Source organism: Schistocerca serialis, chromosome 2 (assembly GCF_023864345.2).
Source record: "Schistocerca serialis cubense isolate TAMUIC-IGC-003099 chromosome 2, iqSchSeri2.2, whole genome shotgun sequence".
In the NCBI taxonomy this organism is placed as follows: Eukaryota; Metazoa; Arthropoda; class Insecta; order Orthoptera; family Acrididae; genus Schistocerca; species Schistocerca serialis.
In genome coordinates this window covers 613,041,606-613,113,694 of record NC_064639.1, presented here as the reverse complement: position 1 = coordinate 613,113,694, position 72,089 = coordinate 613,041,606, and the positions used below count along the sequence as shown (strand labels likewise).

At 40.5% G+C, this 72,089-nt stretch overlaps 1 protein-coding gene across 1 annotated transcript; it reads right to left on the bottom strand.

Moving 5' to 3' along the window:
- Window positions 1-61,601: 61,601 nt before the first annotated feature.
- LOC126457661 (probable NADH dehydrogenase [ubiquinone] 1 alpha subcomplex subunit 12) lies at window positions 61,602-70,313 on the bottom strand. Its single transcript, XM_050094152.1, has 4 exons — window positions 70,154-70,313; window positions 69,983-70,065; window positions 68,398-68,513; window positions 61,602-61,810 (listed from the first exon to the last, which is right to left on the bottom strand). Exons 1-4 carry the CDS (start codon window positions 70,246-70,248, stop codon window positions 61,676-61,678), a joined length of 429 nt encoding a protein of 142 aa, XP_049950109.1. The 5' UTR covers window positions 70,249-70,313; the 3' UTR covers window positions 61,602-61,675.
- Window positions 70,314-72,089: the final 1,776 nt, after the last annotated feature.

Genomic DNA, 72,089 nt, shown 5'->3' with positions numbered 1-72,089 from the left:
GGTGGCGACACCTACAACGTGCTGACATGAGAAAAGTTTCCAACTAATTTCTCATACACAAACAGCAGTTGACAATGTTGCCTGCCTCGTATCACTAGCAGTCGAGATGACAAGCATCTTATCCGCATCGCTGTAACGGATCGTGCAGCCACGTCTCGATCCCTGAGTCAACAGAGGTGGACGTTTGCAATAGAACAACCTTCTGCACGAACAGTTCGACGACATTTGCAGCAGCATGGACTATCAGCTCCGGGACAATGGCTGCGATTACCCTTTGACGTTGCATCACAGTCAGAAGCGCCTGCGATGGTGTACTCAACGACGAACCTGGTTGCACGAATGGCAAAACGTCATTTTTTGGGATGAATCCAGGTTCTGATTACAGCATCATGATGGCCGATTCCGTGTTTGGCGATATCGCGGTGAACGCACATTGGAAGCGTGTATTCGTCATCGCCATACTGGCGTATCACCCGGCGTGATGGTATGGAGTGCCATTGGTTACACGTCTCGGTCACCTCTTGTTCGCATTGACGGCACTTTGAACAGTGGACGTTACATTTCAGATGTGTTACGACCCGTGGCTCTACCCTTCATTCAATCCCTGCGAATCCCTACATTTCAGCAGGATAATGCACGACCGCATATTGCAGGTCCTGTATTGGCCTTTCTGGATACAGAAAATGTTCAACTGCTGCCTTGGCCAGCACATTCTCCAGATCTCTCACCAATTGAAAACGTCTGGTCAATGGTGGCCGAGCAACTGGCTCGTAACAATACGCCAGTCACTAGTCTTGATGAACTGTGGTATCGTGTTGAAGCTGCATGTTGAGCTGTACTTGTACACGCCCTCCAAGCTCTGTTGGATTCAATGCCCAGGCGTGTCAAGGCCGTTATTACGGCCAGAGGTGATTGTTCTGGGTACTGATTTCTCAGGATCTATGCACCCAAATTGTGTGAAAATGTAATCACATGTTAGTTCTAGTATAATACATTTTTCCAATGAATACCCGTTTATCATCTGTATTTCTTCTTGGTGTAGCAATTATAATGGCCAGTAGTGTATAAAGTCTCTGGATCGAATCTCGTAGCCGGTACTGTAAAAGAAAAAGAAATGATGGTAGAGCTCCTGCGCACGAAAGGTAAAAGTTCCGTGTTCGAGTTTCGACGCGACAGACAGTTTTAGTCTTGCAGAAAGTCTCTTAGTATTATTTTTTTCCTTTTGTAGAAAGATAATTAGCGAAATTGATCTCCACAGGAGTGAAAGTTAGTATGTCAAGTGGACGCATGATAACTGTGTTTGTTTTGGGTACTTGACCGGCCAGTTACCATTCCACAAGAAAATGTACATATCGAAGGGGCAGTTAGTGAGTGAACCGCCCTTCTTTTTTTTTTTTTAACTTGAACAATTTGAGTGTGTGATGCATTTGAGTTGTTACGGCTACGTCCAGGTGGCCAGAGCTGGGATGAGATGAGGGATAGAGCAGACTCGGAGGAGCGGCCGCAGAGGCAGCTGCAGATGGCCACGCTGGGCCACGCCACGCCACGCCTAGCGCCCACGCGCCCCGTCCCTCCGGCTCTCTCCTGCGCACACAGGGCGCGCCTCTCGCCCCGATACACGTGCCGCACCAGCAGAGCGTGTGCCTGCCGGCAGTGCAGGCCTCTGCACCCGTGGGCGGCGTCGCATCACAGCAACAACGCTGCCTTATAAGCTCGACCAGAATTAACATGGCACCACGGCTCTGGGTGGTCCCACCGATGAGGCGGGCCGGTTTCAGACGCACGCTCACAATGAGAATGACCACAGCAGGCTGGGGACTCAGCAGTGTGGACAGTACGGTATCGTGTATCGAGTCAGAACGCGGATATTCGGCACTGTGGTAGCGCAGAATCGTGACCTGGCGTCTGGTGGGCCACAATTATTTTTCCGTATATACGATAGGGGGTGAAGCATGAAAATTCTCTGCTTGTGTGTTGTAACTGAACCAACAACTTCACTAACAATTTGACACCTTGATGCTGTTAATGAGCGTTTACCGTGTCTAGTTTCTTACGGTCGCATTCTCGCACTTTCTTGGTGCTGTGGACTCGCTATGCAGTGACACTAACCTTCGCCGTGGGGCTTCGTTTCCATTTGCAGAGGGTCGGGGGCAGTAGTAGTGCTGTATAGTCTTCAAGCTACGAAATGACGCAACTGCCTTTTAAAGAACTCGTCTGTATTTTGATGCTCTTACGAAAAATTTATATACACTGAGGTGACAAAAGTGACGCGATACCTCTTAATATCATGTCAGACCTCTTATTGCCCGGCAATTCGACGTGGCATGGACTCAGCAAGTCGCTGAAAGACCCCTACACAGATATTGAACCACGCTACATCTATAGCCGTCCACCAGTGCGTAAGTGTTGCCAGTGCAGGATTTTGTGCACGACCTAACCTCTCGATTCTGTCCCATAAACGTTCGAAGGGTTTCATGTCCGGAGATCTGGTTAGCCAAAACATTCGCTCCAATTGTCCGCAATGTTCTTCAGACCAATCGCGAACAATTCTAGCCCTGTGACATGGCGAATTGTCATCCATAAAAATTACCTCGTTGTCTGGGAACACGGCGTCCATGAATGGTTGCAAATGGTCTCCAAGCAGCCGAACTTAACAAGGACCCAGCCCATTCCTTGTAAACACAGCCCACACTTTACGAAGTCACCATCGGCTAGCGCACTGTCTACCGACAACCTGGATGCATAGCTTCGTGGGGTCTGCTCCGCATTCGAACCCTACCATCAGCTCTCACCAACTAGAATCTGGACTCATCTGATCAGGGCACGGTTTTCCAGTCGTTTAGAGTCCAACTGATACGGTCACTAGCCCAGGGAAGACGCCGCAGGCGACGTCGTGCTATTAGCAATGGTACTCGCATCGGTCATCTGCTGCCATGGCGCATTAACTCCACATTTCACCGCACTGTGCTAACGGATATGTTCGACGTAAGTAACACATTGATTTCTACGGTTATTTCACGCAGTGTTCTTGTCTGTTAGCGCTGACAGATCTACACAAACGCCACTGCTCTCGGCCGTTAAGTGAAGGCTGTAGGCCACCACGTTGTCAATGGTGTGACTTAATGCCTGAAATTTGGTACTCTCAGAACACACTTGACACTTTGGATTGTAAGTAGGCTGTTTAGGTTCTTATATTGGTAACGCCACCGCCACCTAGCGCTCTGTTTGAAAATCACTGGCTGTGCTGTGTGCAGTCTGTGGCTGGGTGGCATTGTTGGAATTTGCTATTGTAGTGTTGGGCAGTTGCGCAGTTGGAGGTGAGCCCCCAGCAGCGGTGGATGTGGGGAGAGAGATGGCGGAATTTTGAGAGCGGATTATCTGGACGTGTGTCCATCAGAGACAGTAAATGTGTAAGACTGGATGTCATGAACTCATATATATATTATGACTTTTGAACGCTATTAAGGTAAATACATTGTTTATTCTCTATCAAAATCTTTCATTTGCCAACTATGCCTATCAGTAGTTAGTGGCTTCAGTAGTTTGAATCTTTTATTTAGCTGACAGTATTGGCGATCGCTGTATTTCAGTAGTTTGAGTAACGAAGATTTTTGTGAGGTAAGTGATTTGTGAAAGGTCGGTTGGTAGGACATGTTCTGAGGCATCAAGGGATAACAAATTTAGCATTGGAGGGCAGCGTGGAGGGTAAAAATCGTAGAGGGAGACCAAGAGATGAATACACTAAGCAGATTCAGAAGGATGTAGGTTGCAGTAGGTACTGGGAGATGAAGAAACTTGCACAGGATAGGGTAGCATGGAGAGCTGCATCAAACCAGTCTCAGGACTGAAGACCACAACAACAACAAAAATAGGTTATTGTTAGTCAGGTCCATTCTTTTGTAGGGATTATTTAAAGTCAGATTGCGTTGCGCTAAAAATATTGTGTGTCAGTTCAGTGTTGATCAGAATAGGGAAAGAGCGAAATGTCTGAGTACGTTCAGTTCTGCTCAGATGTTTGAAAAGCAAATAATGTAAGAGGTTTATCAGCACAGTAATTCATTAAGTTTTCTAAGGGGACGTTTCAGGATCTACGAATATTAAATTCCCTTACGATTTCGGAAACGGAATGACAAAAGCGTCTAGCTCCAACTATCAATCCGCGTTCAAAGTTTGTTAATTCCCCACGTGAGGCCTTAAACACTTCGGAAACCTGACTACAAATGACAGCTCCTCGAATGTCTTGGCCTTTTACACCTTGTACACGCGATACTACCGCCGTCTGTATATGCGCATATCGCTATCAAATGGTTCAAATGGCTCTGAGCACTATGGGAATTAACATCTGAGGTCATCAGTCCTCTAGAACTTAGAACTACTTAAACCTAACTAACCTAAGGACAGCACACATATCCATGCCCGAGGCAGGATTCGAACCTGTGACCGTAGCGGTCGCGCAGTTCCAGACTGAAGCGCCTAGAACAGCTAGGCCACTCCGGCCGGCATATCGCTATCCGTTGACTTTTGTCATCTCAGTGTACATTGGGTGAACAGAAAGCACATAATGGAGTTTCTTAATACAGAATTAATTTAAAAATCTAAATAAAATCACTTTGGGCAGAAATTCGATGAGGCCACAGACAATAATAAAGATACACACTTGTTATTCTTAGATGTTAACTACATTCTGAAGGACTGTTCTTTTGTAAAAGTATAACTGCAAATAGGATGACTTAGATCAGGTTTGTACCAATGATGATAGTTAAATGTTTCGCTGTCATGGAGGACTGATGGTTCTTATTCGGAACAAAGTTCCGGGTTCATTGTGGACGCATTCGATTATTCAGAGAGAAGCACTCACATCTAGGTATCTGGGTCCTCCATTGAACCTAGGCATAGAATGTGTCATGAATATAGTAAACCACATAAAAATTCGGACAGTGAAATCAAGGTTTTCAAAAAAAAAAAAAAAAAATTGGCCTGGTGCGAATAGGACTCTCGCACTGACGGTTTCGTACAAACTTAATTATGTTGACAGACAGTTCATCCATTCCAAGAATCAAGAATTCCAATGATTTTTGTGTGTTATTGATGTTGATACTGGTAATATAGCGGTTCTAGAGATTCCAAGAGGATGCTTTAATTTCAAGTTTGAAGTCGGATGACAAATAGCAAAAGAAGTATTTTTTCGTGTGATATAATTACAAATTAACAGTTTTCTGATTTTTTTACCTTTACTTCTACTATGAGACCCTGCTTCTCACCAAATTTCATGATTCTACGTCAATGGTACGTACCCTATAGGTTTTAATAAGTGATTTAAGAGTATCACAATATATGACATAAAAGACCGTATCTTTTGCTTCCATTGCGTTAGAAGCTAACTTTAATATATCACCGAGGGACCGTAGACCTTTTTATATGGCTAAATTTTAAATTGATATGTCTACCCGTTCCTGAGAAAAAGGGATCTTTACAGACGCAGGGACAGACAGACAGTCTGATAACAAATGACAAAACTTTTTCCGTGTGATATAATTACAAATTCACAGTTTCCGGATTCTTTCCTTTACTTGTACATGGAAACCGTGCTTACTGCCAAATTTCATGATTCTAAACCGACGGGAAGTGCACTGTACGTTTTGATGAGAATCTAAATATGTTACATAAATGACCCTATCGTTTGATTGCATTAACTCAGAAGCTAACTTTTATTGTACCGCCAAGGAACCATAAACCATAGTATGTGGCATAAATTTCATCTTGATATGCCTACCCGCTCCTGAGAAAAAGGGTTCTTAGCAGAAGGATGGGAAGACAGACTGATAACAAATGACAAAAAGTTTTTTTCGTCTGACATTCTTAAAAATTAACAACTTTTGGATTTTTCCTTTGGTTTTACTGTGAACCCTTGCTTCTTTCCAAATTTCGTGATTCTAGGTCAACGAGAAGTACCGTACAGGTTTTGATGATTGAGTTTTCGAGTGTCTAAATATATGACATAAATGGCCGTCCCTTTTGACTGCATTAACCTAGCAGCTTCAAGTTTTTACACCCCCAAGTGAGTATAGGCCTTAGTATGCAACGTAAATTTTAACTTTATACGTGTAGCCATTTATAAGGAAAAGGGTTTTTAGCAGTCGGACAAACAGATAGACAGACACGGACGGATAACAAAGTGATACTACAAGGGTTCCGTTTTTACCGATTGAGGAACGGAACTAAAAAAAAGGTGTGAGGACATAAGAGACGAAAACACAACTGTGCTGTACTGATGTCATATTCGTTGCCTCTCTTGTGGCACTGTATTTTCTCGCACGTTCCAAAAACGAAAAGAAATTTACACCTTTGGTGAAGAAGAAAAAAACGTGTATTTTTTTATTTAAACCACAATACTTACGTGATATCTCTGAAAAATTAAATTGGTTGAATCTCTCTCTCTCGAAAATGCGCATTTCAAAAGTAGTTGAGAAGATTTCAGCTTATAGAAGAAAATTACATCTATGAAAAATAAATCGTTGCTTAAATAGTTGTTTCCTCCTGTTGTACCATTTTGTTATCTCCAATGAAGTTAATCTGTCTGGCTATACTAAATCTGTCAGCTTATCAAGTAGGCCCCCTACATCGAAATATAGTTTCAAGCAGAAAATACCGATAAATCCTCAAGGATTCAAGACCCATTTGGAGTCAGGCTCCATTTGAATTTGTGTTTTTAGAATAAGATATTCTTGAGCAGTCCTGGGACAGAACTTGACAGCTTGAAACTTGGTAGTTTTTGAATAACAGTAAAAGATGAATACCTACTGCTCATATAGCTTAACGAACATAAATTTCTTCTGCAGCATATTATCTGTGCAAGGGTGGGATTTCAGCGGTCGCTGTAATATTAAATATCGTACAAAAATTAACATAGAGCAGGAAATAAGGGTATCTGTTCTCAGTTTAATATCGATATCTGAGAAGTTGTGTTGTGGACCAGAACCTCATATATTCCGTTAATTCTGTTACTGACAAATCTCTTCAATAAATTCATCGTGAATTTAAAATATGTGTTGCATTTATTATCTAGTAAGACAGTGAACTCGTTCTCTGGAGAAAGTGGTTCGAATTCCCAAGTTTAGGTTTTCCGTGGTTAACTCAGAGGCCGGGATGGTTCCTTTCAAAAGTTTACAGCTGATTCCCTGTCCGTCTCCAGTCCCAGCACATGCTCTGCTCTGATGACGTAGTTCCCGACAGGACGCTGAAGCCTAATTTTCATTTTTTTGTAATTCGCTATAGCTTCTAAGCTATGCTGATAGTTGCATTCAACTGTTCGTGGATATCGTTTTTGAACTAATCCTAGATGTCGGTCTTGTTGCTTGATCTGCTTGTAATGACTTATAACAAACATCTCACGTGGTCCGGAAGCCTGACTAGCCCAGGTAAGGGCGCTACTTGTGTCGTCATTAGTGGCGCCACTAGTCGCCCACGCCTAAGAGGTTCCATTTCCTGCAATGCCCGCTTACGGTTTCGCCACTGGCAGCTCAGTGGCGCCATTAGCTGCCGTTGGTTAACGGGATCCATACGACTGAATGCCAGGTGGGTCACTTGAGCCACTAATGGCACCGCTAGCTAACCGCTACCTAACGTCTAGAAATGGCACTTCGTTGTCCATTCAACCCTGCTCAGACTGCAGTCTAGGCCTGCCAGTGCTACAGTAAGGACGTGAAACGCAGACAGTGTGATAAAGAGGTGAAACTGTAGCCCAGTGATCAAAAAACTGCTTTGATTCCTGGAGTACTTACATCACGGTTGTTCTGCAGGGCCATAAGTTGATGTGTTCTAGGTGAAATACATGACAACTGTGTTTAGTTGGTTGCATGTTGCACAGGTCATAATTCGGACATCTCGCTATGTTGTGGAACGAGTCAGTTACATATTACGGCATCCGGTTTAAGCAGAATGTATAGCAAAATGCCAGCAAATTTAAAAAATTCTTTTATGGAGTAAAGTAGATACCAAACAGAACTGATTTCAATTAATATTTGAAGTTAATTTATCATATTTTTAATTATTTACATCAGAGTGTAGATGGTCAACGGTTTTGTGACTGAATAGATCATTCCTTTCTGAGCTGCACTAAGTCTGAGATAGAGATAACGTATTCATTATATTTAGTTACTTCTCTTTCTAGTATGCTATTTGTGAACATTACTGTTGCTTCCGAACTGTGGTCATTGATACTACACTCCATAAATGGTTAAACGTACTTTTTTCTGCATGCTCAACTTTTTAAAGAGCTTCCAGAATAAATTTTCATTCTGCAGCAGAGTGTGCGCTGATTTCAAACTTTCTGACAGATTAAAACTGTGTTCCAGATAGAGACTCGAACCTGGGAACTTTGCCTTTCGAGGGCGAACTTTGGATTGTAGGAGATGAGGTATTTACAGCAATAAAACTTTGTGAGCGAGTCGTGTGTTGTACTTGGATAGTCAGTCGGTAGAAAACTTATCTGCGAAAGGCATAAGTCGCAGGTTCGATTTGCGATATGGCACACAGTTTTAATCTGGCAGTAAGCGTCTGAAGAGCTGTTCACAAGAGATCTTGAGAGGATATTACATATGACCCTTTCTATATTCTTCAGTGCAAGAAAAACCTTCTTCCTCGATGACAAGTTACCCGAGTTTATGATGCCAAAGTACACAGTTGCTACAGTGGGGAGTTGTCATGCTTGATGAGTGACCGTAGATTGTTTGACGATCGGAACAATATCGTTGATTTCCAGAGGTATAGAGACGAGGTACTGCAACTACCTGCGTGACTTTTCAGGGGGCTAATCTGTTCAGACTCCCCCTTCAAGCTCATCAACATCGAGCTGCTCAGGTGGACAAATTTCGCGCAGGCGAAAAATATCCTCAGCATGAACTGGCCAGCGAGGGATCGCGGGTCTGCGTGCCTCCGATAAAAGTGTGGACATAAGCCATCAAGGACTATTCCAAGAATCCCACACAGTTTCTTCTCTTGCATGGCATCTAGAGCTCCCTAGGTAAAGTACTACTCCGTCACAAAATAGTGTGGCAGCTAAAGGTACCAATATTTTGCAAAAAAAAGTCGTTTTAGTTACGAAATCGACTAAAAATTAAAAACTTTTTCTCAAAACACATTAAGGCTTCGAACGACCGTATATGCAAGAAGTAACCAAATTCTTTATTGTCTGTTTTGTTGTTTTAGCTTCTTTTGAAATGTATATCTTATTATAGTTTTCAGACTTCGTTTAATTACGTGTTTTCGACACTGCTGGCGTACCAAATGTCTTTTAATTAAGCTTTGCCCCAGTCTGTAACCTCTCATATACTCTGTTCAGAAAATAAACTCTCGTTTCCTGATTATGTTTAACGTTTGACACTACCATACTACTTTTCAACGCGATTGACAAAGTGCAGAAATTCTAATAGCGTATTTATAGGTACTCGCGGGCCAAAGGATACGGACGCGTCGAAATTCATTATACTGTGATGGCAATAAGTTGCACCGTACAAATACAGGGTGATTCAAAAAGAATACCACAACTTTAGGAATTTAAAACTCTGCAACGACAAAAGGCAGAGCTAAGCACTATCTGTCGGCGAATTAAGGGAGCTGTAAAGTTTCATTTAGTTGTACATTTGTTCGCCATTTCAGCCAATAAAGTTTTTGATCCCTTTTTCTTCGAAGGTGCTACTGTAACTGGACTACAGTATCTGGAGATGTTAGAGAATTGGCTGTTCCCTCAGCTCGAACAAGAAGCACAACGATTCATATTTCAGCAGGATGGAGCGCCACCACATTGGCACTTATCTGTCCGTAACTACCTGAACGTCAACTACCCGAGGCGATGGATCGGCCGCCAGGCAGCCCGTGACAGAGCACGTCATCACTGGCCTCCAAGAAGCCCTGATCTTACCCCCTGCGATTTTTTCTTATGGGGGTATGTTAAGGGTATGGTGTTTCGGCCACCTCTCCCAGCCACCACTGATGATTTGAAACGAGAAATAACAGCAGCTATCCAAACTGTTGCGCCTGATATGCTACAGAGAGTGTGGAACGAGTTGGAGTATCGGGTTGATATTGCTCGTGTGTCTGGAAGGGGCCATATTGAACATCTCTGAACTTGTTTTTGAGTGAAAAAAAACCTTTTCAAATACTCTTTGTAATGATGTATAACAGAAGGTTATATTATGTTTCTTTCATTAAATACACATTTTTAAAGTTGTGGTACTCTTTTTGAATCACCCTGTACAATAGAACATCAGTGACATTAAAATAAAGAAAATTATGGCAATCAGAAGAGATGATGGATCACAAACGTGTACACGATGAAACGTTTCTCATGTGAAGAATAACACGAAATCCTATACTACCTCGTTAAGAGATTTGAGCTCTACTTCGAAATAGAATCATATGTCACAACAAAATGCGAAAAATTAAATGTTAGATAGATGGACAGAATGTTTTGAGGCCTAAGATGTCAATATTAATTAAATACTCCCGAACGAAAGAAAAGAGTTAACAGAAGAAGAAGTTGACCGAGCAACTATCAAGTACAGTTTGAAAAAGCATACAAAGTGCTATGACCAAAAGAAGCTTCAGTTCTCAGTGAGTTTTCAGCTGTGCTGTAATTTGATAGGTTGCGGAGAAAACTTAAAAATCACAAAATGTAATCAAGAAATCTAGACTACGACATATGAACTTTAGCAGTCCAAAATGAAAAAAGGAAGACACAGAGCAATATTCCATTAACAGAACAAGGGAACGATTTTTGATATTTATTGTAGACGCATTACTAAAAGTAAAACTGAAAGGAAAATACAGGGTGGATCAAAAAATGCATACCCATTTTGAACTGTCATAAAAAAATATTTTCCTACCTATCAGTTAAAATTTCCGAGAAAAAGGTATTTTATAATTTTTCAATACATGGCAGTAGACTCGCTGACCCAGCTCCGGAGGCAGGAGGTCGCTTGTCAAGATTGTGGACGTACATTTGAGATTTAAAAAGCAGAAGCAGGTTACTGAAAGAAACTAGAAGTTTGTGAATGTTCCTGCGGTTCTGAGTACGAAACTAATTCACCTAAAAGGGTTAACAATTACACGTCTACCAGACAAATTCTATGAAATATAGTGCGAAGTTCAAAAAGGCTGATCTGATCGAACACGCGCAGCTACAAACCGTCTGGCCATGTGTGGTGCTGAACTGTTTCAGGGTTCAAACATTGGAATAAGTATCTATTGTAAATATTGGCACATGGAATTTTGTGCTTGTGAACTGATACTGAGGAATAGTTTATTTTCAATTGTCACTGTGAACTTTTGAACTTTTTATAAGGGTTATGAATTCTTTACTTGCTATCTGTGAGACAACAACAAGCAGTTAACAGTCTGTGATCACTTCAATGTAGATTTTCCAAAGTATTCTGATAGCATCCTGCAATTTGATCTCACTAATCAACTTTCCAACACGATTGAATATAGACAGTAGAACTTTCATAGATAATGTTTTCTTTCATGTAGCGGCAAGCAAGGAAATACCTGCATACTGAGTAATAAATGCTCTCACTGATTATCATGTACAGTTAGTTATGATAAATAAGATAATTTCTTACAGTACAGATTCCCTTCATTGGAAATCAGAATAATTAATGACTCCAGGACAATTGTTTTTAGGAATAATGTGCAAGAGACGATCCATAAACTAATCAAAAACAGACATCTAAAAAACGTGGATTTCCAGAGGGGTTAAAGTATCTCGTGAAAAGAAACGGGAAACGTGTCTGTTGGCAAGAATAAATCAAGACCCTGTAGAAGTTGCATACTACAAAAATTATCAAAATTAAGAAGAAGAGTAATTAAAAATCAAGAAACATGAATATCATGTGAGTAATCAGTAACGCCGACATCCAGCTAAGTCTATATGGAACACAGAAAAAAAAAGAAACAGACAGGATGAAGGATCACAGAACAATATAAAGTCATTATTGATTTAAATAAGGAAGGCTGTAAATGGCAAGTCACAGGTAGCGCTTATATCAGTAATCAGTTCTTAAATACAACATAAAATACAAACAAGTATTTCAAAGCAATAGGTTGAAAAAGACTACTGGCCATTAAAATTGCTACACCACGAAGATGATGTGCTACAGACGCGAAATTTAACCGACAGGAAAAAGATGCTGTGATAGGCAAATGATTAGCTTTTCAGAGCATTCACACAAGGTTGGCGCCGGTGGCGAGACCTCCAACGTGCTGACATGAGGAACGTTTCCAACCGATTTCTCATACACAAACATCAGTTGACCGGCATAGCCTGGTGAAACGTTGTTGTGATGCCTCGTGTAAGGAGGAGATATACGAGTACGTACCATCACGTTTCCAACTTTGATAAAAGTGGGATTGTAGCCTATCGCGACTGCGGTTTATCGTATCGTGACATTTCTGCTCGCGTTGGTCGAGATCCAATGACTGTTAGCAGCATATGGAATCGATGGGTTCAGGAGAGTAATACGGAACGCCGTACTGGATCCCAACGGCCTCGTATCACTAGCAGTCGAGATGACAGGCATCTTATCCGCATGGCTGTAACGAATCGTGCAGCCACGTCTCGATCCCTGAGTCAACAGATGGGGACGTCTGCAAGACGACAACCATCTACACGAACAGTTCTACGACGTTTGCAGCAGCATGGACTATCAGCCCGGAAACCATGGCTGCGTTTACATTTGACACTGCATCACAGACAGGAGCGCCTGCGATGGTGTACTCAATGACGAACCTGGGTGCACGAATGGCAAAACGTCATTTTTTCGGATGAATCCAGGTTCTGTTTACAGCATCATGATGGTCGTATCCGTGTTTGGCGACATCGCGGTGAACGCACATTGGAAGCGTGTATTCGTCGTCGCCAAACTGGCGTATCACCCGGCGTGATGGTATGGGGTCCCATTGGTTACACGTCTCGGTCAGCTCTTGTTCGCATTGACGGCACTTTGAACAGTGGACGTTGCATTTCAGATGTGTTACGACCCGTGGCTCTACCCTTCATTCGATCCCTGCAAAACCCTACATTTCAGCAGGATAATGCTCGACCGCATGTTGCAGGTCCTGTACGGGCCTTTCTGGATACAGAAAATGTTCGACTGCTGCCCTGGCCAGCGCATTCTCCAGATGTCTCACCAATTGAAAACGTCTGGTCAATGGTGGCCGAGCAACTGGCTCGTCACAATACGGCAGTCACTACTCTTGATGAACTGCGGTATCGTGTTCAAGCTGCATGAGCAGCTGTACCTGTACACTATGCCATCCAAGCTCTGTTTGACTCAATGCCCAGGAGCATCAAGGCCGTTATTACGGCCAGAGGTGTTTGTTCTGGGTACTGATTTCTCAGGACCTATGCACCCAAATTGCGTGTAAATGTAATCACATGTCAGTTCTAGTATAATATATTTGTTCAATGAATACCCGTTTATCATCTGCATTTCTTCTTGGTGTAGCAATTTTTTTAATGGCCAGTAGTATATATATATATATATATATATATATATATATATATATATATATATATATATATATATATATATATACGTATTTCACATATTCATGCATCGTCAGTGGTCTACAATATAAAGAAAATTATTCAGTGACACATATTTTGAAAATAGATGTGTAATGAATGGCTACTATCCCATTTAATGTTCCAATAGTTCGTGTTCCAGTATTTACTCTTTAATTATAATTTACACGTTGTTTACCATTTTGTGTATATTTTACTCCTAGGTATTTGTATTCTTTAGTATATATATATATATATATATATATATATATATATATATATATATATATATATAAAAAATCAAGAAACATGAATATCATGTGAGCAATCAGTAATGCCGACATGGAACACAGAAAAAAAAAAGAAACAGACAGGATGAAGGGTCACAGAACAATATAAAGTCATTATTGATTTAAATAAGGAAGGCTGTAAATGGCAAGTCACAGGTAGCGCTTATATCAGTAATCAGTTCTTAAATACAACATAAAATACAAGGACAAGTATTTCAAAGCAATAGGTTGAAAAAGACTACTGGCCATTAAAATTGCTACACCACGAAGATGACGTGCTACAGACGCGAAATTTAACCGTCAGGAAGAAGATGCTGTGATATGCAAATGATTAGCTTTTCAGAGCATTCACACAAGGTTGACGCCGATGGCGACACCTCTAACGTGCTGACATAAGGAACGTTTCCAACCGATTTCTCATACACAAACAGCAGTTGACCGGCGTTGCCTGGTGAAACGTTGTTGATGCTTCGTGTAAGGAGGAGATATACGTACCATCACGTTTCCAACTTTGATAAAGGTCGGATTGTAGCCTATCGCGACTGCGGTTTATCGTATCGTGACATTTCTGCTCGTGTTGGTCGAGATCCAATGGCTGTTAGCAGAATATGGAATCGATGGGTTCAGGAGGGTAATACGGAACGCCGTGCTGGATCCCAACGGCCTCGTATCACTAGCAGTCGGGATGACAGGCATCTTATCCGAATGGCTGTAACGAATATATATATATATATATATATATATATATATATATATATATATATATACGACCAAAAATTACCCAAAATGGTAAACAACTAATTCTTTATATAATAGGCCACGGACGATGCCTAACATGAATAGGCGAAATATGTTTGGTAGACACAAATAAAACATTCAGTTGCAAAAGCGTAAATTTTTTATTATCTTCATACCTGATTATTATTAACCAATAGTTCAGGTATACGTACTGATGTCACAAGCAGAACATGGTAAGAGAGAGAGAGAGAGAGATAACATATGTGGATAATGAACGAGTAATTCAGTATGATGGGTGATTTTAATCTGATGCTCACCGGGGATTCGAAAATGTTAGTTGGGGATAGAACAGAAAACAGATTTACAGGTTAGTATGGGGCTGGTAGTAGGTTCTGCAAAATTTTAGCATGTAACAGCGAATGTACTGTTCTAAAATCACATTCTGTTCAAGAATCATAAGCTTAGGAGGTATACTTCGAAAAGACTGGGAGACACGGGAAGATTTCAGTTAGATTACGTCATGGTCAGACAGAGATTCCGAAATCAGATACTGGATTGTAATGCGTACCCAGACGCATTTAGAGACTCAGATCACAATGTAGTAGTGGTGAAGAGTAGGCAGAAGTTTAAGAGATTAGTCTGTAAGAACCAATACGCAAAGAAGGGGATACGGAAGTACTAAGGGATGAAGAGATATGCTTGAAGTTTTACAAAGCTATAGATTCAGCAATAAGGAATAGCTCAGTAAGTAGTACAGTTGAAGAGAAATGGACATCTCTAAAAAGGGCAATCACAGAAGTTGGAAGGAAAAACATAGGTACAAAGAAGTTAACTGCGAATAAACCATGGGTAACACAGCAAATACTTCAGTCGATCGATGAAAGAAGGATGTACAAAAAAGTTCAGGGAAATTCAGGAATACAAAAACACAAGTCACTGAGGAATGAAAAAATAGGAAGTGCGGGAAGCTAAGACGAAATTGGTAAATGAAAAATGTGAAGAAATCGAAAAAGAAATTATTGTTGGAAGGACTGACTCAGCAGATAGGAAAGTCAAAACAACCTTCGGTGAAATTAAAAGCAAGGATGGTAACATTCACGATGCAACGGTAATTTCACTGTTAAATACAGAGGGGAGAACGGACAGGTGGTTAGAGTACACTGAAGGCCTGTATGAGGGGAAAGATTTGTCTGATGTACTAGAAGAAGAAACAGGAGTCAATTTAGAAGAGATAGGGGATCTAGTATTAGCATCAGAATTTAAGAGAGCTTTGGAGGACTTAAGATCAACTAAGGCAGAAGTGGCAACAAAACGACTTTTCACGTTGGGGACATGCCATCTGACTTTCGGAGAAACATCATCCACACAATTCCAAAGAATAAAAGAGCTGAGAAGTGCGATAATTATCGCGCCATCAGCTTAACATCTCATGCATTCAAGTCACTGGCAAGAATAATATACATAAGAATGGAAAAGAAAATTGAGGATGTGCTAGATGAAGATCAGTCTGGCTTTAGGGAAGGTATAGGCGACAGAGAGGGAATTCTGACGTTGTAGTTGGTAATAGAAGCAAGAGTAAAGAAAAATCATGACACTTTCACAGGATTTTTTGACTGGAAAAAGGGTTAGTCAATGTAAAATAGTGCTAGATGTTCAAAATTCTGATAAAAATAAGAGTAAGGTATAGGGAGAACAAGTTCAAAATTCTGATAAAAATAAGAGTAAGGTATAGGGAGAACAATATACAATATGTACAAGAGCCAAGAGGAAATAATAAGAGTGGAGAGAGTGCTTGGATTAAAAAGGGCGTATAACAGGGATGTAGTCTTTCGCCCCTACTGTTCAATCTGTATATCGAAGAAGCAATGATGGAAATAAATAAATGGTTCAGAAGTGGAATTAAAATTCAAGGTGAAAGAATATCAGTTATACGATTCGCTGATGACATTACTATCCTGTGTGAAAGTGAAGAAGACTTACATGATCTTCTGAATGGAATGAACAGTCTAATGAGTGCAGAATATGGACTGAGAGTAAATCGAATAAAAATGAAAGTAATACGAAGTAGCAGAAATGAGAACATCGAGAAACTTAACATCAGGATTGATGGTCATGAAGTAGATGAAGTTAAGGAATTCTGCTACCTCGGCAGCAAAATAACCAATGACGGACGGAACAAGGAGGACATCAAAAGCAGACTTGCACTGCAAAAAATGGCATTCCTGGCCAAGAGATGTCTAGTATTATCTAACATAGGCCTTAATTTGAGGAAGAAATTTCTGAGAATGTACGTCTGGAGCACTGCATTGTATGATAGTGAAACATAGACTGTGGGAAAACTGGAACAGAAGAGAATCGAAGCATTTGAAATGTGGTGCTACATACAAACGTTGAAAATTAAATAGACTGATAAGGTAAGGAATGAGGAGGTACTGCGCAGTGTCGGAGAGAAAAGGAATATGTGGAAAACACCGACAAGGAGTAGGAGTAGGATGATAGGACATCTGCTAATACACCAGGGAATGAATTCCATGGTACGAGAGGGAGCTGTAGAAGTCAAAAATTGTAGGGGAAAACATAGATTGGAGTACATCTAGCAAATAACTGAAGACATAGGTTGCAAATGCTACTCTGAGATGAAGAGGTTGGCACAGGAGAGGAATTCGTGGTGTGCCGCATCAAACCAATCAGAAGACCGATGATAGCAAAAAAAAAAGTACACAAACCTTCCTTGTGAATTAGTCTATCTATTAGTGAAAACCGTATCAAAATCCCTACACTATTTCCTGAGATTAGGCTTCACATACAGACAGAAAAATGTGCTCGGAGGGGTGGCGGGGAGGGTGAGGCACACTTTAATTTATCTACATCTACATCCATACTCCGCAAGCCACCTGACTGTGTGTGGCGGAGGGCGGATATGTATAGATGACGAGTAGAAAGGTAAGAAATTACGGAGATGGAAACTGGTTAAGTTGAAAGAACCAGAGGTTGCTGAGAGTATCAAAGGGAGTATTAGGCAACAATTGACTGAAACGGACGAAGGAATACAGTAGAAGAGAGATGAAGTAGTGAAAGCAGCAGAAAATCAAATAAGTAAAAAGACAAGGCCTAGTAGAAACCCATGGATATCACTGGACATATTGAATGTAGCTGACGTAAGAATAAAATATAAAAATGTAGCGAATGAAGCAGGCGGAAGGGAATGCAGACGTCTAAAAAATTAGATTGACAGAAAGTGCGAAATGGCTAAACAGCAACTGCTAGAGGGAAAATGCAAGCCTATGGAAGCATGTATAACTAGGGGATAGATAGATACCGCCTGTAGGAAAATTAAATAGGCCTTTGGAGGAAAGAGAAGCAGTTGTATGAATATGAAGAACTCAGACGGTAGACCGGTAGTAAGAAAAGAAGGGAAAGCTGAAAGGTGGATGAATAAAAGAGGGACTATACACGGGAAATGAACTCGAACGCAGCATTACAGAAAGGGAAGAGAAGCAGGTGAAAATGAGATGGGAGATATGATACTGCAAGAAGAATTTGACAGATTACTGAGGGACCTATGTCGAAACAAGGCTCCTGGAGTAGCCGACATTCCCTCAAAATTGCTGATATTCTTGGGAAAGTTAGACATGACAACACTGTTCCACCTGGTGTGTAACATATATGATAAGGGAAGTGCCTTCAGACTTCATGAATAATGTAATAATTCCAGTTTCAAGGAAATCAGTCGCTGACTTTTATCAATTTTAATAAGTCATGGATACGAAATATTGACACAAATTATTTTCAGAAGAATGGAAAAACTGACAGAAGCAGACGTCGGGGAAGATCATTTCGAATTCCAGAGAAACAGCAATTCTAAAGGTCATGAATTCAACTAAATACTTAGGAATTAGAATTACGAACAACTTAAATTGGAAAGAACACGTAGGAAATGTTGTCTGGAAGGCGAACCAAAGAGTACGTTTTATTGCCAGAGCACTTAGAAGATGAAACAGATCTACTAAAGAGGCTGCCTACACTACGCAGGTCCGTCGTCTTTTGGAGTACTGATGCGCGATGTGGGATTCTTACCAGATAGGATAAAAGAAATACATTGAGAAAATTCAAAGAAGGGCGGCACGTTTTGTATTATCGAGAAACATGGGAGAGAGTGTCACGGACATGATACAGTACTTCTGGTGGAAATCGTTATAAAAAAAAGCGTCTTCCGATGCTGCGGGATCTTCTCACGAAATTACAATCACTAACTTTCTCCTCTGAATGCGAAAATATTTTGTTGACGCCGTCCTACATAGTGAGAAACGGTCATAATAATAAAATGAGGGAAATCAGCGCTCGCACGGAAAGATATACGAGGGTCAGTCAAAAAGTAATGCCTCCTATTTTTTTTCTACGTTTAATTGTCAGGAAATTTAAATGCAATTACATAGGTTGAAAACCACAACATTGAGGATCATTTTGTCATTTTTCAATGTAATCTCCGCCCATCTCTACAGTTTTGGTCCATCTTTGAACAAGGGCATGTATCCCAGCACGGTAAAAATCACAGCTCTGCTTCCTAAGCCATTGACGCACGGATGTTTTGACGGCCTCCTCATCTTCAAAATGAATCCCACGATGAGCTTCTTTTAGTGGCCCGAACAGATGGAAGTCTGATGGTGCCAGGTCAGGGCTGTATGGGGGATGAGGCAAAACTTCCCATCCAATTTTGACAATCTCGTCAGAGGTGTGACGACTGGTGTGTGGTCTTGCATTGTCATGCAAAAGAAGAACATCTGCCATTGATTTTGTTGGGCGAACTCGCTGAAGACGTGCTTTAAGTTTGTTGAGGGTTGTGACGTATTGAACAGAATTTATTGTGCATCCCTGCTCCAAAAAATCAACCAGAATCACACCCTCTGTATCCCAGAAAACTGTTGCCATAACTTTCCCTGCCGATCGCACAGTTTTGAATTTTTTCTTCCTCGGCGAGCTTGTGTGACGCCACTCCATTGACTGCCTCTTTGATTCGGGTTCAAAAAAATGCACCCATGTTTCGTCCCCGGTCACAATTTTTTTCAGAAACTCATCTCCCTCCAAACGGAAGCGCTGCAAGTGTTGGGAGGCTATTGTTTTCCTTGCCTCTTTATTCTGATCGGTTAACATTCTTGGAACCCACCGTGCACAAACTTTTGAGTACCCCAATTGTTTAATAATCGTGATCACACTGCCTTCACTAAGAGAAATAATGCGACACACTTCATCTGCAGTCACCCGACGGTCACCACGAATGATGTCATCAACTTGCTGAATGTTGTGTGGAGTCACTGCACTCACCGGCCTGCCGCTCCGCTTTTCGTCAGTCAACGGTGTTTGCCCTTCAGCTTCCTTACAACGACGAACCCATCGTCTAACAGTGCTGACATCCACTGTCACAACACCATACACCTTCTTCAGTCTTTCATGAATGCGTATGGGCGTTTCACCTTCTGCATTCAAGAATTCAATCACACAACGCCGTCTCAAACGAACATCGATGTCGGCCATCTTACAAACTTCTGCTGTGCTGCCACCTGTTGACACAGAAAGTTACTACTGCAGTGGATTGCAGAAGGTGGTTTGAGGAATGGCGCCAAATTCAAATTTTTCACTTAACTTAATTTCTTTAAGTAGAAAAAAAATGGGAGGCATTACTTTTTGACCGACCCTCGTATGTGTTCGTTTTTTCCGTGCGCTGTTCGAGAGTGGAATAACAGAGAATTGTTGTGAAGGTGGTTCGATGAACCCTCTGCCATTCATTTAACTGTGATTTTCAGAGTATCCATATAGATGTAGATGCGTACTAAAGATAAAGAAGCGCAGTAATGCAAAACTAGCATTAGTCTAAAAAAGGAAAAAAAGAGGCTCTTGTTCTCTTTGCTGTGTATTAAATGAATAGATTTTTTAAAAGTGATCACTACTTTTCTAACACCCAATGTTAGTACTTGTTTGTGTATATATTAGTGGTTAAGATGTTTTGTGAGCAATCAGTGGTTATTTGAGTCTTCCCACAGACTGCAGTAGTGTTTTGAGCACGCTGGAGGCTGGGACTCAAGCCTTACTTGGGTGGAAACCGCCGTCTTTATTTATTAATCATGTAATCGGATCACTACAGGTTCATTTAAAAGGTGTTCTCAGAATCTGTTGGCCTGATTTGACAACTTCGTGCCATAATAACTCACGCTATGACCGTCTGGGATACCGTACTCTGTGAGAGCTGACTTCGTCGGTTGTTTCTTTGGCTGCGAGTGTTTGACGTTCATACTCCGTGCATCTTTCCTTCACAGTCTGCATCGTCTGGCCTGTTCAAATGTTCCCGCATTGGCTCGGGATGTGGTAGACTCCTGGTTTTCAGAGTCGAAGGTTGTCCTTAACTGATCCCAACAAAGATTTCTTCTTTAGCAGCGGGCGAAGTAAACAGAGTTAGATTTCCGGATTTTAGTCCCAATTTTCACCAATATGTTACCAACGTACGGGATATACACTGTCGTAACAAGTTACCTTTCTTCCTTTGCACTTTGTGGCCTAGGCTCCTTCGGTTTTGTGGTGTGCTGGGTCTGGGGGTGGTTGTGACCAGTCTCCCGGTAAACTGTCTGCAACTCTGCTTCTAAACGGAAAGTGGTTTTTTCTTTTATTTTCATCATGAATCTGACGATTTGGTGCAGTGAGTTCACATGTAGATGCTGTGGTCCGTGTTGTCAGATTACAGACATATCATCCACACATCTGAAGAAACGATATGGTTTGCGTGTTTCTTAGTTGAAGACATCTTCTTCAGATATCTCCATAAAGATACTGGCCAGTACTGGTGACAGCGGGAACGTATCGACACTCCATTGGTCTGCTCATAATATTACCATTAAAGAGGAAGTTGGTAGATGTGGGAACGAATTCAGAGAGTTTCGTTAGTAAGAATCGGAGCATTTCTCCTACGAAATTAGAGTTCATTAGTGAAGAGGGAAACTACATAGAAGCTAACCAAGAGGTCGTGCTGGTCTATTCGGGAGTTATGAAGCTGCTGAACGAAAAGCACGAAATTTCGAATGTGATGTTCACATTTGCCAACGAAGGGGGTTAGCATTCCTGACAGCTCATATGCTGGTGCATCCATGTTGCTTACAAAGGGGCGGAATGGGATCTCTTCTTTATGAACTTTAGATGATTCATAGTCAGATCTTTCTCTCTCACTTAAAAAAGCAACATATAACATGTATTAAAATGTGTACGCACACGTTTTAGAGTCACAGATAAGCAATTTTCATCTCGTCCTGTGATACCCTCTTTGAAATTTTCAAGTTATCAGGAGTAAAGAATGGAAAGCTGAAGGCTATCCACAAGTTGTACAGAAATCAGCGTGCAGTTATAAGAGTTGAAGGACAGAAAAGGGAGTGAGAGAAGACTGCGTTTTATCATCCTCCTCCTCCCCCTTCCAGTGTTATTCAGTCTCTAAATAGAACAAGCAGTTAAGAAAACCAAGGAAAATCTGGAAAAGACTTAAAGATAAAGGGCAAGAAATATAAAATTTAACTTTTCTTTGTGGACAGATGGGAATTCAGTTAGAGACGGCAAAGGACCTGGAAGATCAGTTGAACTGAACAGTTAATGTTTTTAAAGGAAGTTATAAGATGAACATTAACAAAAGTAAAACGAGGCTAGTGGAATGCAATCAATTAAATCAGGCGGTATTTGTATTAGGAAATAAGACAGTAAGACACTAGTTCTCTGGAAGGTGAAACTTGGTCGATGAATAGTACAGACAAGGATCGAATGCATCTGGGATGTGATTGGACATGACGTCAGAGCTCATGGCCTGCCCTACACGGAATTTACGGAAATTAGGTGACTTGTGTGCGCAGATGTGGTGCCAGCTCCCTCCAGCGACCTACCAAGGCCTCGTTGCTTCCACGCCACGACGCGTCGCCGCTGTTATCCGTGCCAAAGGTGGACACATCGGCTGTTAGGTAGGTGCCCATAAAGTTCTGGCTGATCATTGTATATGTATATATCAGGTTTAAGGTTAAAAATTTGTTTTTTTAATCCTTTGGTTTTTAAAGAGAGGGACTGTTCGTCATTCTTTCATCGGTCAATTAAAGTATTTCTTCTGGTACCCAAGATTTCTTCGCAGTTACCTTCCTTCTACACTACTAGCCATTAAAATTGCTAGACCACGAAGATGACGTGCTACAGACGCGAAATTTAACCGACAGGAAAAAGATGCTGTGATATGCAAATGATTAGCTTTTCAGAGCATTCACACAAGGTTGGCACCGGTGGCGACACCTACAACGTGCTGACATGAGGAACGTTTCCAAGCGATTTCTGATACACAAACAGCGGCTGACCGGCGTTGCCTGGTGAAACGTTGTTGTGATGCCACGTGTAAGGAGGAGAAATGCGTACCATCACGTTTCCGAATTTGGTAAAGGTCGGATTGTAGACTATCGCGATTAGGGTTTATCGTATCGCGACATTGCTGCTCGCGTTAGTCGAGATCCAGTTACTGTTAGCAGAATATGGAATCGGTGGGTTCAGGAGGGTAATACGGAACGCCGTGCTGGATCCCAACGGCCTCGTATCACTAGCAGTCGAGATGACAGGCATCTTATTCGCATGGCTGTAACGGATCGTGCAGTCACGTCTCGATCCCTGAGTCAACAGATGGGGACGTTTGCAAGACAACAACCATCTGCACGAACAGTTCGACGACATTTGCAGCAGCATGGACCACCAGATCGGAGACCGTGGCTGCGCTTTCCCTTGACGCTGCATCACAGACAGGAGCGCCTGCGATGGTGTACTCGACGACGAACCTGGGTGGATGAATGGCAAAACGTCATTTTTTCAGATGAATCCAGGTTCTGTTTACAGCATCATGATGGTCGATTCCGTGTTTGGCGACATCGCGGTGAACGCACATTGGAAGCGTATATTCGTCATCGCCATACTGGCGTATCACCCGGCGTGATGGTATGGGGTCCCATTGGTTACACGTCTCGGTCAGCTCTTGTTCGCATTGACGGCACTTTGAACAGTGGACGTTACATTTCACATGTGTTACGATCCGTGGCTCCACCCTTCATTCGATCCCTGCAAAACCCTACATTTCAGCAGGATAATGCACGACAGCATGTTGCAGGTCCTGTACGTGCCTTTCTGGATACAGAAAATGTTTGACTGCTGCTCTGGCCAGCGCATTCTCCAGATCTCTCACCAACTGAAAACGTCTGGTCAATGGTGGCCGAGCAACTGGCTTGTCACAATACGCCAGTCACTGCTCTTGATGAACTGTGGTATCGCGATGAAGTTGCATGGGCAGCTGTACTTGTACACGCCATCCAAGCTCTGTTTGGCTCAATGCCCAAGCGTATCAAGGCCGTTATTACAGCCAGAGGTGGTTGTTCTGGGTACTGATTTCTTAGGATCTATGCATCTAAATTGCGTAAAAATGTAATCACATGTCAGTTCTAGTATAATATATTTGTCCAATGAATACCCGTTTATCATCTGCATTTCTTCTTGGTGTAGTAATTTTAATGACCAGTAGTGTATCTATATTTGTCTGTCAACTCATGTGACTGCCGTTTTTATTGATGTCCACTCGTCTTCAGATGAACTGCCTACTATGGTATTCATTATCGCTGTATCTACAGCCGAAGAACATCAACAGTACTTCATCGTTCCTCAGTATTTCAGATTCCCACTGGTTTTTCAGGACGATTCTATTAAGTTTCGGCTTAATTGTAGTCTCTAGTCCGTAGACTGGCTTGAAGCAACTCTCCACGCTACTTCATCCTGCGCAAGGCTCTTTTGACAACTATCAACTGCAGCCCACATCCATTTGGCCCTGTGTATTGTACTCGTCCCTTGGTCTCCATCTGAAATCCCCGTCCCCCCATATTTCTCCCCACTACTGGACTGACATTTCCTGGATGCCTCAGAATGTTCTTTTAATCAAGTTATACCAGACATTTCTTTTCTTCCCAGTTATATTCAGCACACTCTCATTAGTTGCGTGGTCTAGTCATTTGTCTTCAGCATTTATGCAGCACCACCTTTCAAAAGCTTCTCTCCTCTTCTTCTCTGAACTATTTATCGCCCACGTTTCACTTCTGTACAAGGCTACACTACAGAGAATTACCTTCAGAAAAGACTTGCTAACACCTAAATTTATTTTCTCTATTAACAAATTTCTCTTCGTCAGAAACACTTTTCTTGAGACTGACAGTCGTCATTTTATATCTTTCCTGCTTTGGCCATCATCAGTTATTTTACTGACCAAATAGAAAAACTCATCTATTACTTTTAGCTTCTGATTTCCTAATCTTATTCCCGCAACGTCGCGTGATTTAATTCGACTATGTTTCATTATATCTGTTTTGCTGCTGTTAATGTTGCCGGCCGCTGTGGCCTAGTGGTTCTAAGAGCTTCAATCCGGAACCACGCGGCTGCTACGGTCGGAGGTTCGAATCCTGCCTCGGGCATGGATGTGTGTGACGTCCTTAGGTTACTTAGGTTTAAGTAGTTCTAAGTCTAGGGGACTGATGACCTCAGATGTTAAGCCCCATAGTGCTTAGAGCAATTTGAACCATTTGTTAATGTTCTTCGTCTTATATCCACTTTTCAAAACACTGTTCCTTCCGTTCAACAGCGCTTCCAAGTCTTTTTATGTCTCTGACACAATTACAGTGTTATCCGCAAAAGCTCCAGGTTTATTTTATTCTCCCTGAAGTTTCTTCTCTACCTTTATCTGCTTGCTCAACGTACAGACTGTATAAGATTGGGGATAGGCTATAACCTCGTCTCACTCCCCTCTCAACCACTGTTTCCCTTTGATGCCCTTCGGCCCTTATAACTACCGTCTGGTTACTTTTCCAACGCTTTAGCAGGCGGGCGCTGGCTGCAATGCTGCGTCGCCTTTCAAAATGTTTTACGTGTCTTCTGTGCTTGTAGCACATCTGGAGTCACAATTAAAAGGTACATACTGTATTGTCAATATTGAATAAATTACCATTACCACTGCCGGGCGGAGTGACCGCGCGGTTCGAGGCGGCATGTCACGGATTGCGCGGCCCCTCCCTCCGGAGGTTCGAGTCCTACCTCGAGCATGTGTGTGTGTGTGTGTGTTTTGTTCTTAGCATAAGTTAGTTTAAGTAGTGTGTAAGTCTAGGGATCGATGACCTCAGCAGTTTGGTCCCTTAGGAATTCACACACATTTGAACATTTGAACCATAACCACTCTTTAACAAACAATACTTAGAAGCTCTCAACAAGCGCTCACAAACAACAATGAACATATGTGGAGAGCAGCTCTGTTGGCAACCCCGTGCTCCTTGTTTATTCAAATCCAAAGTGGGTGGCTTTTAAATTGTTCGTTTTGCGCGGTCCCTTGGATTTTAAGTAAATAGCCCGAAGTGGATGATAAAAGAAAAACACTTGTAATGACTATGGATCATAAACTAAGGGCACTAATGCGACTGGATTCTAGAGTAGCAATCAGAATTATTACTATGGAGTGCTGACTAGGAAACAGCACTGTTGGAAACCGGAAGAAAAACCGAGCAGGACTTGAAATGTGTTGTGCTTCCCAACAGGGGCGTCAATGCCCGAGGGCTCTCAGGGAAAGGAAAAAATATAGCATAGTCATGTGTTTTTCTTTCAAGAAAATTGTTTGAAAGTCGGTATTACGCACATTTTTAACAGAGTTGGAACTGGAACTTTTTATGGCTACTTACAAGTCGCCATTCGTCTTCCAAAACATTAAAAACACTCCATACCCGCAGGTCGAAGCCTCCTGCTCAAACTAACGTATGGAGCCCATGTTTTCCAACCTAGTGGAAGTGGAATAAAAGTAAGGAAGACAATGTTGAAGGGTAATATTAAAAGAACTTGAGGAAGTATTTACTTCTTTTTTTTTTTTTTTTTTGACATGAACATTTAAGAGAAAAAGGTTTGGCCGTTACTGGGGCGATATTGCAGGATAAATCATTGCAGTTTCAGCGGCAAATTGAAGGATAAGAGTCTGCCAGTGATGGGTGGTTGGAATTGTACACACAGCCCTTGTGACGCCTATTGAGGAGCTACTTGATTGAGAAGTAGCGGCTCCGGTCACGAAAACTGACAACAGCCGGGAGAGCAGTGTGCTGACCACATAATCCCTCCATATTCGCATCCAGTGACGCCTATCGGATGAACATGACACGGCGGCCCGTCGGTAGCGTTAAACGGAGTTTAGTTTTCAGTTCTAGATGGGTGTCTGGATTGTTGGAAAAAACAGTTCGGTATTCGCCAGATTACCATTAGCGGAGAGGCTTTATCCGCTGACAAAGAGGCTTTGTAACATTACATGAGTATGTCCTACATAGTCGGATCTACTTTGCGTCACGTGAGTGTAGGGGGGTCGAAACCATTAGTGATCCATGACGTCATATCAACTTGAGATTTTTTATACATGTAATTCATTTCTAACATTTATTGATTATTTACAGAGTAAAGAATTTAATTATGTATAGCATTTAATAGGTAATGAGTTTTAATGAAATAGATATAAATATGTTTTGACATAGCAAATCACCTTGTTGCATTATGCAAGATATGTTTTCTTTTTTTACTTCCATGTTGCTCGAGTGCGCGATCAAGTAGTCGTCGAGTGCGGACCTGCTGTAACTTTCATGAATGGGCATAGAATTGTTAATTTACAATCCGCAGTTGATTTAAAAATTATTCTAGGGAACTGCGGCCCGACTTTGGTGCAAACAAATCAAGGGCGAATCCTCAAATATTGGCGGCTAGATATCGGGCGTTATCGTCGCGTGTGTGATTCAGTAGCATTAACCGCAATTTACGGACATTAGCTTGATAATAACTATCAAAGATTTATATGAAAGTCATAGTAATCGTCTTGATACTTAAAGCAAGCGAGAAGAGATTTACTGTCGGGATACCACAAATATTTATCATTGCATAGTCAGCTTGTTGGTACGTTGCTTAGCAACTCATACACGGACAGTGATAGAATTATTGAAACGATCTTCTAAGTATTAATGACCACTACACGCACACAGATCAGAAACTAATTTCTCTAACTGTGAGTGACTTCTGGATTGGATGAGTTTTTTTTTATATATTTCAGCTTATTGGTATTAATAAACTTCTTTCGAGGTTGAAACTTCATCAATGGTGTCGCGCACATTCAGTTTAGTAGAACGATAGATAGTACTAGCCACGCTACTATTTACAGTTTTAAAAGAAAAGAGAGCACATACCTGTTTTTCTTTTGAGAAATGTTCGTACTTCAGTCGCAAGTCTTCTCAAACCAGAGGCACGAGTGACGCTCCCTCACAGCACTACGATATCGTGAACCACCACACACATGTGCCCCCTTCTTACTACATTTCTGCGTTGGAAACCCTGAGATATAGCCGCGGTACGAAGAAGGAAGAAAGAAGAGGAAAGATCAGCGAAAGAAACGGAGCAAAGAGAGAGGTGGAGGTCACATTTGGCGCCCACCGAGTCGTCCTGAGTACGTTGCAGCAAAGGAGACATCTGGCAGCAACGTCTAACTTCACACGGACCGACTGAATAAGTACTCGCTATTGAGATGCGAGACTCGCTAGTATGAGTAGACCAGTGAATCGAAAGTTGTTATTGTATTCTTTTGTGTGTGTCGTAACGACGTCAGTAGCAGCAGTGTGTAGGGAGATTTAATTTGTGAAAATTCATACTCGAAGAAAAAGAGGTTTTAATAAAAGTGTGAAAAATAAGGACGCAGGGAGTAGTGAAAGGAAACAGAATCTGAGCCTCAGGGTGAGGCGTTTCAGGAATTAAATGTGGGACAGACATTGCATGGGCTAAGCCATGAAATGTCACATGTGAAAGAGATAGAATCACAAACATCAGGTTTGAGTGAAAGTGATGTGCATGGTACTAAAACAGATAGGGAGACAGGTGCCACAGCCAGTGGCCCGCGTGAGGTAGAGATGTCCACTAGCGTGATAACGGACAGGGACGCCAAGATATTGGATTTGTTGGTGGTATTAAACACAAACGTGCGTTCACTGAACGCAGATATGAGTTCATTGAAAACAGACATGCATTCACTGAATACAGATATGAGTTCATTGAAAACAGACATGTATTCACTGAACACAGACGTACGTTCATTGAAAACGGAAATGGATTCCCTAAATGAGAAATTAGCGAAATTACATCTTAACTAGGAAGAACAATTAAATTCTAAGTTTGAAGAATTTGAAACAAAAGTATCTAAGGATATTAATGATTTACATATTGAACTTAGAGGAAAAATAAATGAAGTAAACAGTAAATGAGATATTATTTCACAAGGGCATACTGATTTATCAAACAGAATCAGTGGTTGCGAAAGTAGTTGTCTGAAAACCGGTGTGCAGATCGAAGATCTGTCCGCAAAAATGACAGATTTCGAAAAGGATACATGTAAGTGTACTGATAAGTATTTAAAGGAACAAACTTCAAAATTGGAGGAAGATCTTAACGAATGGATTAAGGTAAAGAATAAGGAGGTTGAGGAGAAATTTAATAACGCTCTCGAAGTGAAACGATCCGAACTCATCGAAAGGAAACAGTCGGAACACGACGAACTTGTCAAAGTGTTTACTGATGAATTTCAGGCAATTAAAGAGAGGATAATTGAAGAACTACCGAAGGGGCAAAGGGACACGAATTTTAAAATGTCTGATTTAGGTCGGAGGTCATCACAAAATGTTTTGACTGACGATAATCATTCAATGGACAAATCGAAAAACAGTAGACATTGTAGTGAGCGCAAATGTAACAGCGGTATCACGGTACCTGATAAATCTTATTAACGTTACGAGAATGAACATGATCCGTTTGTACAGAGAGGGTATCTATCGTCTTTAAAAGTTGAAATTAACATATTTAAAAGCAGGCAATTTCCGGCATTTTCGTCAGAGAAGGACAACATCCATCCCAAAATTTTCATAAATAACTTCAAGCATATTATTCCACATAGTTGGTAGGAACAAGATAAGCTTCAGTTCATCGTATCGAACATTACAGGTGAAGAAGCACTGTGGGCTGCAGAAGCAAGCGAGAACTGTAGTACTTGTGCAGAATTTGAGCAGCTTTTTCTGTCAAAATACTGGTCTAAGAGCAAACAGGAACGGTTGCGTAAGGAAGTGTACCAACCTGAATATTATAACAGCAAGCGAAGTTCACTGCGGCAGTATTTCGAAAAATACATTAACAAAACGAGATACTGGAGCGAGCCCATTTCACATCGAGAAGTAAAACGCATTCTTAAGGGAAGACTGCCAATTCATATTCGCGAAAAACTGATAAATGTACCTGATTGTGATGTGGAACAGTTTTTGTCTGTAGTTGATTCTATTGATCGGATTATGGAAGATGCCAGAATTTGGAATAATAATCAATGGTCTATTACACAGCGTAATGATGCGGGTATTAATAATCGTGGTGGTGACTGTAATGACGACAACAGAAATAGGAATGCTAAACCTACACTAACAGAAGGGAAACAAACGACGCACTATGACTATCATAAAACTAACAACGAAAGAGATTAATATAAACGCGATACTTGTTACACTAAGAAAACCTATGGGAATAATGGTAATCGCGAAAATTATGTCAGCACGGGAAAGCCTAATCGTAAACGCAGACATGATAGGTATCCGGAAGAAGACCCTGATAGGATACAACCGTGGGTAGATTATCCGCAAGGTAATGTTCCAGAACCACAACTGCAAGGACCGATACCACTGAATGACAAACCAATAACGAACCCTGAACACAATATTCATATAGTGGAAGTTCATAAACCACCGATGAAGACATCCACCAAAAGATCAAACTAAAAACGGTCTCCTAAAGCCTTTCTAGGATAACCGGGGATGTAAAGGAGGGCAGGCATCATTTATCAGTAGATGTATTGAGACATAATAATGATTTGGACTTAAGGGAAGAGTTGAGTGAAGAAGTGCCGAATATTTCAAATAAAGGTGGACGAATCTTACAAGCTGTGGTGCAAGCAGTAGCAAATGGTATCGATATTGAGATCTTGATCGACACAGGTGCAAACATTAGCGTAATGACGCAAGATTGTTATAAACAGATCAGCAGAGGAGGGAGAGTATTAACGTTTCCTGTTACTGGATGCCCTGTATCTGGCGCATTTGGAGCGAAAACACAGAGAATCTGAAAACAGGTACGAGTTGACATTATAATGCGGGGGGCTACTATAGATAGTACGTTCCTGATTGTTTCGAAAATGGCCGTACCGTGTGTTTGGGGTCTAGATTTTTTGTGTAGAGCCGGAGCGGTAATTAATTTGAAGGAAGGGACGTGTACTTTGGACTCCGGAAGCGAGATTATGACAATTCCTATGATGAAGGGCCAGGTAGTCCCAGAGCAACGTTGTATAAAGGTAATGGTTAGCTATATTGGTGTTAAGTCCGATTCAGCAAATGAAATTTATTTTATCGAATCTTCTGAAGAAGAGATAGATCAAGGCACAATACGAGACAAAGTTTTTGAATCTGAATATCTGACGTCAGATCAGAGGGAAGACTATGCTTGTTAACTAATTATGCACCAGTATTTAGTAAACGTCCAGGAATCATCAAAGAGTTCGGGTTTAATATTCAAACCTATCCTCATGAAACCTTTTGTCGCACTTCATACTCGATTCCGTGGTCTAAGAGACAGGCAGTGAAAAAATAAATCACTAAGATGTTAGAGTGGGGAATAACAGAACCCTCTAATTCTCAATATTCAAGCCCTCTCTTGGCTCTCATAAAATCGAATGGTGATGTAAGACTAGTTCTTGACGCTAGGGAAGTTAACAACATCAGCGGAGGAGTGTTTATTCCCGCATTAGATACCGTACTAGGACGAGATCTCCTTGACAAAGTTACTTTGTATGTAGACGACCTTTTGATCGCGACTACGACGTGGGAAAAGCATCACGATTTGTTAGAGAAAGTATTAATGAAATTCTCAGAGTACGGAGTGACAGTAATCTGAAGAAGTCAAAATTCGCCAAGAATGAATTAAAGTTTCTCGGACACATAATTACACCGAACGGAATTATGCCCGAACCCAAGAAGATGAATTTATCAAAAAGTGCCCGTATCCTCGAAGTAAAAAAGAATTAAAGTCTTTTTTGGGGTTTGCTTCATTCTTACGTCGGTTTCTACCTGACCACATTTTTAGCCAAGACTGTTTACTACAACTATTGCGAAAGAGCATTACTTGGAAATGGACCCAGGAATGCAGCCAAGCATTTGATAAAATCCGGCATGCTCTGATTAATGCACAACTTCTGCACCATCCGAATCTTGAACAAGACTTTTGTATTGCAACGGATGCTTCAGAAACAGGTTTGGGTGCCACATTGTTTCAAATAGATGATCCGCGTGACCTGAACACCATCAAAATTGTAGGGTTTGCAAGGAGAACATTGTCTAAATGCGAGAGAGCATATTGTACCATTGAATTAGAGGTTTTAGCTGTCATTTGGGCACTCAAGAAGTTCAGGTATTTTGTTTATGGCAAGAGGACTACGATATACTGTGATCATAAGGTTTATCACTTATCTTGACAGGTCGTGTGTTTCATTCACGGTTAACCCGATGGGCCCTGTTGTTACAAGAATACAACATTTCGGTGCAATACCTAAGGGGAAAAGACAACGTAATTTCTGATGCTTTATCTTGATTACCAAAATGGAGAACGAATGAAGAGGATGATGAACTATCTTTAAATTTTAAAGTAATGGACATATCAGTAAATTATCATGAAGAACAAGTTTCAGAGCTGTGTCAAAAGCTGCCACAGTTGCAAGAAGAAGACCTGCTTTGGAAGCCTGTTAGGGACAAGATTAAGCACAAAAATACTAAATATCTATATACTGTAAAATCTCAGGTATTATTCAGGAAATAATCTACCAATACCAACTGGAAAGTTTGTGTCCCACAGGGTTATATAGAGCTATTACTTTGGTATATTCACTTGAAGTGGGGACTTTTGGGCCTTCTAAATGTAAAGCCAAGTTGGGTGAATATTGCTATTATCCGAACCAAGAACGACTAGCGAATAATATTCTGAAGAAATGCAAAATATGCCAACAGACCAAACCCATAAATTATTGTCCAAGAATCGAACTACGTCCTATAATTCCTCACCAACCTTTAACACTAATGGCTTGCGATGTGTGGGGTCCGTGTCCGACTGCACGAGGAAGATTTAAGTATATACTGGCTTGTTACCACTTTTTTTTTTTCAAAATATGTCAAATTAAATCCGTTACGGAGTCTACATGCCCGACCAAGGAGATTTATCATCAGTTACATTACTGATTATGGGAAACCGAAAATAATTCTGACTGACAATGCAGCATATTTTACTAGTGGATTGTGGAAAAGGACTATGAAGGAACATAACATCAAACATATATACATATCCCGTTTTTATCCTTGTGGTAATCCAATAGAGAGACTATTTCGGGAATTAAACCGATTTCTACGGGCACATACACCACAGCGACAATACCAATGGATTGATTGGTTTCCAGAATTAGAGAGGATCTACAACGAGCTACCACATGGTTCTACTGGATATTCACCGAACCTGATAATGCGTTGAAGAAACGAATTTCAAGATTGGTTAGGGAACTGGCCCAGAATTCAAGAAGACCTGCAACAAATCACGTCAGAGGATTCATTGTCAATTAGAATGAATCTGGACACGAGATACATTAAAATAATTTTATGACTATTATTGCAAAATAATCATCAGTGCGGTACGAAATGGAGAACGAACATCATGTAAACACGAAAATGGTGGAAACACTGGAATGGTTCACTGAAGTAACTTAGAAACAACGGCAGATAGGAAAGGATTTTAATATAAAATGAAAGAGAATTATAACACAATGTAAAAGTGACTTGCAAGCAAAAACATAATAAATATACTCACTGTATCTATGAAGGATAAACCAATTCAACATTAAAGAGAACTCACAACAAGCCGGCCGCGATGGTCTAGCGGTTCTAGGCGCTCAGTCCGGAACCGCGGGACTGCTACGGTCGCAGGTTCGAATCCTGCCTCGGGCATGGATGTGTGTGATGTCCTTAGGTTAGTTAGGTTTAATTAGTTCTAAGTTCTAGGCGACTGATGACCTCAGAAGTTAAGTCGCATAGTGCTCAGAGCCATTTTTGAACTCACAACAGATTTGTAGAATGTATCACACGATAGTGAAGTCTGTATTGAACAATGAACAAATGGAGTATAGTAAACGCGCACCAGTGCTGAGATGCATTAAAAATGATAATATCTCTTATTAAATTAAAGTTGGAAATCATTCGCCACATAATTGTAGATGAAAGCTGGAACAGATTACGTTCACACATGCAACGTGTTGATGAACAGGAAATGTCAAGGATACAATGCTGACACCAAAGAAAATCGATAGACGCACTGTTGAGAAACAGAGATGACCCTATTAGCGGAGCGGCCTGTTTAAAACCTGGAATCGCCGATCGACGAGCAGCAATACCGGGATCGTCGAACGACGAAGAGCCGAAGAAGATGACCGAGCTGTCTTTAGGGGCCTCAACAGCTCGGTGGCAGCCGCTACTTGGTCGTTTTTCCATCGGATCTGGCTGCAATCCCTGCTTTGTGCAGTCAGTTAAAAAAGGACTTCTCAACTAACAGAGTTGTGAAGTTAGTGCAGTGAAGTGAAACTGTAATATTTGTGTGAAAAAGTGCTTAAAAAGTTTGGACAAATATTATGACGTTTGTGGTTTATTTAATGGGCAAATACTGTTAGGCCCCATATTTAATCAATATATGATGTTCATAACTTGTCGTATGAGTGCGTGAATAACTAGTTCAAAAACAACAGTACACAACACCATATTGCTCTCGTTCAGAGAAACCTCTAATATCTGTGACCTTTCAAAGATATTAAGGTTTGGGGGACGTTGTAACATTACATGAGCATGTCCTAGATAGTCGGATCTACTTTGCGTCACGTGAGTGTAGGGGGGTCGAAACCAGTAGTGACCCATGACGTCATATCAACTTGAGATTTTTTTTTTATACATGTCATTCATTTCTAAATTTTATTGATTATTTACAGAGTAAAGAATTTGGTTCAAATGACTCTGAGCACTATGGGACTTAGCATCTGTGGTCATCAGTCCCCTAGAATTTAGAACTACTTAAACCTAACTAACCTAAGGATATCACACACATCCATGCCCGAGGCAGGATTCGAACATGTGACCGTAGCAGTCACGTGGTTCCGGACTGAGCGCCTAGAACCGCTCGACCACCGCGGCCGTCCAGTAAAGACTTTAATTATGCACAACATTTAATAGGTAATAAGTTTTAATGAGATAGATATAAATATGTTTTACATAGCAAATCACCTTGTTGCGTTATGCATGATATATTTTCTCTTTGTAAGGGAAAAAAAACTTCAGTGTTGCTCAAGTGCGCGATCAAGTAGTCGTCAAGTGCTGAACTGCCGTAACTTTCATGAATGGGCAGAGAATTGTTAATTTTCTACCCGCAGTTGATTTAAAAATTAGTCTGGGTAACCACGACCCGACTTTGGTGCAAACAAATCGAGCGCGAATTCTCAAATATCGGCGAGGAGTTTAAGAAACGCGGCTGGATATCGGGCGTTATCGTCGCGTGTGTGATTCAGTAACATTAACTGCAATTTACGGCCGTTAGCCCCCCGCCGCCCCTCCATGAACCATGGACTTTGCCGTTGGTGGGGAGGCTTGCGTGCCTCAACGACACAGATAGCCGTACCGTAGGTGTAACCACAATGGAGGGGTATCTGTCGAGAGGCCAGACAAACGTGTGGTTCCTGAAGAGGGGCAGCAGCCTTTTCAGTAGTTGCAGGGGCAACAGTCTGGATGATTGACTGATATGGCCCTGTAACACTAACCAAAACGGTCTTGCTGTTGTGGTACTTCGAACGGCTGAAAGCAAGGGGAAACTACAGCTGTAATTTTTCCCGAGGGCAAGCAGCTTTACTGTATGATTAAATGATGATGGCGTCCTCTTGGGTAAAATATTCCGGAGGTAAAATAGTCCCCCATTCGGATCTCCGGGCGGGGACTACTCAGGAGGACGTCGTTATCAGGAGAAAGAAAACTGGCGTTCTACGGATCAGAGGTGAAATGTCAGATCCCTTAATTGGGCAGGTAGGTTAGAAAATTTAAAAATGGAAATGGATAGGTTAAAGTTAGATATAGTGGGAATTAGTGAAGTTCGGTGGCAGGAGGAATAAGACTTTTGGTCAGGTGAATACACGGTTATAAATACAAAATCAAATAGGGGTAATGCAGGAATAGGTTTAATAAAGAATTTAAAAAAATAGGAGTGCGGGTAAGCTACTACAAACAGCATAGTGAACGCATTATTGTGGCCAAGATAGACACGAAGCCCACGCCTACTACAATAATACAAGTTTATGTGCCAACTAGCTCTGCGGATGATGAAGAAATTGATGAAATGTATGATGAGATAAAAGAAATTATTCAAGTAGTGAAGGGAGACGAAAATTTAATAGTCATGGGTGACTGGAATTCGACAGTAGGAAAAGGAAGAGAAGGAAACGTAGTAGGTGAATATGGATAGGGGCTAAGAAATGAAAGAGGAAGCCGCCTGGTAGAATTTTGCACAGAGCATAACTTAATCATAGCTAACACTTGATTCAAGAATCATGAAAGAAGGTTGTATACATGGAAGAACCCTGGAGATATTAGAAGGTTTCAGATAGATTATATAATGGTAATGCAGAGATTTAGGAACCAGGTTTTAAATTGTAAGACATTTCCAGGGGCAGATGTGGACTCTGACCACAATCTGTTGGTTATGAACTATAGATTAAAACTGAAGAAACTGCAAAAAGGTGGGAATTTAAGGAGATGGGACCTGGATAAACTGACTAAACCAGAGGTTGTACAGAGTTTCAGGGAGAGCGTAAGGGAACAATTGACAGGAATGGGGAAAGAAATACAGTAAAAGAAAAATGGGTAGCTTTGAGGAATGGTAAGTTTCATCTTTTTTGCTAGGCCTGGATTTACACATATTTGTAATCATACATACAAATTTTAAAACGCAGATCCTTTTATGTCTCCTGTATTAATGTTTGAAGGGTGCAGTACGTTCATAACTAACACTTATAAGTAGGTTGTATTATTTAAGAGGCCAGAAAAATCTAATAAAATTGTCCTTTGCTGTAAAAAAGGGCGTTTGGAATGATATAACTGGGGTCTGAGCTCAAGTTTATCTGTTTTTTTTATGCTGCTTGGCCTGCCGCCACATTAGGCCGAATAGTCGAGAGTCTACCAACTACCAGCTCTCCTGCACTGCATTTTTCATAGTGGAATTTCACTACACAGTGGCCTTCGAAATTCTGTTTGATTTTGTTTGGTTAACTGCTCGCGAGTGGTTATGTCTAAGCGAGCGACTGATTGCAGGCAATATCGTTGGCGAGACAGTCATTCGCTAGCGGTTTACCAAACAAACAGAATTTCGAAGGCCACGGTGTAAAGAAATTCTACTATGAAAAATGAAATCGCTCGTTTGTAGGGCTCTTTTACCTTGCCCCTTTCATCGGGGACATCTCGTGGTGCGAGTAATACATTTTTCTCTGACAACTCCCTGTATCATACCTCAATGATTTTGCCTGATCCATATAACGCGACGTCAGACAGTGTTCGAACCAATCTCGCGACAGCTGGTGTAAACGGCAGAGCCTTCGCCTCCCCTCCCCCTGTCCCACTGCCCGGGAATATAGAACGAAGTTGGTCCTCAGACTTGTTGAGGCCAGACACGTTGACTTGTAGTTCCTAATCAGGGTCACAGCCGAGGCTCGTAAGGGCGACACAGCGGGGCAGGAGTTTCGATGGATTTCCTGCGCTCTTTTAGGCGCGTGTTACACTGATTTCCTCAGTTACAATGCAGCTAAGCTCTACGCATTGTTGTCACCCATTCGATGGGGTGATACTACACTTAAAAACATAATCTGCTTTCTCGTAGTAACTAATCTAACTCACATGGCCATACTGTGAAAAAACAGTTAAAGAAAATGAAGACTGAGATTCGACATTCAAACTGCCCTAAACATGGCGTTCACACTTAGCCGATACTGCTCCAGTATCGGCTTTATCTTGTTTGCAGAAAAATGTATCTTGCCACTGTACTAAGTCCAGTACAACCCTCCACCGGAACTTTTCCGTTTCTTCGGTATGTTAACTACTGGAGTTCACTGAATGTAGCCTACCTTGTTAACGGTCACCAAGTGAACGTAAAAGAAATTAAGTCAGCGTCGTTACCTGCCGAGAAATCCTTAACGCCCGCGCTGTCGGCGTTTACAACTAGCCTCTGAGCTATTTGGATGGACGGGGTTGAGGCATCGGTTGTAAAGAAGAAGTAAATGAGCATCTGATAACGATGTGTCTTGATTCAAAGCAATTCCTTGAGGACCACAACACCCAACAAATGAATTCGGAGCACCCCATACTTGTGAGCGCAATAAAACTGAAGACGTCCGAAGATCAAGTGAGATCTCATTACATGCGCACGAGCCGTTAAAACGGTAGCGCTAGCAGGCTATCACAAAAGAAACTTCTTTTTTAAAACCCACACAATGTTCACAGGAAGAAACCACGACCGACGGACGATTGTAACCTTCGAAAAAGCGATACATGGAACCACGTAGAAGCGTCGTAAAAGTTCTGTGGCACCTGTAACGTGTTAACTAAAGGTAAAATAAGATACTTTTCGAAACGTTGCTTAAATTAAGCAAAGAATGTTAGTGTTCAATGTTCTGTCAGCGTCGTTGTCGTTAGAGTCGGGGCAACAGCTCGAACTGGATCCACATCTATTCAGCTCACTGTCGACAGGATGCCTAATCCTCATCAGTTTCTTTCGAACTGAACAATTACGAGAAAGGAAAGTGTCACGAACCGCTCCAGCATTCTCTTTAAGCGATTTAAGAAAATCATGGAAAACCTGTAGAAGATTCTTCGATGAGGGACATGAAACATGTTTCTACACAACATGAGTCCACTGTCTCAAGCACTGTGTCATTTCACTCGGCCGTTAAATAAGGAAGTTGAAAGATCAATCTTTCGTCCACAGCAAGTTCGATAGCGAGGTCGATAGCTGTAGTGAAGTAAGAACAGAATCGAGCAAGTAGTTGGCCAAAGCCTTTTTTACGGAACCATCTACAAATTCGTCTCTACATGGAAACCACGGTAAACACAGTGAGCTTGGCCAGAGCGGAATATGCCCCTCTCCCGCTGAATGCAAACCTAATGTCGTACCTATAGCAAGTGGTGTGGCGTTGCTAGGTAGTTTGGCGCCTGGTGCGGTCTTTTAACTAGTCACGCCCTCCCTCCCCCCTCCTCCTCCTCCTCATCCACAGCCACATTCCCATCAAGCCAACAAAACCATCAAATAAATTTTTCGGGGAAGAGGGGGTAGTATTTTTATATAATTGTTGAAGTAAGCAAAACATAATGTTAATAATGAAATGAAAATTATAGGTAAAACTCAATTTTATAAATAATACAGTTTAACTGATGATTAATGAAGCAGAACAAATGAGTAGCCCAGATGAAAAAAAAACCACTAAATGAATTTTTTGTCGATTTTGAATTGGGCACACTGACGTATAGATCTTTTCAGCGACTACACGATGGAACAGGTTTCAGGGTGTAAAACCCGCTGTAAACCGTTGAAAATGTCTGTAGAAAATTATGTTCGGTTGCAAATGCAGCTAACTGCACATTGTCTTCCGGTGCAAAGTCCGCTAAATGTCCAACGTCCGCGAAATCCGCCAAGGAATGGCGGTCGCACTGCCATGTCCCGATGCAAAGCACGCCAACTGACATCAGACTCACCGGTCTAGATGCTCAAAGCTACCTTTCAGTTTGTTACGATCACAGGGGATATTTTTCTTATTCAGAGTTAGGTTGGCTGCGCCGTAGCGAACGCATACGTAGTGAAACTCCCGCTGCCCCTGCACTGTCGAAATATACGCCGGTAAGCACAGTTTAGATTCTTAGCAGGGTGTTGGTTAACGTAATTGCGTGAGTGTTTTGAAGAAAATGAGTAATTTTGTGGACGGTTTAAATGCAGAAGATGGTACAAACAAAGTGGGAGTAATCGAAATAGTAGGAATTCCGCAAGAAGTCGAACCCGTCGTAGTAGCTACAAATAACGAACGAGACCGGGGGCGACGTCTCTCCCCGAAAAGGAACAGGCGTCCTGCTCAGTGGAAGAGAAATGTTTCCAAAACAGAAAGGTAAAAACATGAAAAGTATTTTTAAAGCAATTTTAACGCAATGAAAACTGTATTGACATTAATTGGTGACGTAACCTCAACAAATTCACGGTATGATCTGTGCTCTCCTCTACACAATGGCGTAGTCTGACCGATTAAATGTACAATTCCTGCAAAATTGAAACTGGCAAAAAGTAAGTGTGTGGTGCGTAGTAAAACTGAAGAAAACTTGTGTTAAATTCAGCAGATCTCGCAGGAGTGCGAGCGATCGCGTGTAGTTGTGCTATGCACTACACTTAAGCATAGTTTACTCGACGACATTGTGTTGCGCCACTCGCTGCATGGAATGAGTTGCACGCAAATGGTTTCATATTTGACTGTCGACACGGCGAAACCAGTATACACTTCAGTTTCGTCATTTTGTGGGTTCCTGAGTCGTGTCTGAAATGAAAGTTTTGGCAGCTGTATGTCGCACGAGTTGTGATGGAGTTAAAGCCTGTTGCGTGGAATCGCTGCATAAGAAAAAAATAAGAAACGTGTTAACGATTCGTGACTGGATGATGAAAATACGTCAACTCGGTTGCTCAGCATTCTTGCTGAAATAATTTGTAATGGAAGACCCAAGAAGTTCTTTTAATTATCTTAGAATATCACCAGAACTGTCCAAGTTTCTTCTAAATAGAGTTAATTGTGCGATAAAGAATAAAGATACTGAATGCATGAAGCACTTCGCCACAACTAAAATTACGTATCACAATGCATGCATTACAATCGAGAACACTCGGCATGCTATAAGATGCTGATTTAGTTGGTGATGACACCTTTTCATTAACACCAATAATTATTAACATTAACCGTAGTAATTATTAACATTAACATCAGTAATTCGAACAGGCTGCATTAAGAAGCGAATGGTTGTGTGAGTGGGGAGCACTGCTGCGACGTTTTAAATAGATGAATATTGAATTAAGAATGCAGCTTCTTGATTTGTGTAGCCTTCCCTCCTGTCAACAATATCCCTTAAAAAAAGGAGTCGGCCAACTCGAACGGTGGGATTTTTAATCTTGTAGATGAGAGTGTTTCCACAGCTAGAATTACATTTGCTTGTATTTTCCTTAATTCAGTTGTATATGTGCTTCTAATTCAATAAATTTTGCTCTGAAGCTCAGACATTGTCAAATTTTCTGTGTTATGATCGCACGTGAAGGTCTCAGAAGCAGCAATACATTGCTTATTTTTGTAATAAACATCACTGAAATCCCACAAACACCTATGCAATGCATAGCTATCCCAAAATCAGACATTATTCTCCGTTCCTCACTGCATATTTCAGTTTGTCTGCACTCTACGAACACACATAACCTCAAAACTCATGCAGCTAGTGTCGCCAAAGTTGGAACACCCCAAAAGTGTACTTGAGCATGGGACTTTGTTTCACATACATACCCAAGGCCATCCCAAAGCTGCCTGATCGTAAACAACCCTTCATGTTTCAAATACATACCTAAGACCATCCCAAAGACACCTGATTGTAAACATCCGTTCAGAATACTAAGATGTAACGAACTTACCATGCAAGATGTAAGAAAAATTCACCAACTGTTTTACCAGAAAAGAGCCCGAGAGTGGCAGGGCAACTATGTAGCTCAACATGTCCCTACCACATCACTAAATTAAGATCCGGCGAGGACGAAAGGAAAAAAAAACACCATCACGACTCATTTTCCTTTACCGAAAAAGAGCAGCGAAGAGGTCGAAACTGTTGCTGTTTGCAAAGCTGTTTTTTATCAGTTTTACTTACTTACAAAGATAGGGTTACAGGGTTGTCCCACCGAGAGGAAGCGACAGAAAAATCCTTTTCCATGAAGCGAGGAAAAAAAGTGTGTGTAAAATCATATTAAGTAGTCCATCCCCTCAGAACTTCGCTACTCGCGAGGAACCAACACCCAAAGAGTCTATTTAAGTAGTGAACTGAGCATAACGAAGATGTGAACCATACATTGTGAAGAGAATCCTGCAAATGTCGTCATAAACGATTACTACAGGAGCATTTTTTTCCCACGATTCCAGTACCGGCTTCGGTGCCCCATTGTTGATATCTACTCGCCATGCTCATCGCTGGAAAATCGTATTGAAGCGGAAAAACGAAGTGCCGGACATGGAGAGCCAGAAAACCAAGCTCAAAGTCCACAAAATGATTGTTGGTGTGTTCTGCACAAAACTGAAAGAAAATAACGAGGATGAAATAACTCTCAATTATGACTAACAACAGAATCTAGTACTATCAAAGGTGCCAGACCCTATTATCCCCGTCAAATGTACCTTTACAATTTTACAGTCCATCAGAGCTCCTTGGAGTCCGCCACAACACCGACACTGTGTTTTCATTCATTTGGCTGGAACATGAATATGCCAAAGGATCAAATCAAATAGAGTAGATGGTTCACAACCGACTAACTCACCTGAAAACAGTTCAGGTATTTTCCGACGGATGTGGGGGTAAGAATGAAAACAGGATGATGGTCAGCTTTTTATGTAACTTGTTTCTTCTCGAAGCTCCTGACAGTCTAGTAGAAATAGAACTGTGGTTCCCAATAGTGGGCCACTCATTCATTCCACTTGACAGGGTTTTGGTAACATTGAAAGACAACTTCTCAAGTTGAGTACAGTTAAAAACCAATACGTTCAGCACATTCATACATTTGCAACAGTATTGAATCTAGAACAAAATGAATGTCCTGTTCAAGATTGGAAAAAATATGCGGAAGGCTCAGTGAAAGTTACTGGTAACTGGAATTTCCAGATTCAAAAAGTAAAAAAAAAAATCGCTTTCACGAAAAGCAGAAACAAGAAGACTGGTGTAGTTCATAGAGAGATCTTCTACAGTTTTGAAGTTGTCGAGTGGAAGAACGTCCTGAACAGAAAAAATTTCAGCAGAGCAAACGACTCAGCACCAATCACAGCAGGTGTAGAACTTGCATTCAGAAAAACGTTTATACAGTATATCCTATAAAATATACTCTTACCTTAGCTATAAATACTTGGTGTAATATCTTACAGATTTGAGATGTATATACCACATGCTTCAGTTAATAGCTATGATTTCATGAAAATTCAGTTTCACTTACAGAGGCCACTTTACTCCAACTTCCTCTACAGCGTCATATTTAAATGATGGTCTAATCAGCTGCAGAAAATTTCCTTTAATTTCTGCCAGGAATGTTCTCTGGAGCCACGGAACAGACGATATTGTTCAGCCAAAGGCATAGTAACGTCTAGCAGTCCTTTTAAAATATTTCTGCGTTTCCTTTTTTCTGTTGCAGATGGATCTGGGTAGGGGATACCACAGCCTTCAGGCAAAGCGATTTTTAACTTACATAAAAATTGATTATAATTACATAAACATAATATAATATGACTCTACAATTATTTGGTTATCCACAAAAATCTTTGTTTCTTCTACCTTTACTCTAACCATATTTTAAAATTTTTAAATTTAATGTCTGCACAGTGTTGGGGTTTTCTCAGATACCCAGGTAATTCCGGCATACCCATGGGATAATTATACTATCTGTTGTAAAGCTAAGAACATAATGGAAAATTCAATAAATCAAATAATTTAATGAAAAATGTATTAAGTAATGGTATAATATTTTTATTCAGTTAATGCTTACAACCATTGATAGATATGAAAAAGATTAAAGTTAAGTTTTAAGGTGCCTGAAAAAAAGTCAGAAATGTAATTGTCTGGAGAATCAGCATCACTAGACTCTGAGTGTGCCCATAGTCCACACTGTTTGCATGTGAAGCAAAGCTCGTTGAAGCTGTACTCTCCACAAACTAGGCACAGCTCAAGATTATCTAATCTTATGTCAAAAACAACGTTTCATCTTCACTTCATAAGGCTTTTTCATCTAAATCCATGTTGTCTTCACTTGACGATTGCTCAAATTTAATTTTACACCAGGAAGATAGTGCTTTGGTTTCCTGGAATGGGACATTCTTCTTTTTAATAGAACACCTCTTTGTCATAGTTTTTATGTTTCATTTCAAAAGGTTTGTTACTGCTTTCTTGGAGGTAATTCTTTCTTGATAATTTTGTTCTTTCTTTTACATTCGCTATCTCCAAGAAATAAATACATAGGGGTGAACGTTAGAATAACACAGTGATTTTTTCGCTTTGCATCTCCCTTAACATTAACCACTGCCAGTTCGGGAACTGGTGATAGCTTACCCAACATCTTAGAAAACATTTTCCCAGCTTTACTTCCTGATGACGTTCCAGAGCACCCAAGAACTCAGAGCAAACCACCAAATGTGAACACACAAAGCCCTTCAGCTTCCAAACGAATGTTCTGTCTCTCTTGAGGGTAGGTTCTCTGTTGTGATTTAGGTCTACTTATGTTTGGACGAAGCTCTACAGATTAGTAGTTAGTTTTAAAATGATTGGCCTCTTCATCTTCTTGATCATCTACCACGAAAGGGAATACAGACTGAGATGGTGTGAAGTCCTCTTCTTTAAACTTATCTGCATATACTGGGGAAATTTCCAGTGCTTTCAAACTCAAAACGCCTTTCTCAATTGTTGCCACATCCATATACACAACACTGAAGATATTAGCAATGTCATATAGTCTTATCTTTCTGTATAAATTTGATCTCATGAATTCGTCAGATTTCTTTTTGAAAGCAATTTTCAGCGGACCGAAATATGTAACATGAAGTGGTTGTATTTTGTGGGACATTCAAATGGCTCTGAGCACTATGGGACTTAACATCTGAGGTCATCAGTTCCCTAGAACTTAGAACTACTTAAACCTAACCAACCTAAGGACATCACACACATCCATGCCCAAGGTAGGATTCGAACCTGCGACCGTAGCAGTCATGCGGTTCCGGACTGAAGCGCCTAGAACCGCTCGACCACCGCGGCCGGCTTTGTGGGATGTACGCAGAGGAATTGATAACATATAAATATGGCTTTGCCAACAAAACTCAAACGAATCCAGTGGTATGTGACTTCCGTGCTTATCGAGTAAGAACAGAATTGGCTCCTCTGTCAATGACTTAGTGAATTTATTGAAGTGTTTAAGCCAATTAAGGAAAAGGTCTTCATTGTGTGAGCATTTGTAAAGGGCGCCTGCTGGTCTTCCTCTCTCGAGTAAGGGAGTCATTATTTTTCTGGGAAAAGTGAACTTTGGCGGCACATACTGTCCAGAAGCGCTTATAGAGCACACAGCTGTAATATAGTGTCCTCTTTCCCAGCTGTTCCTACTTGTTTTTGAAATTTTGGCCCTAAAATATGACACAGGTTCTGCACTGAAGAAATACCAGTCTTGTACATGTTGAATATTCTGGATGGCTCAAATTTACATTCATCCATAATTGAATTTAGATTTTTGTAAAATAGTTCAACCTCCTTTTCGTTGAACCCACTCACTCAGCAAATACTTGTTGCAGACGATTTGAAAACCTGACATCCAATCTTCCCCGGCCATTTTACTATCTCGATTGTAGCTATGCTTCATTTGAAGTTCCTCTGCCAATCGTCTCAAATCTGCAATAGTAATTCCATAAAAAAGGTTTGCTAGACCAATGACAGCTTCCTGTTATTTGCTAAAAACTGGAGGTCTACCCATATTGGGGTTCGACGTTTTTTAATATATATTTCTGTCTATCTCAAAGCGCAGACCTAGACCAAGGTATAAATGCCAATGCAACCCTTTTAAGTGATCTTCCCCTCAGCAACCTGTTGGATGGCAGCCTGTTGCTCGTCTTGGGTCCATTGTGCCTTCTCTGTAGTCCTTATTGGAACACAAGGCATGTGAAATTGTATGAAATTCGCATAAACATACTGACGCATCAACTTGGGGTAATACTGCAACCTTTGTAAGATAGTAGCATAGCCCCACCATATGGTGTCGTCATTACCGACTTGCTAACACGGCGCACATACGTAACCCATATCGAAAAGGGGACAGAAAAAACGAAGCGAATGTCTATGAAATGTGCCTAAATAAATACACTATAAGCATACACTAACGTTAAGTTTGTATTTTCGGAGTAAAATTTACGTATCTCAACAGTCTGAAAGTAAAGAATTAGACGAAATCTTCAAGAAAAACGAAAAATTGTTCCTCACGCTAAACCACTTCTCACACAATCATGAAGGCCATTGACAGCATTTTGGGGGTTGCCCGATACGTTTCAGCACCTGTCACGGGGATCTCGCTCCAAAGACATGCATTATATTATGTGAGATGGCGGGATAACCCGGTGTGGCGCGAATAGCCAGGTCTCCTCTAACACGGTCAGTTGTTCTACTGGCAATTTCAATGGGTCTGAATCCTTTCCAATTTTCAAAACAAGCTCGATGTTTCTCTGAGGTTTCATGGTTGTAAACTTTCGGACTGTTTCCACGTTTCCTGTTTGCTCTTCAGATTGTTCATAAATATTCTAACTGCTTCTTCAATTTCGTACTTCTGTCAGTTTCTTCTTTATATACAAATTCTCTCTAAGATTGAGATAATTTTATGACATCATCTTCCATGTCAATTTGGTCTGGTGCCTTTTGAATTCTTGATGCTGATGTACAAGGTTTAACAAATTTCAGCCTTGACCAGCGATTGATCTTCCAAAATTTTGGAGCTCTGCTTTTTTCTTTGCTGAGTCCTAATTGGACGATGTCGTTTCGTGTTTGTAAGTAATAAATTTTATCTGAAAATTTATTTACTTTAGTCAATAAGAACAACTGCACATTGATAACGGAATACTATTAAATCCTTAAGTACAAAGAGCATTTACTTCTCAGCACTTAATGACATTGAAATTATTTCGCGCAAAATAAAGGAAATCTAACTTAGTACACAGTATCTCAGAATTACAGTACAAAACGTTTTGCAACGATGATATACTTCCGATCGCCAAAAATGTTGTGCATACAGCACAGGGAAACATTTTACACATACTTCGCTTGCAAGTAGCGATTTGTGCTGAGTGCTAGTTAACGTTTGTGCTCCGGCAGACGTGACGTCTTTTCATTTTCTGCAGTCTTGCTCAATCTACTGCTGCTGAAAATTAGAACACAGCAAGAGGCCATGTATTTGTTTTGTGCACGATACTATACTTGCTGCAGAGATCTTCGCTCGTAGCCAATATCTCATTAGGGCAGCCGTAGAAAGTAGTATTTTCTTGCAGGTACTTTTGTCTTCATGTATGTGTCATCACCTTGTATTGCTTATATTAGAACTAAACAGTGAAGAACCAAGCAAACTTGAACTCAACATGTCGGTGTTTATTGGGCAGAATCTCAGCAGAAATCTCACGGTTATTTTTAGGTAATACTCCCAATAAAGTCAGCTTCAAGTCCGTCAAGGTTCTGGCAAGTGGTACACTGATATGCCATTTATAAATGGTTATGCTTGTCCGGAGTCTTTTATGTGAAGAACAAGAAGTTTAAGAACATCTAAAAGACGATTAGACTGCCTGAAAAAAAAAAAACATCAAACTGCATTCCTGCATTCACCTCAAATGTGTGCAAATAGAAAAATCTATGTACTACTATAGCAACCACCCTTAATTCGAATTTTAAGGCAAATATTGTTTGAACGAGCAACGCTGCCGATATGGATTTGTTTACTCATCAACCGTCATATATTCTGTGGGAGAAAATGTTTTCGTGTACTTTTTTTCCTACGCAGGTCAGAAATTCACGAACAGCAAAAAGTTGGTGGGTTCCTTCATTTCATAATCACTTACTAATTTGTAGATACCAAGAGACAGCACTATTTGACGTCACACTTGTATTAAATAATGGACCCACATTGAATTTTCTTGCAATTTTAAAGTCTTAAAAAAATGTTACACTATACCATATTGGGAGCTCTGCCGGGAAACATTTCTGGTTTTGTGGTTGAATAATTATGGGAGGGCCTGCTTTTGCACATCTGAGCACTTGGTCAACCCTGATCCAGGAAACGTGTGATAATATCCAGCTTTTTAGCAGGGCTCCTTTGGCTAAATGGCTGATTCTTTGATTTGGTTTTACTGTTCAAATTACATAAAAAAGAATCATTATTCAGTCACCGTTTCAGCACTGTAAGAGGCACTAGAATCTGAATAAGTAGGCTATCATATTTACTTTGTTTAAACCTTATGTTTTTAAATCCTATCATGTTTAAGCTCAGAGAAATACCTCACTGATATGTCGTCGTCGTCGTCATCATCATCATCATCATCATCATCATCACGGCAAAGTGATTCGCCGAGGATTTTCCGGCATCTTGCATCAAGAAAAAAAACTCCTTGTCAACTTCCTTCGACTAATAGAAGAAAAAATGATATACAAAATGGCTCTGAGCACTATGGGACTCAACATCTTAGGTCATAAGTCCCCTAGAACTTAGAACTACTTAAACCTAACTAACCTAAGGACATCACACACACCCATGCCCGAGGCAGGATTCGAACCTGCGGCCGTAGCAGTCCCGCGGTTCCGGACTGCAGTGCCAGAACCGCACGGCCACCGCGGCCGGCAATGATATACATAAAATATTCATAAATAATTCCGCTTATTTACATAAAAATGAATAAATACTTCATTCGATCTTCTGTAAGCTACATCTTGCAGACGAAAACACTCACTCGCATACGATCCCGCACGATAATATAAAAATGTCAACATTCGTTTCAAGCCAGGAGCATAGTAACTGCAGTTTAATGCCAACAGTTACTCTGATCTCACTGTTCCAAATAGTATACAAACAGTAAAAGAAAATACAGTGTGTTGTTTATTTGCAGTTTTAGCGGTAAAATGCGTGCTACATCGGGTCAGGCCCATTCCCCTGTCAGGAGTGAAACGACGACGTACAAAATATTTCGACGACTTGTGCCACAGAACCTACCAAGTTTTGTCATCCCCATGCAGGTGGTACCCAGTGTGGAGCCCACCCTAATAGCATCACAGCGAACAGACCGAGCGAGGTGACGCAGTTGTCAAGATCCTGGCGGCACGTACGGAGAGGAGACGGTTCAAACCTCCGTCTATCCATCCAGTACAGATTTTCTATTATTTCCATAAATTACTTAAAGCAAATGTTGAGATGGTTCCGTGAAAAGGACACGATCAGTTTCCTTCCCCAGCCCAAGCTTATGCTCCATCTCTAATGATATCATCTTTCTTCCCTTAAACTGATCAATCAGAAGTAATGAAACATAATTAACGGAAATGACAGGTGTCATGGTCATACATCACATACTGGGGAAGAAACCACATCAAAACAGCAACTACAGACTATGTTACTGATGTGTATCATCACAGCTACTAATCGGATTTTGGTCCTGCATTTCTCAAATGCCTCCTTCCAAAAACCTCACTTAATGTAGATCGCTGCAGAAATGTTTGCACTAGATAACAATGTCCGTGATTTCATTTCTAGTTTGAAAACCGAATCAGGAATCTAGCTGGCTACGACGTCAATGGAGAGCATTTTCCAGCTTATGCTGTTTCTACATGCAACAACGCAACAATAAATCAAGAGTATAACAAAATGCTATGATGAACTTAGAACCACTTCTTTTCCTGACACAATCTGTTATAAGTGCAGGGTTACCAACTGTCCGGTTTTAGGCTGGGCAGTCCAGTCGAACGTCCCGATCGGACGTCAAAAGTCACGTTGTCGGCCCCCATTAAATTAGATTAAATTCATATTTATTAATTTCATTTTTTAATTTTTTTTTACAAAAGCCAAAGAATGAAAATGGGGTCAGTTAAACTTTTCGGTTTGACTGTTTTGGTTTCAATATTTTTGTATCAGGTTGTGTCACAATTTGGGTGCATTGTGGATTTGTCGCTTAGAATTCCAATTGAACAAGCCCTGTCAAAGAGGCTTCGTATTTTTATTACACCGCCGGTGTCCATTATCAAGTCATTTGAAGACAGCTCCAGTAAAAGCGAACTGGAAAAGACAGGCCAATAATTGCTAGTATTTTCTTATGACAGCTACATGTCAACTTCCTCACTTCCACGTGGACAATAAAGCAGAGTTACAATATGAGTGTTTTTATTTTTACTAATTTTAAAAGAAATACCACTGTCGAGCAAATGAATGCACCAAGTGTACCCACTGTTGCGCGCGCCTGATTGATGTAGTGAAGTATTTTGTCGTGGCTGTATTAGGTGAACCGCACACGGCATGCGTTTAATTTAAAATTGAACTGTTTAAGAACGGCAACATCGTATTATAGTGAGCGTCTCAAATGCAGCAGTTTAAAAAACAGCGCCGTGAGTGTCATTTCAATGACAAATGGCTACAAGAAACAGACTTCTCGCGATGGCTTTCGAAACAAGATGATGTACCGGGTACTGTAAAACATGTCGTGTAAGTTTTACAGTGAAATATGACCCAGTGAAGGCGGTAAATCATCATGCCAGTATCAAGTATCATATTGATAAGGTGCAGAATGTGCTAAAAAAACTCCACTGTTCAAATGTATTTAGTGCCAGCGGGAACTAGTCAGAAAGATGAAGTGTCAACAGCGGAACTAACATATAATGGAGTAAAACATCACCGACACCTTTCACAAGACTGAAAATGCTCTCCTAGCTCACTTGTTGTTTCCAGATTCGAAGTATCATCCAAAATTCACTGTAGACGGACTAAAGCTGAAGCTATAGTAGGGAATATATGGCTCCACGTTCTCTGCAACAAATTCTGCAAAATGTTGCTACAACTCCATTCTCGGCTGCATGTGATGCTTCAAATAAAGGAAATTATGAAATTATTTCCAGTTGCTATCCGGTACTTCGACCAAGAAATGGGAACTACTTTAGTTGTTATTGATTTTTACAAAGACGCAGACGAATCATCATCATCTATAGCCAAGATGCTTAAAAGGTGCATCATTAAACTGGTCTTTCAGGATCGCAACTAGTTGCTTATGGTGAGGGGTTCCGTCAATTACAGGAAAAATCAACCTGTCTTCGTGGAGTTGAAAAAAATGTTTGAAGTACCACATATTATTGCAGGACATTGTCACATGCGTCTATTGCACGATACTGCGATGTATGGACTAAAACTACTGTCATACAATGTTGAATTGTTATTGGTTAAGGTTTTCTTCAAGCGCAAAGAAGGTGAGTGAGCTGAAGAACTTTTTTGAGTTCCTACAGTCAGAGTACACCACACTGTATAGTCCGGCAGCTCCAAAACTGGCCATTGTTGAAATACTGTTTTATAAGCCAGGGTGAAGATAATACTGCCAAACTCATTTGAACGTTCGTAGCCCGTGAAGTGGACGATGAAGTAACACTCCCAGAGATTTACATTTATATTCACCACAATGTTAGCATTTATTTAATACAACCATAAAACATGTGGAATGTGAATATATCCAGATAGCTGAAATATATTCTGTATTCCTGAAGTTGCGTACAGAAATTAATAGGCAAAGAAATAATTTCTTCGGAGCCAAAGTATTTCAAGAGCTGAAAAAAATGTCCGCAATATGAGCACGCAAAATTTGTCTGAGAAGCTCAGCAAGTCTATACTATCTTACTATACTATATTCTGGAATATCTAGAACGGTTGTTTGAATTCAGTGAATATTTAATTTACATGCTTAGCTCTCAGTAAAATCTTCATGAGTCCCCTAAAATGAACATAATGAAACAGATTATTTCAACATAAATATAATAACAATAGTAATAGTAGTAGTAATAATAATAATAATAAATACATTTTTGTTGTCCGGTTTTGGCTCCAGTTAAAGTTGGCAACCCTATATCGGCAAATAGTCTACAGGTGCCCGGTTCGAAAAAGCAATAAAATTATGGAGTTTGTGCGACGTGTTCCATCTAAAGACGTGCAGAAGTTTTTCCAATTCCGTGTTCCTCATAAAGTGCATGTTCTTAGTGTGGTAAAACCGTCTTCCTTTATAACGATACAACAGCTTGACATTTGAACCTTGGCCACGCCCTTTCCTACATACCCTGGAAGCAATAAGTAGGTCGTTGATTATTACCACATTTTATTAAAGAATGTCACAAGCATTGTGAGTGAGTCAGTGTTTTCAAACAATGGAAAATCCAGGATAGTTTAACGACAATATTACGAAAAGGGGAGAGAAAGAGAGAGAGAGAGAGAGAGAGAGAGAGAGAGAGAGAGAGAGAGTCCAACTTTAGAAGAAAGCTCAAATGTACAGCAGTCTTTTTGTTTTGCATGTCTCCGAATCAACATCTGATCTATATGATTCAGTGTTTTACTGGTTGCAGCACTCAGTACCGATGTACAAAGATTGTTCACTACAGTAGAAAGACTCCTGAATGCCCATGTTCTCGTTGCTCTTTAATTAATTCCAGAAATCAAACAACAATGAGTGATGTGGCAATGGATAAGCCATGGAGAGATAAAAATTCAGTTTCAACTATGCAAGCCAAAAATATTCAAAGGAGGATGTTCACAACATATTTAATGTGCAGGGAACTCAGACTGGCTAGCTTCTTTAGAACCTAATGCCAAAGCTGTCTGAAAGATAGTAAACTGTTGATCACGAAACTAGACATGTTGGCAGTGATGCACAGCAACATGAGCAGGTACACAACATAATAGCCAACTTCTCTGCATAGAGCATGTGCTCTGGAGTGCGAGTAGAACAGTTGGAGGTAATTATTATATGTAATAGCTGCTACCCATGATTGCGCTCACATATATTTTCTAGATGAGTGATGGTGAGGAAGTAAGTTTGTAGTTTTTACTGATCTAGGTATATAGTTGTGTATATACTTGTGAGTGTATGATGAAATATTTGTGGAGCTGGTATATAGATACGAGGGCTATGCCGAAAGTTTTTAGCAGCCCGTAAACCGTAAGGCGGAGGACAATGGGGTTGTTTTCATTCGAAAGAGCGATGTTTTTCGACCTTGGGACGTGCGCGCGCAGCCCCTGGCTCGCGGTGATCCGCCCACAGCGCGGTAAGAAAGCACAGGCGTCAGGCAGTGCTGAGTCAGAGACGGTGTAGGATGGAGCTGTCGCGCCGCGACTTCAGCGCGCTTCCCGTTCTAGGGCCACAGTTGGAAATTGGTTTCTCGAGTTTTCGAGGGGTCGGCAGTCAATTGAAGATGAACCTCGTCCCGATCGGCCAGCAACAGCTGTGACTCCTGCAAACATTAATGCTGTGAGGAAAATGATCAAAGAAAATCCAAATCTTACATTTTGCGACATTGAAGGGACCCTAAATATTGGATCAACAGCAGCACAGACCATCGTTCATAGTCACTTAGGCCTTACTAAGAGATGTGCCCGTTGGGTGCCACATTCCCTGACAGAAAGCCAAAAGGAGGCGAGAGTGGACTGGTGTAGTTTCATGCTCGAAAAAGTCAATGGAGGGACGTCCCAAGACACCTGCAATATCGTCACAGGTGATGAAACGTGGGTCTACCATTCTGACCCTGAAACGAAGAGATAGTCTTCAGTGTGGTGCTTTCCAGGGGAGGAACCACCACCCACAAAAGTTCGACGAAGTCGGAGCTCTGGAAAAAAGATGGTCGCAACTTTTTTCACAAAGATCGGGCATCTCACCTCTGTGACCTTGGACACGTCGTACAGTCAATGCTGAATGGTACGTGAACGATTGTCTTCCAAAAGTCATCGCCACATGGAAGTCACAGCATCCAAAGTCCAAGAGTGGGCACCTTCTGCTGCATCACGACAATGCATCTGCACACAGGGCTGCCAGAGCGATGGACTTTCTGGAGAAGGAAAAAGTGCGAGTGTTACCCCATCCCCCATATTCACCTGACCTGGCCCCCTGTTACTTCTTTCTGTTCCCTAAGACTAAGGAAAAAAATTAGAGGGCAGCGGTTTTCATCAGATGAAGAGGCCAGTGCAGCATACAAGAGTGCAGCACTAAGTGACATCCCAAAAGAAGCTTGGACTGACATTTTCTAAGTGGTTTCAGAGAGTGGAAAAATGTTTGCCTGCTAATGGAGAGTATTTTGAAAAGTTGTAAACGTTTTTTTGCAAATATTTTTTTTTCACAAATTCTGCTAAAAACTTTCGGCATAGCCCTCGTACATCACGAATGTGTCCATCTCTTTTGTCATATGTTGACTCTTATTTAAAAATATTAAAAACTACAAAGTAACTTTTTCAGGGCAACCACAAGTCGCACTCAGTTTTATTGACCAGTTTTGATCTTTAACAAGAGCATCAACAGAAACTCTGGAATTTACAGTTTAAAAGTAGAATGGTTGGCTGATTACATTTCAAGTGGCTGAGATTAAAATTTTGTTTTCTTATCAGTTATTTACTGCAAGAACTTAACGACACTCACAGTTTTTATGAACGTCTTTGGTCTTTCCTTCATTTGCAAGGACACAGATTTTGTCAGTTGGATATACGTGAGCATACCAAATAGAGTTGGCCAGAGAAAAACACATTTTCACTGAATTTATACCAGCAGCTTTGAGTATTTGCCATTGGGCTTTATTTATGGCCATTCCAAAAGCAACTATTAGATGGAATTGCAATCTTTTAAACAGAAAATCAAGTCCATCAGTATAATTAGGACTCATGGAATATCAAAACACTTTCTTATTTAGCTGAGCCACTAATTGTAAAGTGCGCTAGTAATATTTTGGCCCAAATGTGTAATTCGTAGGCTTGTACCGTTATACTTTCTAGCCACATCAAGATTTTACATTAAAAGGACCAGAACACCAACCATTAACCGTAGTTTATGAAAAGGCACTCATACCATTTCCAAAGAGTTAAGAAACACTGTACGGTATGAGGTTACTTGTTTAGTTGGTTGATTTGGAGGAGGGGACCACACAGCAAGCTCATCAGTCCCATTGAACTAGAAACGGAAGTCGGCCATGCCCTGTCAAAGGAACCATCCCGGCATTTGCCTAAAGCGATTTAGGAAAATTGCGGAAAGCCTAAATCCGGATAGCCGGACACTGGTTTGAATCATCAGCCTCCCGAATGCAAGTCCAGTGTGCTAACCACTGCGCCACCTTGCTTGGTACTCTTTTAGTGTCAGTACTATCTCCTATTTGTCAATTTTTTTTCCATTTATCTCTACTACAAAATTACAGGATTCATGATGAACTGTAATCATGCCATTAGCATCTGTATCTGTACAATCTCTGCCTATTTTCATAAAAGCATCCACATATTGTACTGATTTTGCATCATTGTGCAGTGGTACCTACATATTTGTTGTTAAACCAAATTTTTTGACATGTTTCCATAAGACTGACACCTTTAAACGTTTATTTACTTCACCTGCCAGTGTGCCTTTAGGTTTTACATGCAGAATCTGTCTAAAATCGCCAGCCAATAATACGACCATCTCTCCTGCGATAGTTTGCTTACTTTTAATTACCTCATAGTAGATCACTCCTCAGATCTAACTGGTCTACTCACTTCAACGTCACCAATATTTTCCAGTTATCATTCTTACGTGGTTTTCCACCTTCACGAGAGGTTTCGGGGGGGATAAAATTATTGTCTGGAGCAGTAGCAGCTTTAAATCTGTGCACTATATCTCCCACCATGTTATCTTGGTGTATTTCCCACATTTTCTATGGATTTTAAAGTGCACGGGTTGCTATTAATATAATATAATCATACAGAATAAACCACTGCTTGACCTTCTGTGACAGGAAAGCAAGTATCGTGGAACAATTTAAAAAGACGATAAAAAACTAGATGTATATGAGAATTAATCTTTGAGGATCATGCAAATGGCTAGACTTTCTACCACAAATTATTGGGGAGTATAATTGAACTAAGTATCATAAGCTTAAAATTGAGGCCAACTGATGTTTGTGATAATGAGCTTCTCAATACAGTTTACAATCATATTAACATGGTGAATCCATGCATGCAGAAATTCAGTGTGTGATTTGGTTGAAATGGAAAAATGCATTTGAGAAGTACCTGCCAAACCGGAAAGCATATAAATCTGAGAACTTACATCTTAAAGGAAAACAAAGATCAACAAATTGCTGGAAGTTTTACACAAGAGGAATTACAGGAAAACTCTGAAGCAGATTACAGAAAAACTCTGAACCAGACAAGTTTCTCATAGATAATGTCATAAGGTGCTGAGGGAACAAGGCTTAAGTGGTTCAGCTTTCCATTATAACAAAACAATTGGGTTAACACTTGCACTTTGGTATCAAACAGGGCACAAAAACCTCTAACTGTGTATAGTAGTGCGTCATGAATGCTAGAGAGCACGTCAGAGGTGCTGGTTGTGTTCTCAGTAAGCTAAACAATGAATTGCATATCCCTGGATACTACTGCTGTGGATCTGGAACAAAGCTGAAAAAGCATCTACCTCATAGTGCTAGGGAGACTGATCTGCTAGATGATGTGTGCAAGGAGCACGATTTAATGTACACTGCAAATCCTGGTTTGGCAGAACATGACGTTGCAGATCGAATTTTAGCTCATAAAGCCAAGCAAATACATCAGATAAAGGATATAGGCATAGGGCAACATTCTGCAGCATTCGTAGTTGATAAAGCAATGTGAACCAGAATAAGCTTCTGACAAATTATAAACACAATTTTTCATAAACTAAAGAAGCAGAAGAAAAATGGGTGTAGGACATTTAAAAAAATTGCATCCAATCGGAAGTGGCACTGAATAAAAGTGCCTTGGAGGAGGAACGAGTAAGGAGGGGGAAACTAAAAATCCCACAATTTTATGGAGTGTTTATGTGCAGTAAATTACCAAAGACAATGTGGAAATTCGAAGAATGTGGGATTGTGAATTTAGGTGTTGCAGGAGGATCTGGAACCCACTGAACTGCTTTTGGAGAAAAAGAAAGAGGAAGAAGACAGTGTAACATGTTCTATTTTGACTTGTACAGGGATTTATGCCAGCCACAAGAACTGTGTCATTACTTTACCAACAAGCAACAGGTATTCCACAATTTTCAATACTACAAAGACTTCGATTCACATCTCTGTGGGCATTTCTGTGTAAGTTTCTACTGAAGATTGCATAAAAACAACCAGCTTGCACATTACTGCACCACTTTAAGTTTATATATGTTGTACACTATAACTAACTCGTGGAAATATCCTCAACTCATATGATATTGATCATATAAATACACATATAAAGCAATCTGTACAGGGCTTTGAGTTGTTTGTGAACATAGATACATTTAAAACAGAGATAAAAACAGCAGAAAAGGCAGTAACAGGATCAATATTAGATACCTCCAGGAGCCCAGTTTTGGAAAATAATACTGAGAAAATTTATGAGTGGGCTCAACCAGCGGATATTGATATGTAACAGACCCATTTTAGGTGATTTATTGCACTGGTCGATACCACAACTCTTACATCATTTAGGACATGTTATTACCCACATTCCAATTAACAGTATAATTATAATGTAAATACTATGTTCGGACCAGTAATTCCTACCTTGTCAACGTTATGTGATGTATGTTATCTTGAAACAGAAAATCAAGAAATATTAATTGGCAGGAACACCTAAAATTGTCAAATTCTGTTGAAATTAACAGGTAGTGAAATCGGGTTTCAGTGTGCTGTCAAAATACTTCAGAAAGGTTTAATTTATCTTGTGTACAGCTACTATTCATCCGTGTGATCTATGTATCTGCTGATACTCACAATTTTTCTGAATTGCAATGAAATTTTGTGAATTATTGTCAATCAAAAACCATAAACAAGTGGTTAAAATTTAATTTCTATTTAAATGTCAGAACTTCTGTTAAACTTGATAAAATGTCTGCTTAATTAAATGTTGAAAACATGATAGGAATGCAGTACCTAACTTGTTTATTATGCAATTAACAAAACTGCAAAATTGTTGTTTGTATCGCATATCTGATGTAATTTCATGTGATAAAAACTATATCTAGCCAATCTCATTACATACATAATTTTGTTGGATCAATCAATGTGGAAAGTGTCTCGTATATCTGTATCATATGAAGAGCGTGAATTCCAGAGTTCAATTGTCATTAACTTTTCATTCATGGAAGCTGTTTGAATATCCAGTTCTACTGAGGGCAATCGGGCAGATGTGGGTGATCAAGACATCAGTTCAATTCTTAATACTAGCACTGTGGACTGACACGAAGAGAAATCTGAAAAAAGGATTCAAGCATATTTGAGACTTGTAAACTAATCCATGTTAAAATTTACCCAACTCCTGAGTTCTTTTCCATACGACAGCTTGCAGCCTGACTGGGGTAAAAATGTGTGTAGCCCATAGGCTTACCATGAGACTGATATATTCAGGTGCACATTCAGTCTACAGAAGTTTAAGCAAGTAGCACCCATAGTGGTGACAGGTGGTTCACAACAAAATGAGGCCATGAAATCTGGGACTGTTGACATACACACTGAATTTGAATCATCACAAAGCCTACCTCCAAGCAATGGAACACACACATTATTGCTACATGACCATCTTTAACACTATTCACCTCTCACAGATATCATACATTTAGAATAAATGTAGAAAAATTGCATTACATGAAAGATATTTCACAATGACACCTCAAAGTGCAAACATCACACGGAATACATGCTTTTCACTAGAGTGCACAATTTTTGTTTCAGAATGTTGTACTTATTATATGCTCAAATACTGGACAAGTATTAATGGGGTCATCCATAATTGCTGCTTCCCCCAAACTGTTTAGTACAGTACAGTGAGCAAAGTCTCATAGAAATGCTGCATGGCTAACTTGCTTTCATCATGGAAAATGCTGGAACGAGGAGGGAACACCATATGAAAATATGGCAGCATCACACCAAAACCATGATAATACAGACAGTATAGTTTATGTAAAAGGACATGAGATGTGTTGTGGTTGCACGACATATTCAAGGGTGCATCAATCTGAAATCTCTAAGGATACAGCTGCCCATCAATTCAAAAACTCAAGCAAGTGTGTGTTGATGATAACAATAACTGTGCTTCAGACAATGTACAAATATTTTTAAATTGAGAAATCATACTGTCTTATAAAACTGTATTTATTTATTCAGCTTCTTCTTTATTCCTTAAAGAAGTTTTTTATTCAGATAAGTACTCATCTCACACAGCCTATGCAGTTTGTTGTGGGTTGGAGTTATAATTTTTGACGCCTCTTCTATACGATACTGAAAGCGGTAAATCTTCTATTGCTTCCGGTGGCCAGGGACATATGTGAGCCTCTATGTGCATAGAAACATTCCAATCCTTTAATATATCCATCAAAAAAAGTTTTGCATCACCTACCTATGGATCATGGCTTGGAGGAACACTGACAGCAAGGCCACCATCTTGAATAATGCTTTTCGTGCAGCCACAGGATGTTGTATTATGACTCAAACTGTGCACAATAGGCTGCATGAAGGGCAACTTCACTCCCGACGTTCATGGCGAGGTCCATCTTTGCAACCACGACAACATGCAGCGCAGTAAAGATGTGTCCAACAACATGCCAAATAGACCGCTCAGGATTGGCATCACATTCTCTTCACCGCCGAGTGTCACGTATGCCTTCAGCCAAACAATTGTCGGACACATGTTTGGAAGCAGCCCGGTCAGGCTGAACGCCTTAGACATACTGTCCACCAGCAAGTGCAGCAAGATGGAGGTTTCCTGCTGTTTTGGGGTGGTATTATGTGGGGCTGACGTACGCTGCTGTTGGTCACGGAAGGTGCCGTAACGGCTGTATGATACGTGACCAACCTCTGACCAACAGTGCAACCATTATCGGCAGCATATTGGCGAGGCATTCATCTTCATGGATGACAATTCGCACCCCCACCACGCACATCTCATGAATGACTTCCTTCAGGATAATTACATCGCTTGACTAGAGTAGCCAGCATGTTCTCCAGACATGAACCCTATCGAACATGTCTGGGAGTAGATTGGAAAGGGCTGTTTACGGACAACGTGACCCACCAACCAGTCTGAGGGATCTACATCAAATCGCCGTTAAGGAGTGGGACAATGTGGAGCAACGGTGCCTTGATGAAGTTGTGGATAGTATTCCACGACAAATACAGGCATGCATCACTGCAAGAGGACGTGCTACTGGGTATTAGAGGTACCGGTGTGTACAGCAATCTGGACCACCGCCTCTGAAGGTCTCGCTAAATGGTGGTACAACATGCAATGTGTGGTTTTCATGAGCAATAAAAAAGGTGGAAATGATGTTTATGTTGCTCTCTATTTCAATTTTTTGTACAGGTTCTGGAACTCTCGGAACTGAGGTAATGGAAAACTTTTTTCGATGTGTGTATATGACCAGATGTACTCTTTCTTCTTCTCCTCCATGCCCTATTTAATTTTACACTCACAATGTATTTCTCTCTGTCTTTTAACACTACTGTATGAATTGTGGACCTAACACACTGGTTGACCTCCATCAATTATCAGGTTCTATCACAGCAATCACTTCAGCACACATCCAATATCACAAGCGCGTCTCCAGCTTGTGTCAGATATCTAAAGTGGTGTGCCTTGTGACATGCTTGCACCAAGGCCAGCAGCTTCCTAAAATGCAAGGCTTATCAAAAATCCCTTAGCCACGGTTTCAACACATAAAACCATCTTCTTCAGAAGGAAATATGACGAATGGGTTATTTGTTGTACTTTAAAATATAGCCACAACATGTGACCCAGTTGTCAATGTTTCCTTCTGAAGAAGGTGTTTTTATAAATGTTGAAAGGGGTTTAATAAATGTTCAATTTTGCAACTGATTGGCTGATTATTATTTCTAAAAGATTTCGTCCTTCAGATGCTGCTCCAGCCATGTACAAAATGTTTTATGATTTGAACCACGATACTTACACACTACATAGCACAGGGACATCAGTGTCTTCTTTTTTTCATTAAGAACCTGTGAAGTGCAGTAAGTGACTAGTAGATCTTGCTAGTTCTTTCAGGCAGGCGTTATACTTCCTAGTTTCCTTGGAATCTTCAGCATCACACGAAAATACTAGTTATGTTGTCAGGTGGCTTTGGACTATTTTTCATGGGTCTCTTGTTTTTTTTTTTTTGTTGACTTTTCTTTATTTCATTGCTGATGGCTTTGAATTTGCTGCTGTATACAGTTGGCTATTTTCCACTTTTCTGCCTTTTGGGGTGATTTTGTAGTACGCGTGATATCTTTTAACAGAATTAGGTTCCTGGAGAGAGTCAGAGTTTTTGAGACAAAGGTTTACGCACTTTGGAGGAAGTGAAAAAGAAGCTCCAGTGACCAGATGTTTAAAATTTGCCACAAGTTGGCTACAACTGCCTCAACAAAAAACTTGCAATCATCATTAAGAACCCAATAGGAAGAATTTGTATACTAATGACAGCAGTCCACAATGGAAATAAGCTGTTTTCTCCCAATATGGAGGAGAAAACACTTGTCTCTCATCAATGTGAGTAGTACGGTATCTTCCTATGGCAGTGGCAGCAGTATTGAAACACTGTCAAGTACATTCCTGATGCTGCCATGGATTATAGCCCAGAAAATCTCATCCTGTAAAACTGATATGAATATAAATATCACTATTCCAATAGCAATTTTTTCTGTGCTCGACTTTATAGTTGCTAACCACAAACTAACAAATTCTGTACATGTAGAGGCAAACAATAATTTAAATTATGTTTTCAAATTTGATTTAATTAACATAAAAATATTTACACTAATTATCGTCTCTGAGTGTCACACAGTAGTTAGCGACTAGGCTTCGGTGGAACCCATGCCTGAATTTTTGGTACTGTTGTGCTGTAAGGCATATATGCACCTTCAGTGCCAGATTTATTTTCTGTATGGTCAAGCATCCAAGGATACTTGGGCCTGTGAGGATCCTGAAACAAAAGCAAATAATTACATAACTACTTAATTAAAAATGATATCAAAAGGCTGGAAGTTTTTCTGTATGGTGGTGTCATATACAACAAATAACTAGTTACTTGATTTCAGCTACACTCACTCAAAAATTTAATATCAGACTGAAGCGACACTATCAGTACCATGTAAAGTACTTTTATGCATGTAGAAATAAAAGTGATGAAAGACAAACATTCACTAGCTTACGACTGACGAGTGTAGCAAACACATACAAAACTAATCATCACTGACTCAACATATCATTCTTTAATACAGCAACAGGCATTTCCTATTTAACGATAGGGTCATATGTGAAAGCTGTTGAGGCATATGCCATCAGTCCTGCAATTACTGTGCAGCAGTCTATGTGAGTATTACAAGTAACTAGCTGTCTATGAATATAAATGGTCAGTTTAAGAGAATCAGTTTGGCACTAGGAATGACATTTGAAGCACGAAGCTACAATAAGAATGTAACACCAAAAACAAAGCGCTCAGATAGAAATGGGTGTAAGACACGGATGCAGTCTTTCTCCCCTACTGTTAAATCTGGATATCAAAGAAGCAATGACAGAAAAGAAAGATAACTTCAGGAGTGGGGCTAAAATTCAGGGTGAAAAAACACTCACAATAAGATGTGCTGCTGATGCATCTTCAGAGAAAGTGGGGTAAAATTACAGAGCCTTTTAAATGGACTGGAATGAGCAGTCTACAGAGCACAGAATACTACCTTGGAAGCAAACTAGCTCTTGGCTGACAAAGCAAAGATTATATAAGCAGGACACTGTCACAGGCAACGAGGGTATTCCTCACTAAAAGACTTCCACTAGTACACACCATTGGCCTTAATTTCAGAAAGACACTTCTGAGCATGTACATGGTATTGTACGAAGCTGAATCATGGACTGCAGGAGGGGGGGGGGGGGCTACAAAAGAAAGGAATAAAACCTATGAAGATGATGTGCTGTATAAGGATATTTAAAATTTGGTGAACTGGTACGAAATGAGGTGGTTCTACACAGACACAGCAAGAAAAGGAACGTCAAAAACACTGAAAAGAGGGACAAAATGACATATGCTAAGACATCAGAGAAAAGCTTCCACTGTGCTAGCGGGAGCTGAGGTGAGTAATAACTGACAGACAAGACATGTGCTGGAATATATCCAATTGTTTTGTTTTGCTTTAGGGCGCAAAAAACAACTGGGGTCATACGAGCCCGAGCCCAAGTCAAAACTATAGAACACGAACACAGAGAGGAGTTAAGCGACTATACGTCAGTCCCAATGGACAGAATAGGAGATAGCTAAAAACATGCACGTGGAAAAAGGGCTAAAAAAAACATGCAGAAATGGAGGTCCAAAACTAAAAATTAAATGGCCTTGTCATATTGCTTTGGCAGATAAAAAGTAAAACGTGGTTGACAGCCCATGTGTCATTTGCTAAAACGGCTTATAAATCAGACGGCAAACCGAAGCTGGAATGTAAATTGTTAAAAAAAGGACATTCCAGCAAGAAGTGGCAGAAAGTTAAAATTTGGGCACAGTGTGCAGTAGCATCACTTAGCAAATGACTAAATGGTTAAAAAGGCAGTGCCTAATACGCAGCCGAGTTAAAATAATCTCCCCCCAGCTGGAGGGCCAAGAGGAGGCCGTCCAAGGCACCAGGAGAAGCTTTATGAGGCGAAGCTTATTCCCGTGAAGAGAGGACCATTGGCAATGTCAAAGGGGGACCACCTCTTGACAGACAGCACCGCAGAGATCATCGGAGGGAATATAGGTACTTGTGGGCTGAGGTACGAGGACTGCAGCCTTGGCAGCTGTGTCAGCAGCCTCAGTTCCTGGCAGACCGACATGACCAGGGACCCACAGAAACAGGACACTGGCTCCACGCAGGAAGACTCGGGTGTTGTTTGGCTGGAGGGACGGAGGAAGTCTTCATGGGAGTACTCCTTCTGTCCTTTCCTGCCAACTGGTTCTGTAGTCAGTGGCTTCACCTCTTGAGGTGAGAGTTTGATGGCGTGTTGCATGGCGGGAGGGGGGATGGCGATGCTACCTTGACACTGGGCAATTTCACAACCTCCAAGCCAAATTTGAAGTCACATGTCTGCATGACCATATCCTTCATGGAGCCAGGGGTAACAAAATCAGAACTATAGGTGCCAGACGAGAGAACAGAGGGTTTGCAACTAGCCAGTAACTTGCGAGCTACTGGGTAAGGCACTTTTTCCTTTACCCGAATCTCTCGGACAGCCCGCTCATCTAGATACATGGGACAATCCCGAGAGGAGGCGGCATGGCCGTCGTTGCAATTGACACAGTGGGGATGAGGAGGCAGACAATCGCCCTCATGTGCATCCTTGCCACAGGTTACACATTTGGCTGGGTGTCGACAAGATGTTCTAGTGTGGTTAAAACTATGACATTTGTAGCAGCGCATCAGGTTTGGAATGTACGGCCGGACTGTGATAATTTCAAAGCCTGCTTTGAGCTTGGACGGCAGCACCACCCTATCAAAGGTGAGGAAAAGAGTGCGGGTGGGCACTAAGGAGGAATCTACCTTTTTCATTACATGATGAACGGCAATGGCACTCTGATAAGAGAGGTAAGGTTATTTTTCAGCCTTGGTTAGATCATCAAGCAGCTTGGTGTAAATTACACCATGGGAAGAATTCAATGTTCTGTGGGCCTCGAAATGAACAGGGTAGCCATGGAAAAGCGGGGCAGCAAGCAGGTGTTGTGTTTGAGAATCAGAAGCCATCTCCAAAATCAAAGTGCCATTCCATAAACAAGTGCAGAATTTCATAGGGATAGCAACTGCATCGACACCTTTCTGAATAATATATGGACTGACCGTGGCAAAGGACTTATCTTCAGTATGTGAGACCACAAGGAACCGTGGCGCAGCGACAGGCATCATTATGTTTACATTTTGTAGAAGTCAATTGGGAAGATGAGTGACTCATTGCAAGAAAATCCTCCATGATTGCCAACATCTCCGATGGCGTGCTCCTTCCAACTGGGGGCTTCCTTCACAATGGAGCACACCCATCTTAGGTGATTGTTCACACCTCCCAAACATCTGACAGAGGGACCAACTGGCAATTTGGGAAAGTTGCAGCTCAGGCAATCACCCCTCCCTGGGCCTGGCCTGTACCAGGGGGTACATGCGGACCCTACCTGGCGACCCAGGGCTGGGAATTATGCGTTACTCGTGAGATGCATGGGCCGACCTCCAGGAGCACACAGGGTGGAAGAAGAAAAAAAGAGGATCCTCCAACACCGAAGTGGAGGAACGAGAGGAGAAGGGAAAGAAAGGAAAAGTGAGCCAAAAATAAAGGTGAGACTATTCGTGCATCAGTGACAGAATGCAGAACATTCCCAATAAATCCCCAGAAATGTTCCCCAAGGAAGGGGAAAAAGAATAGCAAGAGGATAGACATGCAGCACGGAAGGGAAAAATGCTGCAAAGCCCAAGCACGAACCAGCCAAAGAGTGGCGAGCCACCAGGGGCTCTTTCAGAGGTGGGGACAGGAGAGGAGGAGGTGGTACTGATGCTGCTAAACAATATGCAAGTTATTGGTTGGTTTTCCTCAGTTTTAGTTGTTGTTTCCATCCTGAGAATTCCATTATTCTAATGTCAGATAATTAGGTACCTGCAAATAAAGGGTTATTCTTCAGCAAATAATATAAAAATTAAAAACTTGAATATACCTGATGAAATTGTTATAAGAGAATCAATAAGAACTTTGGAGAGCAAATTAGTTCTACTACTTACAGACATTAGTCAGCAACAAGCACCATCATGTTATTGTGATAGAACAAATTAGCAGCAGAATAAAAGTTTCAATACAAAATAAAAAACATCAAAGGCAGCATTCAAAATATTCTGTAGATCCCTTTAGTGGATATGAAACAAGCCAAAATAAAGATTAACAGAGTGAGGAAAGTTAGACGTTACTCATCATTAATCTGCAACACTCTTATAAAGTAACATAGTACAGTTAACAAAGTGCATCTCACTTTAAAAGAAGCCTGTTGGTTTCCTGCTTATGCCTTATTCTGGATGTTTATCTATCATTGCGTCACACCCCATCAGACCAAAAAGCTTTGCGACTGAATTAATAAAAAACAGAGAAAAACCAGGATTGTAGTTTTAATGCCTTAGGTGTTTTGTGTAGTCTCCTCCATTTCAGTACAATGCAAAGAACATTCATACAACCATGTAGAACAGTCAGAAAGCCCTTCTTTGTGATGTTGTTCAACTTGCACATCATGTTGCATGGAATTATGAGAAGGATAGTTGCTACTCACCATATAGCGGAGATGCTGAGTCGCAGATAGGCACAACAAAAAGACTGTCAGCCAAGTTTAATTTGAACGTCTAAGATTAATGATACCGGCAGGAGTAATGTGGGACATGAGATGCTGCACCAACAATCAGTTGTGTCTAGTAGCCATATGTTGTGCATGGCCAAGATGGTAAATACAGTGTGCTTCACCAATCTCTGACTCAGCATCTCCACCATATGATGGGTAGCTATTGTCCTTTTCATAAGTCATTATTCCATCCTTGATTTGACATTGGCTCGAATGTCGGTTATGTCATCATAGCATTGACCCTTCATGTACTTTTTGTGGAAGGTTCATAATGATAATGTTAAGTCTCATGATCCATGATGATTTTTTTTGACAAAAGAATTGTCCGCATCTTGAATTTCAATCAAGTCATAGCAGGTGTCCATGCATCTTTGCTTTTGTTCGGGAGTCAATGTGTACAGGTCAAACTTTGCACGTATGAGTACTTTTCTCTTCTTCAAAACATTATGGACAATGTCTTTAACACTTTACTGTAAAGATGTTGCTCCATTGCAATTTGCAACACAATGTTGACACAGAATGGACACACCCACAACTTTGCACTGCCTGCTCACAACTCACTGATCGAATGCACATCTGTTGTTTACATTTGTCAGTTCAAGCTGCCAACGTAGTTACTGTGCACACAACTTTTATCCTCCATAAATGAAATCAGTCTCAGAATTTTTTCATTGGACAGTGTATTTAATTGTCTACACTGGTAATGGCTACGATAGCAAGTGTCTACATGCTTATGCATTGAGGCTTTTTTTAATTAAAAGGCTTTATAATTGATACTGTTACTAATTGTCCAACTAGCAGAGATTTTCAAATCTTCTAAACTAGATAATCAGATAATCTGCAGAAAGATTAAGTTTTTGAAAATAGCCACAAGTTGTACCTTGTATTTCCTTATTTACTGGTTTCGCTCTTCAAATGAACAAGAGCATCATTGGAACATACAATTTACAGTTGGCTGACAGCATTAAAGATTGTGTTTAAAGTTGGCTGACAGCTCTATACATAAAACTAGCTGTACTACAGTACTGTTAATTAAAGTACTACAGTACAGACAGTTTAACTCTTTAACTGTTCTGAACGTGTTAATGAGCGCGCCTTTGTACCTGTCCATGTGTGCTCAGGATGTGTTAACACGCGCCACCAGTCCTTCTACCTAGTACTCTGAACAGGTCTGTTCAACATTTAAATTCTTACATAATCTGTGTTCAGACCGACATGACACATTCAGAGTACCAGGTAGAAGGATAGGTGGCGTGCCTAAACATGTTCAGAGCACACAGGGACAGGTACAAAGGTGTGCACATTAATGCGCCCAGAGCAGTTAAAGGGTTAATGTACAGAGCTGTCAACCAAGTTTGAACTGTATACTCTGTTGACACTTGTTCATTTGAAGAGCAAAACCGTTAAATAAAATATACAAATTGTGACTAGTGGCCGTTTTCAAAACTTAGTCACTCCCACTGAAGATAATGCCTCCTTTTGCACAAAGAGTGTTTAAATATTGTTTTTTTTTTCTTTTGTATTTCCAGTGATCCCCCAATTTCATGCCTTATGTCTGGTGGAAGCATGATAAGATCCCTCTCTTGATTAGTGTTTGGAATTCTAGTGCATGCATGCAGTTGGCACACACACACACACACACACACACACACACACACACACACACACACACACACACACACTGTAATAAACACAAAATCTGTTGACATTAAAAAGAAAATTATATCAACTTATCTTCTTAGCTATTTTTTCTACAAAGCATCTGCTTACCCAGATTAATGGATTTGAAGATACCTGCTAACTGTGTAACAAAGAATAATGTCCACAGGAGGTGAGCCTCTACTGACAGCATGCAGGTAACTATTATTCTTTAAATATTATCCTTGTAGTCCAGTAAATATTAAGAAAGAATAAGAAACACAAGAGTTACCGAATACAACTAAGGCAGGAGTAACCCCTGGTTTTTTCCCCCCCTATTATGTTGCTGCTATTTTGACAATTTAATATTTTGAATGTGTAACCAGACATAGAATATGGCGCTTACAACAACGAACTGTAAATACAGACTATGAAACAGAATTAAATTACAGGCAAAATCATGATGGAATCAGAGGGGTACAATGAGTGACTGAATGAACAAAACATTTATTCCTTAAACTCCACTGTAACATTAAAAAATATATACTTACTCTTGAAGGAGGGAAGTCAGTTTTGTAGTGCAACCATCCAAACCATTCAGCTGGAACTTGACTTCCATCATAATCTACACCCACATTATCAGCATATTCAACCCACCTATTCCGACCTACAAACAAACATTCTTCATATTGATTCAAACAAAAACACCAAACATAAAAGCAGTAAGTGATGCATATTTTATTTCACACATACACAAAATATCAAATCAATTTAGTAAGTGTCACACAATAGTTTACTGGTGAGTAATATTCTGTTGGGTTGTTAGAGAAAAATATTCATATGTATCATGTACAAAGAATACAAAGAAATAAAGAAAATTAAAACAAGCAAAAACTGCAGAATCAGTTTAACAACAGAGAGCTTCAACTGAGATACAGGAGTAGCAAGCTCATTCCTTTGATTTACAAAACTATTCACTAAATATCCAATTTACTTTTCTGTGCAAGGACAAGAACAGCAGAGTAGACAGCTGTCTTTAGCAAGCACTTTGCATAATTTGAAACAACGAAATGATCTGCCTTGCTCTTGGCTTGATACAAAATAAAATTTCCAGATTTTTGGGTTTGCAGACAAGTATTGTGGAAAACAGTATAGGTTACAGACTTTGATAAAATATGACTGCTGACTTAAGTTGTTGACAATTCATGGGGTGAATTCAAAAGGGGAAGGGAAGGAGGTTCTGGAGGGAGACGGCAGAAGCAATCACCAACAAAAAGCACGGAACAATAACAAGTGAAATGTACAAAATAAACGTCCAGTGTGATACAGATTTAGTAACACGCGTTTGTTTTCCTACAGATGGAGGCATTGTCCATGGTTAGGAGTAACTTAAAAACATATGCAGAGAACACGTGACTGACGTAAGTTTTTCTAGTATGAAAATTTACATTCTAATTACTCTAGTCACTGACATAGAAGGTAGTGTACAGTCTAATGCAAGGAGTACATTGAACATGTTAAACATAAACAGATGGGATACGTTCCATTAGCAGTAACACTTGCAAATGATCACCTTGGTACAAGCAGCTTTTTCCCCACTAATGCTATTTCTTCACTTTAGTATAATTACTGAGTGGTGCCATGAAATCACATGGGTTCTTCTTTACGTACTCTTGAGTCTTCAACGCACTCTAATGTAAAATTCAAGGAATTTTTGTAAAAGTGTGTCATTCCACCGTAAAATTCGTGTAATTTTTGTAAAACTATGTCATACCATTACTCACTCGCACATCACAGCTCAGAGAAGGTTGTTTAACAGACTCGGGAAAAATGATTACAGTTATCCAACCTAAATCGGAATTATCCACCTTTTTAAAAACTGGCAACAAATCAACTTCAATATTAACCTTAATTGACATACTTTTCTTACCCCTAATGAAACAATGGAACTGTATACTTTTACACTGTTGTTTAACGTTGATTCTTGCTTTCGTTTTTCCTGATTCCTGTGGTATTCTTAGCGGTGTCCCATCAAGCTACTTTAACAACAAACGGTTATATATTGTTACTACCCGGTGACGAGCTACAGTTGAACTACAACATAAGAAAATAAGGTCCAAAGTGAAAAATACTAACCATAGAAGTACATCTTGTTCTCATAATATTTGTTACCATACTTGTCTTCTCCTATCAAAGTGCCAACTTTCGCATCATCCATCCTAGAACATAATATTGACGTAAATTTAAGAAAATTTTCATAATTATCAGTGGTTGTTCAATACAATTTATGTCTCTATGCCCTCTCACCTATATAGTTTGTATAAAGTGCCTCGTATTCCCCCATTTACTTTTATTATTTCAAAAAGTCTCGCAATTTTATCAAGTGCCAAATACTTCTGCATTTTCGCACCTCCTCTCTCCTCACAAAAACATTAGTGATTTACGACCAAAGAACTTCAAATAGCAGAATAACTACAAGGGTCAGTACCATGGAGGTAAAAATAAGAGGAGTTGTCATGACGTCACAAACTTGAAGCCGACCCAAGTCAAGATCCGCCATGTTAGCTACCCCAAAACATTCGCTTCTGGTAGTTTGATTTCGTGTAGTAGTGAAGTGTTTTGATAAAAAATGCCGGCTTGCGTCGCTTACTGGTGTACTAATCGTTCTGATTGTAGTCTAAAGTTTAAACAAATCACATTTCATCCCTAAGTGGACTTATTTAATCGCTATTTTCTTATATATACTTGAAATTCTGATGCACTGTGAAGTAATACAGTATGGTTTTATTTCTGTGATTTGACTTTAGATTTCCTATCAGTCCAATGCGAAGAACTCTCTGGAGGTGAGCAATACACTTGGTTTTCATTGTTTGGTTATTCCCAAGTAACTGAAAAGTCCTGGCAATAAATATCCTGGAAATGTAGACTAATGTTTTAAAATGCGATAATTTAATATAAAAGTAGTGTAACTTCATGTAGTTAATTAAATCTTCAGTAAAATCTGTGGAACACATATTACAGTGGTTAAATTATGAGTACTTAAGGTTTACATATTTGTTAAAGCAAAGTTCCCTATCAATGTCCAGGCTACTTAGATCATTACATTAATCACTGTGTTGTCGTGTTAACCTGTAAATTGCTGTTATTTGCCACACTGAATGTCACTTGGTAGGTACAATTTAAAAACAAAGTAGATGTGTAAACTACGATGGGCCTGACAATCTTAAATTCCGTTCTTTTCCTTCGTAATTTAACGAACCTTTCACTTTGTTGACATGACAGCTGGCTTGTTTATATCGACCCTGCATACATCTATGGGACACCAAAGGAAATAAGGCAAGTTTCTTGCAAACCTGAACATTTGAAAATGCAACGAATACAAATCGGTGCCTGTAAACTATCAATCATTGTTTTGGAGTTCTGGCTTTATCAATTATCGGCACACACACAATGAAAGTGAACAGAAATGGATTATGAAAGCACGATTTTCACAGCACATACTTCTCTTCTCGGTTATTCGTTGTATAAACAAAAAGGAATTACAGTACTGAGGCCAGAAGCTTCATATTTTGGTGTCGTATTACTGCATCGAATATGCATTTAAGACCAGAAAAACGATTGAAGTTGCATTCCTTATGCTGTGTTGTTCACTAAAACAGTGTAACATTTACTATATAAAATAAATATCGCATGCACTCGACAGAAATAACGAACACGAAAGAATTGTAAACACTCGTCTGCTAATGTTTTGGGGGATCCAAGATGGCGGCAGGCCCCACCCACTGGCTTCAAAACAACGTACAGCGTAAGTCTGTAGCGCCATCTCCCCTTATTCTACCTCCATGGTCAGTACACGCCAACATCGCTGAGAACCCGCTTAGAGTAAATATCTCTGGAGTGAGCATTGCATTCTGCGCATGTTCTTAAAGCCCGGTCCACACGCAACGATCTGTCTGCGCAGACATCGGCGCAGATGTCTGTACATGCAAAAGATCGCTGCAAATGTGGTGTGTTCACACGACACAAACACCAATCTACTACTCGCCCGCCATCTGTCGGTGTAGAAAAGAAATATCAGTGGCAAGCGACTACGCTCCCCGAAAACGTCAAAATTTATTTCAGTTATTTTGAAAAATAGAAATGGAGGAAGTTCTGTTGTGGTCTGTGTTCACAACTTGTGTTGCAAAAAACATTCAGACCAACCGCAGGAAACAGAGAAAGCGGTCAAAATGGTGCAGACAGT

What these genes read in the sequence shown, in the direction of transcription:
- LOC126457661 (XM_050094152.1), bottom strand. Translation starts at nt 70,248, where the DNA reads ATGCAGAAGTATTTGGCACTTGATAAAATTGCGAGACTTTTTGAAATA. An exon ending in GAACAAGATGTACTTCTATG is followed by an intron (nt 68,514 to 69,982) that starts GTTAGTATTTTT and finishes GTTTGTTTGTAG; the next exon opens with GTCGGAATAGGTGGGTTGAA. An exon ending in CTGACTTCCCTCCTTCAAGA is followed by an intron (nt 61,811 to 68,397) that starts GTAAGTATATAT and finishes CTTTTGTTTCAG; the next exon opens with GATCCTCACAGGCCCAAGTA.